Genomic DNA, 71,602 nt, shown 5'->3' on the forward strand with positions numbered 1-71,602 from the left:
CACATATGAGATATACAGGTTTATCCTTATTGCAAACAGGTATTTGATCTCCCACCTGTCTTGAAAAAACCTGTTTTCACTGTCCACTTTTTGTCTTGATCTTGCTTTTCGGTTTTGCTAGTGAGCTGGTGAGCAAACAGCCTAACTGTCTTATGAGCTTGACAGGAGGAAGAGGGGGCGGGGCCACGCAGGTGTTTCATGGTGCTGATAATGCAGGAAGTCACAGTGCATGTTGGGTGTTTTAAGATGGGGTGGGGGGAAATCGATTCACAATAAGAATCACGATTCTTAACTTCTGTGATTTGAATCAATTCAAAAATTCCATAAATCAATTCATTAATTTTTGCATCATGGTTTTGGAGGCACAGAGAGAGAGTGTCTGTGTGTGTGTATGAGAGGGAGAGAGAGAGGGGGAGAGAGAGAGATGGATACTTCATCATCCGTGGTGCAGTGAGAAGCCAGTCAGCTGGGTGTCGGTGCAGCCAACAGTTTCGCAGCTGAAACACAGTGACCCCTCTTCCCTGTCACTCCGCTCCTCAGCTCCGGGAGGCTGCGAGGCGGAGCGGACGGACAGGCGCCCACAGTAAGCAGCACCACTGGCTCACCAGCCGCGTCTTAGCCCGGCGTATCGCCCCCGGTGCCAACCATGGGCTGTCCTCCTATCATCTGAATCAGAGATGTGGTGTTGCACTTTCTTTGTGTGTGTGGGGACTGTATCTCTCACATCTTTTCCCCCTCCGGATCTTTGTTTGTGGACGGCAGGCTGCGGCACACAACGCTCCGGTGAGTGCTGCTGGCTGCTCTTGTTATCTTTGCGTGTAGTTTTTATTCTATTGTTGTTATTTATTGTCCGCCGTGTGAGAGTCGATATGCGGACACATAGAGAGGGAGAGAGAGAGAGAGAGAGAGAAACGTGTAGCCTTTGGGTGAAACAAGAATAGCCCGATCCGTTTCTCTGGCCTGTTTTGGGTGTTTGTACACTTTTGGAAAATTGGGGGTGATCGCCTTTTTGATAAGATGTATTTATAACTGCGTCTTAATCTCACTACAGGGGCTGAGTGTTTTTGTTCCGACACAGGCGTTACTACTGTATGTAGGCACACAAAGGCAGCTGCATGAAGCCACTGTACAGAGGGGGGTGCAGCCTATTCCCATCAACTATAATTGCCCACAGCTTTGTTCATTGTATTGTTTTGATAAGTAAATAAAGTAAACCTGTTTAGAAAAAAAAAATACCATGAGAAGCCAGTCAGCTGGGATGAGACAATGGTGTACAGTGATATAGAGATTTTCTTTCCCCATCTACTATCACCAACAGTGCAGATTTGTTCGCAGCATCTTCATTTAAAACAAGTGCAGAGTGTCTAGTCCGCCCACAAATATCATGTTTACTCCCCTACAATAGGATAATAATCTATTTGTAAGCATATAAGCTCGTGTGTATGCCATTAACTCCCTAAAATAGCAAATTAAACCATTTCATCAACCCACTCAACGACACGGTGAATAATTTGGATTAACAGTGTGCATTTTTGTTGCATAAGATTAAGATATATGGATAATAGACGCGCAAAGAGCACAACAAGCGCCATTTCCAGTGGTTATGCATTATTTATAAAGTTAGCCCAGTGTTGCACCTCCCACCCCGCACCACTGTCAACTCTCTCTCTCTCTCTCTCTCTCTCTCTCTCTCTCTCTCTCTCTCTCTCTCTCTCTCTCTCTCTCTCTCTCTCTCTCTCTCTCTCTCTCTGTCATGCACTGACAGACACTGACAAGTCAGGCTGGAAGTGCACTCCTGACTGTGAGGTTGCACACAGATACAGTGCAAAGATAATAACTTTGCTGAAAAACGCCATAAATGCATTATCTGTGTAAGATGTAATTCCTTATCAGCATAGAGGCCGTTTTCAAGTATTGTGGAGGGAATGGTGTGAAATTATTATTTAATTAATTACAAAACACAGCTGAGAACCAAACCTGACTTCAAGCTGTTGACAAGGGGATAGATAGATAGATAGATAGATAGATAGATAGATAGATAGATAGATAGATAGACAGACAGACAGACAGACAGATAGATAGATAGATAGATAGATAGATAGATAGATAGATAGGTATTTTTACAGGCTTACAGATGTTTGTTTGAGCTCTTACAGCTCAGTTATCTAAAGCAGTGAGATGAACTCTGTGCTTTTCCTGACAGGTTTGAAAGATGACCAAAGTATCCTACTCGACTGGAATTAACTTTTTGAAAATAAATGTATATGAGTAACACTGCTGATGTAAACTAAATAAAAGGGAAACGTGGCCCCTTTTACTTAGAATAAAAACTATGAGATAGTGTTATGTAATGTATGATCTTTCCTAATTTAGAAAAGATTAGCAGAGTCAAAACTAGATTGTTTTCATTGAAAAAAAATACAACCCTGTTAATCTATTTCATTCATTCAAATTTTCTCCCTTATAAGAGTGTCAACAGTTCAGCAGCTTTGTATAGAAGATATGCAGACATTATTGTATTGATGTGATTATCCTCTGTAAGCGCATTAAATTGCTTGTGTAGATTAGGCTTCATGGTCATTCAGCATTACACAATATCATCCTAAACAATCATGTCATGGGCCGGCACACAGGCTCTGCTTCTGTGTAGATTGGTTTTGCCCTCGTCTTCCTTGTGTTTCTTTCCTCCTGTTTTGCCTTTTCCCTCTCTCCCTCTCTCCCCCTCCCTCCCCCCTTGCAGTAGCAGCAGTTGCAGCAGATGTGTGAGCTAATAGCGGTATCTCTCCACAGTGACCAGGGACTGCTGAAATCCCTACACTCATGAGAAGGCAACAGGAAGCAGATTACTGAGGGATTAAATGTGTGTGCACACGTATGCCGGTGTGCACACGCATACACACACTTGCACATACAGGATACCACAGTTCCAGGATTTGACCACAGTCCAAGCGACTCCAGATGAACTTGTCTGTGTGTCTGTCTGACTGACTGAGATCATGGAAGAGGAGGAGGAGCCAACAGATTCTCAGTAAATGTAATTAATTTGTAATTTAACCCCGCCCCCCTTTCTCTACCTTGCTATCAAAAGCTTTGATTGGTCAATGAGGATTAAGCACTTAAACACAGCAGAGCAGAGACAGTGAAACACACACACACACACACACACACACACACACACACACACATACACACACACACATACACAGAGAGAGAGGAGTGCAGAGGAGAGTTGACTGTCCGCCTGTCGTCCCATGATGCATCTACACGTAAGAGCAGGATCAGCCACACCAAGGGCTGTTGCTATGGATACCTCTGCCCTCGATAGTATTAATAAGACTATTACTGTTATCATAGCAATCTGAGTTTAAAGAAGATACACAGATAGATTAGACGCGCATCTCTGCAACAGACTGCAGCATCTAGAAACATCTGTGGAGGACAGACAAATATAATCAGCATCAACATCGAGCAACAAGGGGAAAATGTTGAAGGGAGGGAGAAGAAGCTGTCACTTTTATACAGTCCTTCTTGCCTGCAGTTGTTTTTCTTACAATTTAAACACATACCCATAAGAACACTGAGTAAACCAAATGTTTGATTTCTGCCCACTTGGTTTTATTTATTTCGATCCTTTCTGAGACTCCCTTTGATATTCAGTGCTCCCATGCCCTACGCACCACACCAGTAATTTCATATGGGATGCATGCTGTGTCCTCAGGCTTGGAAGTCCACGTGAACAGTGAATGGCTGGTAAAAGCCTAGTAAAAGCTTGATGTAGCAAGGATCTGCCCACACAAGGACTGGAAGAGGAGGTGGAGAGAATGCATGAAGAAACTTCTTAGGCCTGAAGGTAGTCATTTATTTTCTAGCTCACATGCTGAATGCAAATTTGAGTCTTGTCTAAATGAAAGCAGACATCCACATGCACTGATTAGTCAAAGAAAAACGAGGGTTCTGATTGGGGTTGTCGACTCATCAGCAAGATGCAACGTTGTGTGCAGAACACAATAAGAAGGTGTTGTTAATCTAGAGCTTTTGGGGATCCATCCAGCTTGAGGAAACCTGATTGATCTCCATCACACCTCTAGTCTGAGCTACCATGGCCAGACAAGACAGACAAAACACTCCTCTCTTCCTCCATGGCTTTGACCTCGGCGGTCACTTTGTCGACCTTCGACCTCTTGGCACCGGAGTCACAGGCCTGGTCCTGTCTGCGGTGGACCAGCGTACTGGACAGCGCGTGGCGGTTAAAAAGCTGGTGATGCGTGACACTGTGTCGGTAAAACACGCCCTGCGGGAGGTCAAGATCACCCGGCGACTGCTCCATGAGAACGTGGTCCGGGTCCATGAGGTTCTGGCTCCATATGGACAGCCGCTACCCCGAGACCCAACCCTGCTCAGCGCCATCTACATCGTCCAGGAGTGTATGGAGACAGATCTGGCTCGGCTCCTGGAACAAGGACCTTTATCCACAGGTACGGGGAGCAAAAGGGAAATGCATGGACAATTCACCCTAAAATAAAATAAATCAAATCAAATCAGATAAAGTAAGGTAAGGTAAGGTAAGGTAACTTTATTTGTACCTGAAGGTAGATTTGGGTTGCAGCCAGTGAGAAGGCTTTCTTCTCACAGACAGACATACAAACACAGTAAAAAACATCAACACATAGTACTACTACTACTAATAATAAAAACAGTGACAGATAAAAGTACAGCGCTGCGTGTGATCAAAGGACATGAAATAAGTTAATCAGTGAATAGATAGGTAAAATTCAGAATTGAGGCATTAAAAGATTGCAAATACACATACACACATATCCACACACATACAGTTGTCATTTATTTGGTTTGGCAACTGTTTGTTTATATATATATAAATCAAGAAGCAAAGTTTACTTAATATCTGTTATTTCTGTAGGTCTATAGGGCCTCCTGTTGAACATTACATAGGATCTGTTTTAGACTTGAATACAGTAGTGGATTTAATGAGTTTTGTACAATAGGGGAGCTTACGGTTCATGCTTATTTATCTATGTAGTCCTTCACAAAACATGTCTCGAATGAATTAAATAACAAATTAATGAGCAAAAAATAAATATGCAATTACTGACTCTGACCTTCGGACAGGTCATGCTACGTTGCTGTTCTACCAGCTGCTGAGGGGGCTCAAGTTTATCCACTCAGCAAACGTTCTGCACCGAGACCTGAAGCCTGCTAACATATTTATCAACACAGACCAATTGCTGCTCAAGATAGGAGACTTTGGGCTGGCCAGGATAGTCGACCCTCACTATTCTCATAAGGTAAGAGTGAAACACACCATACACACGCACCAACATGTGCAGAGTGTTAAATCTGCACAAAAACATTGCAGACCTCTCACCTGCACTACAGAGAGGTTCCATCTCTCCATCAACCTCTTTCATCATTCTTCAAAAATGATATCAGCAACAATATTAAGCATCAAGACAGCTGCTGTTGTTTCCATTTGTTCAAACATGAAAACATGTAAACACCTATGAGCATCCTGTTAGTCTTCTCTATTGCCTCATGTTTCTATTTAAGTTATATATTACAGTAATTAGTTAAAAGCTTTTAGACCTTTGTCCACACTGTTAGGCTATCGGCTGTATTGTTTTTTGCAACAGAGCAAGATTTTTAATTTTGAGACTCCCTTTTCCCTTTCCCAAAATCAATTTCTGTGTCTTTTTTTGGGGAATTATCTATTTGTATAGTAAACCATTAACATAAATTGTGATATATTCAAAGAACAGAGCCAGTGAAGTTGATGAAGTCAGTGAAGACTTGTTCTCCTCTTTCTATTTTTCAGGTTGTGTGGGCAGTCTGCCAACAAAGTGGGGCTGCTGCTGCTGATCGATGAATATAGGCAGAATAATATTAAACGTTATTGCTCTCTGTCATTGTTTTTTATCAGGGTAGAGATAGTGGCTTCCCAGACCCTGGCCTTTTGTCGTTATCAGACAGCGGCACAAAAATTGCCTAGCAGTGGAGGGGATATTGCTTAGGAAGACTCCATAGAAAATCAATAGGTTTACATACAGTTTATGATTAAACTGATCATCCATGATCCGAATTGTGTTTGTCCGTCCATATATCTGTCAAACTCGACATCTGATTTCTGATTTGTACAAAACTTGGAGACATGATGCATTTTGGCTTTTAAAAATTACGCGATTGTTTCAGTTTTGCTCAAGGGATGACTGCATCATTCATGTCAAACAGCATGTGTGCTCTTGCCTTGTTTCCTTTTGTACGCATGTGAGCGCACATACATTCATTATCTTCTGCCTTCTCTTAGTCTCTCTAACCTTTGCATATATGGAAACAACCACCTTATCATCTCCTGGATCACTGATTGGAAAATTGCAGCCTTAACAAATAGTAACTCTACAACTTAGCCAAAGATGGCTCATCCTATTACACATCCTCATGACCAGCGCTGTCAGCCTGTGTTTGTCACAGCAGGCCTCCTCTCTAGTTCCAACCCTGCTTTTAAAATCATCTTTGCAGCCTTGGTATCAAGCTGGACACTAATCAAACTCTATGATTAACCTGTCCATTGTGGATGATGAGCTCTGAGAGATTAATGTGACAATTTAGTCCTCCATTGTGCTGCTTTATTATGGACAAAGAACCTAGAGTAATACTGTAACACTAGCAGGGCAGGATGTGTGTATATATATATATATATATGTGTGTGTGTGTGTGTGTGTGTGTGTGTGTGTGTCTGTGTGCGTGTGTGGAGCTCTTGTGAAAGGCAAGCTTTGTCAGCTGAGAGCTGGGGACTAAGCATCAACAGGGTGAAGACACAGGGGGTGGAGGATGAGGGTGAGAAATATTGAGTCATGGAAGGGTGAGAGGAAGTGAAACAGGGAGAAAACTCAGAGGTGAAAAGTGGAAAGGGAGAGAGAAAGGAAGGTGGAGAAAAAGAACAAGGGTTAGAAACGGACAGAGTAGAGAGGTTAGAGAGTGCACGAAAGAGAGTGAGAGAGGGATTGTAGTTTGGGTTGTACGGGACAGCAGAAACATGGCATCCCACACCAGAATAGGGCAGATTTCTAAAACAGCTACATTACTGTTTTGTTTAACTGTGTCTAATTCTCTCCTTACTCTCTCTGTTCCTCAAAGCAAGACCGAGAGAAAGACAGACAGATGTGGATTCACATGCATGTGTTTGTGCGTGTGTATGTGTTTGTGTATCTACGCTGCTACAGTGTGTACCTATACCTACTGTGCTCTGTGTGAGTGAGAACAGAATGTTCAGGGCTGAACTGAACGGAGACAGTAATGATTCATGGATAGATAGATAGATAGATAGACAGACAGACAGACAGACAGACAGACCGACAGACAGACAGACACATAGATAGATAGATAGATAGAGAGATAGATAGATGCAGCAATCCCTCATGAAAGTTTAGAAAACTTTAAATAATTTTTTTGCTTTATGAGTCATTCAAATTTTAAGTTTTAAATTTATTTTACAAATCCAGTCCTCCCAGTTTGGACTTTATTTATGTTTTGATATGTTGTGATGAATTTTAATTATTTATTTTTTTCAATTAAACTGAGGCTGATATGTTAATACACAGACTGACAGTATGTGTGAGCTGTAAACAAGCATAATTAGCATAATTACACTGCAAATACTTTGGTTGTGGTGTTTATGATGAGGGAGGCTTTCAACAAGCCAGCAAGTCCCTCTTGTTTAATAAAAGCCATGTGTTTGCATATATTTTATGCATAAGCTATATACACATGCATATTAACCGGGGCTTTAACAATATGTATTTAAAGCCCAGATTGTATTTTACTTTGGTTAGATACTGTATGCATCAGGCTTTTTTGCCCTAATTACATGTACCAGCCTTCACGAATTCATAAATGACAAACAGGAGGCCCATGTGCACATTACGCTCTAATTGTTGCTAATTTTAAAGGACTGCACCGGACTGACAACAGTATTAATAAGGCCTGAATTGTTTTTAGTGAGAAACTGGGATTTAGTTATTTGAAAGTGTGCCTAACTTAATCTTATCTGTCAGTCAGCAGTAACACAGGTTGTCACTGTTCATTAGCATTATTTATGCTTGTGTATATTTGGTGCTAAGTGTGAGATGATGACGGTGCTATTTGTGATGCAGTGTTGACACCAAGCAGATGCCTGGGTTGCATGTGCAAGCACTATCTGTCTTATCATTATGTAAATCAAAACTGCCGTAATACCATGCTGGACAGTTACACGTGCTTGTCTAGGTTTATGAACACTAACACGTCCCCTGCTCTGAAGGAACAGGGAGGAAATATGAGCCCGGATCTTATTGCACTCTCCCCTCACTGATTCACATCACCTCACTCTAACTGCTTTCAAAATCCCCTCTGCCTCTCTCCTGAGATCTTATTGTCTTTCTTTTCCTAGCACCTTGATCACATACCATCCGCCTGTGGTCACGGGAGTGTTGTCAGGGAACTATGACTTTGCAGAGCCGTCTGTTTGACGAGCTGTCCAGAAGTGCCGCTTCTCTGACAACAAAGACAAACATTTACCGAGGCAAAGAGAGATGACAGAGGTTGAGAGGAGAGAGAGGGAAAACAGAAAGAGCGAAAACATTATTTGTGATGTGAGTTGAGGTTATTTACCGTCGATACTGGCTGGAGCTTAGTGCTTGTGTGTGTGTATGTGTGTATGTGTGTGTGTGTGTGTGTGTGTGTGTGTGTGTGTGTGTGTGTGTGTGTGTGTGTATGCGCATGTGTATGTGTTTATGTGTCTGAATCTAACTCATCACCTACTGAGACAGCCCTGCATCTGCCCAGAAATTATTCATGACCTGAGTGAAGGACAAAAAAGAAAGAAGAGGTGGAGAGAGGGAGGGAAAAAAGGGAGAGAGGGAGGAAAAGCAAGAAAAAAAGGTGGGATGAAAGGAGCAAGGGAGGGAGGCAGAGACAAGGATGGAGGAGTATAAAAGTTAAAATGAACAGAAGGGAACTAACTGGCAAGAAGAGAAGGAGGAAGCTGAGATAGAGGTGAGAAAGAAGGTGAAGTAAGCAGGGTGATGGAAAGAGTGATGAGGCTTGAAGTGTGAAGAGAAAAGGAAGGCAAGGAAAGGAGGCATAGTTGGTAATGATAATAGAGAGGAGAAACAATTGTGCCCATGAGAAGTTGAGAATAAAGAAGAGGGAGGAGAAAAGAAGGGCTGTTGATACCTGGAGGAGCAGGTTGGAGGGGAAATGAGAAATGAAAGGAGAGAACGACAGTAGACATTTAACCATAGAGCAGAATATGATGGCCTGCACCAGTGAAAATCTATTATAAGTACCGCGCCAAAATGAAAGTTGAGATGACGTCCCTATGTGTCCATCAGTGGGCTTGGAGTGTGAATCTTCATCTTTCTCAGTTCAAAACAGTGTCCAGTACTTTTTAAATATGATTTTCTTTTCCAGTAACATAATATTACATTGTTAAAACTCTTGGGTTTGATACTTATAGAACTGCAAATCAAGAAGGGAAGAACTGCAAGGAGAATGTGAAGAAGAGTGATGAGTAAGGCAGGGGAAGGTGGGAGGGAGCGAGGAAGGACGGGACAGAGAGAAAGAGGAGTCGGGTGTGGATGTTTGTCTTAACATCATTACACACTGAGCGGCAGTTTCTGCTCCGTCATCTATTGGCATGCAGCCGAGGACAGGGAACAAGGAGAGAGGGCACGGAGGGGGGAAAGAGAGGGATGGGGGAGAGAGAGGACAGAAAACAAGGTAGAGAGAGGGCAGAGGAGGCATGGAGAGAGAGCGAGAGAGAGAGAGAGAGAAGTGTAGGTGGGAATGTAGTGAAGTAGAGGACTGAAAAGGGGTGCAAAAGTTCCGTGAGGGGTACCTGAGATGGAGGGGTGGACGATAAATGGAAAGAGGGGAAAGGAGAACATGGAAGGGGCAGAGGGCCAAAGAGAACAAGTGGTAAGTGGATGGTAAGAGAGGACATGTGTTAATAAGAGACATTAGGAGAGAGGAGGTCCAGGGAGCTCATCACCTCTACCCCTCAGCAGCTTCTTCTTGCTTATAAATCTCTCCATGGCTCAGCCCCTCCCTACCTATCCAAGCGTCTCCATCCCAACACACCTACACATGCTCGCTGCCTTCCTCTGCTGTCCATCTACTCTCCACTCCTTCCAGGCTACACACTATGGGTGACAGGCTTTGGCCCTAAGCTCTGGAGTGCTCTCTCTCTCTCAGGGTGTACGCCAGTGCCAATTTGTTGATTCTTTCAAGGTGCAACTGAAAACTGAAAACCTGTTTAGATTCGCCTTTCCTGGCACTTTGTATTGTGTATATTGTGAGGAATCTGCGTATTATAAAAGCATTATTTTATCTGTATATTTAATTTATTTTGTTGATTGAGTGGATAAAAGTGAAAGAGAGTGCCAACTATAGCAAAAAAAAAAAAAAAAAAAAAAAAAAAAAAGCCATTGGACTATATAATATACTTGGTTGGTATGCGTCTTATTATATGCCTGGCTGTGGCTCCTGGCCATATGCAGAAATATATATTGTATCTGTTGTAGTTCAGCCTTTTAAAAGTAAGGCAGACGTGAGCCTTGTCAGAGCAGTATTAATGAGAGGCAGTGTGCTTTTATACAGCGGAGCAAACCAAAGCATCAAAGGCCCGGTGAAACTCAGTAATTGGAGGTAGAGGGAAAGAGGAGAAGGTTTTCTACTTGTACATCAGGATATGTGTGGTGTATATCTAGAGGCCAGTTTTTAGTCTTCACGCAGCTGACATTACAAATGATGAATTCTCTGCAGGTTTAAATCAAAATATCCTCTTTTGAGCCCAGTTTTACTTTTTGTAGTGAATATTACCTATTGCATATGTTTGCCTTTGAAATGGCTGATGGATTGTAATTGCGTATAAACAGAACTGCTCACACCCACATAGATGAATTTGTGCCCCTTAATGGTATCACTGTACCCATTTTGTTGCATCCTAATCATTAATAATAAGTACAGCACACCTCCCATCGCTTTCTCTCTCTCTCTCTCTTCTTCTTCTCCTTTTTTTTCCATCTCTCACCCTGCCTCTCACCCTTTCTGCCTCTGCAGGGCTATTTGTCTGAGGGTCTGGTGACTAAGTGGTATCGCTCCCCACGTCTGCTCCTGTCCCCCAACAACTACACCAAGGCCATAGACATGTGGGCCGCTGGCTGCATACTGGCCGAGATGCTCACTGGACGCATGCTCTTTGCAGGTACCCATCTGTAAATGCACTGAGACTCCACTGTATAGGATTATAGTTTGTTTTTAAATAATCCTGTCATGTCCTTGGGGTAGAACCACGCTGCCTGACATCATTGATCTTAGATGATTTGACGCAATTACATGTCATTGCATCAGGAATACCCTGCAGAAATGTCCTTTCAAAAAGTCGTCTTTTCAGTAATTGAGAAAAACTGGTTGACTTCTCCAGTCACCTCCTGGTAATTATGACATTTTTGACACATCTGCTGGCTTATTGATAGTTTGGCTTGGTTCCAGGGTCATGAGGAAATATTACCTACTCTTGGGTGGCAGTGACATCTGTCTGCTGAAGTAATTAAAGATGAGAGACGATTGAAAAGCAAAATTTGATATGCACAGTCCTTAGAGGACACTAACGATATGATGATGTAGTAAAGTCCTACTAAACCTGGTACGTTTCACCTCACCTGTCCTGTGTGGATAGGAGGGTGGCGGTGGCAATTCATGCCAAAAAAAAAAAAAAAAAAAGACCAAAACAGAGTGAAAGTGAGGAAAAATACTTAGTTACCTTCATTTTAATTATCCCATGTCCTGACTAAAGGAAACAGAAGGGGATAATATTGCTTAGTAATGTCTATGGCTCTGAAATGTAAACTAGAGTCATGACATTTGGCCCTTGAAAAACACAAAAATAATCACCAATGTTTACCTTTGGTTAGCAGTATCAGATTTCTCTGATACAAGCTAAATGGATACAAGCCATGTGTGTCCTGGACTAAATAAATTTTCCATTGCAGAATCAGATTTCTCAGTATCCTGGTATAACTTAGCAAAAGATGTTGATGTAAAGTTACCCAAATTATTATAACTGAAATGTGACTGATGCCCTTTTAAAAAAAAAACTCTCTGGTTGTCAACAGAATCAAACAGATTTAGATTCCCATCTATGCCCTGGTGTAAATGATGTCTCATAAAACGAGGTTTTATTGATGAGGTGGCCCATAGCCTGTCAGACAGTAGCCAGCTAGCTGCTTGCCAAACCAGCCAAAATATCTGCCCTAATTGTGCCTGGGTGCCAGAGTTTCAACACTGGAGTTTTGCTCCCTGTTGACAGAAATATTTGTATGCAGCTGATGACACAATTATATGAAATGTTAGTCTCTTACTCCTACAAGCTTTATATCATTGAACCACCAAACTCTAAAAAACGTGTTGCTTGTGTAAGAAAATACCATCAAACTTAAGTTAAAATCACTTCATTGGATCCGGCAAAGATGCAAAATGTGCACCACAAAGCTGCTTCAAACGAGAAGGGTGACGTCAAGTGTGAGCTAAGAAGAGTTTCTGTTTCTAGAGTGTCCTCCACCAAAGACACTTTATTCTCTCACTGCAGGCAATTTCTTTGCCTGACCAGAATAACAATGACGATAGAGAAATGCTTGCTGTCTGAAGCAGATGTAGTTCCTCCCGACAGCATGGACTGACCTCCACCAGCTCTCTCCAGCAGGAGACATGGTGCCATCAGTTCTTTGGTGTCCCCAGAGGAACATTTTGTTAAAATTTCAGACAGACTGAATGTGAGAGATGTTTGCCTTGCTTTTTCACTTGACCTTGAGAGTTTACAAAAGTGGATTTTCCATTACATTTAGTTCAGCAGAGGGGACGTTGGTCACGCATTCTCATCTTGTTTGAAATACATCGTGTCCCTCCCTCCCTGAGGTGAATGTGTTGTTGGAGCACCCCCTGCTGGTGTGAATGAAGTCAGTGACAGAGCTTAGCAGAGTTTACAAATCAGAATAAGAATAATAATAGGAAAATAATTGTGACATTTAAAGTGATTATCTTACTTTACAGTCTTAGGTTAATAGACAATAGACTTATTATGTAACTGAAAATAATTTACTGTGGACTTAATGTATTTTGTCCTGTCTGTATTTCTACTTTTATTGTACATCCTTTTTTTTTTTTTTTTTACAAGGTATTTTTGTTTGATTGTAGCTATAATTGGTTCTCTATCTCTTCCTGCTTGTGTTTGATTGGTCTGTCCCCCTCCTCAGGTGCTCATGAGCTGGAGCAGATGCAGCTGATTCTTGACACGGTACCTGTGCTGAGAGAGGAGGACAGGCAGGATCTCCTACAGGTGATGCCTCATTCTTTTATCCTGAAAGAAATGTGGATATTATAGTACAGCAACATGGCAGCCATGTTTAAAACTCAATATTCTAATCCAAAGGATGCTAAAAAGCCTCACACATTTAGAATGATAGCTCACGTTTTTACCTCTCATCCTCCTCCAGGTGATGCCTTCATATGTCAATCATGGGTGGAGAGTGAAAAAAACGTTGTCTGAGCTGCTGCCTGAAGTGGATGCTATGGGTGAGTGGAGGGGAAGGACAGCGTGATGGAAGGGGGAGTAAGGTGAGGCAGTGAGGAGGAGGATGAGAGAAAAGGAGGGAGTGAAGAGGGGGGAAAAGAGGGAAGACAGGACTCAGGACCTTCTTTTACCTGTGACATGAGGAAACTGCAATGAGAATGAGAAGAATGAAGGAATGACAATAAAAAAAATAGGGCTGTGGAGGTTAGGCGCTGCCGTTTTGTGTGACACAAAAATGAATGGCAGGGGTATATGAGCTATAGAAAGGTTAAAAAATAACCATATACTTAATGGCAGCTGCTTTTTATCTCTGAAACATTTAAATGTAGTATGTAGTTTGTCCCCGGTCCCATACCTCTTGTACTAACTCAAACCTACTCCCTCTCTCCCCTCCACTCAGCTGTGGACTTCCTGGAGCGCATCTTGACCTTTAACCCTGTGGATCGTCTGACGGCAAAATCGGCACTGTCCCACCCGTTCCTCAAGCAGTACTCCTGTCCACAGGACGAGCCCGTCTCGTCATATCCATTTCGCATCGAGGATGAACTGGAGGATAGCCTCATCACTGAGCAGAGTCACAGCCACAGCAACAGCAACAGTCAGGCTTCCAGCATCCACTGGGATAGGTGGGTAGATTGAATATTTATGCACTGGTTGTTTAGCTGGACGGTTTATTTGTTTGCCCATTTTTTTTTATATCTCATTTCAATTCACAGGGTTAGTGCAACATCCATGATATCAGTTCTCGAGAGATGCAATAATTTGTCCTTACAATGAAAACCACGATTCTGTACTGAAAATTCTACATTACAAATGGGTTTACTGTAATTTTGCATTGTGTTCAATTTTTTTAACCTGTATTACACAGCTTTGTCTGCTTAGCCGCTGATGCTATTCTTGGGTCTATTATTTCTCGATAACAGGCTGCTGTTTCACATCTAGTTCACAGTCAAGTCTCCTCCATATTAGTAATTTCTAATAAAATAAACTAGTGGCACCTTGCATCAAAAAGATGTCACTCAGCCACTTGGTTAATAAAGACAAACACTTGGCTTACCTGCTGTGGGTTACAAACATGAAACTGTTGTGCAGTCTCACATTTTTTTTACTTGGAGATTTCAAAACCCTTAACTGCTGGTGAGAGGCTCAACAGTAATCTCACTGGATTTTCTTACATTACTGTACTGTACTTGTAGTTCTACTACAGTGAAGCATCGGGTGACACCTACAAGTGTTTCTATGGTTTCAGTCCTGCTGAACTATTTTTGGCAGAGGCCATAAATCACACATTCATTCACCCTCCAGTCAAACATTGGAGGTTTACTGCTCAGAAACGTGTATGATGACATTAGATGAGTATTAGGACCACCTTACTAAGCTGTACCTTGTCAATGACCAGGTGAATCCCTTGGTCAGTCTGTTTCATGGAAAGTGAAATACAGTATTGCTTTAAGAAAAAAAGCAAGTGAGACTGGGCACAACTAATATTCTTGTATACGCACAACAAACTTATTTTCCAGGACATACATTTCAGGATTTTTGATTTCTATTTCTATTTCAGATTATTTAAGAAACTACACATCAAGTAAAAAACAGATTTTTTTCTGCATTTAAGACAGATACCAAATAATTAATCCACTCCCTTCTCCGGGTATGACAACAGTTTGTCAACAGATGTGTGCTGGCGGCAGTCGGGGGGTGGGTGTCGTTGTATGCCCCCCAGCCGCATCGCCTCTGACCTGGGAGACACCACCGAGGACGAGGAGGTGCAGAGGGACCCCCGTGCCACTTCCACATCACTGTTAGAGGAAGCACAGGTTGGCTGCACATTTTCCATAAACCCTGTGTTATGGAAGGAGGTTGTTAGATCCTGTCCACCCTCCGTGCTTGGCATCACTCAGTGTGCATTTGTTTGCTCTTTTTTTACTGAAGAGGATAAAAATGTTAGAAATTATTTTTTCATAGGCTCTTCACTCCTTTCATCCTCTTCTATTGTGAAACGGTTTTAGCTGGAAGAAGCTCCTTCCTTCTTATTTGTTGCTGAATAATGCCACATTGTTTTTGCAAAATCCAATCTTGTGTCACAAAATGCGATGTAGGGGCTGGTAGAGGCTGATATTCTTGTCAGTAATGACCTTGTTTCTTTAAAGGCAGACTATGCAGTTTTAAATGGGAGGGCACACCACTTTGTTTATTAATGTTAAGGATGAGGCTGAGGAAGGATAAAAAGCATGAGGTCCATGCCAAGACTAATAACCCATAGAATTAATGGAACATTTTTAAATGCCTGTCTTGAACCTAATGTTTTGATGTCAGATAACAAACTGAAATTGCTAGAAGTGCAGTTCTCCCCAGCATAATTCAAATTTAATCTTATCTCCACCTTCCTCCTTAATCATCCTGCCTTACCCCTCTCACCTACCCCCTCTGCACAGGTTGACCCACGTAAATATTCCCACAGCAGCTCGGCAGAACGCTTTCTGGAAAACTCCCACCCATCTCTGGATCGGGCCTGTGGTATGGGATACGCCGAGCTAGACTGTGGCCGCTCCTGTGACTACAAAGTGGGCTCTCCCTCGTACCTGGATAAGATTGCATGGAGGGAGGGCAAGCCGCAGCACTACTCAGAGCCTAAGCTGATCCTGGATCTGTCTCACTGGAAACGCAACAGTAACAACCTGCCGGTCCCCGCTGAGCCTATAGGAGGCAGCATGGAGGACCTCGGAGAGACAAAGGAAGAGGAGGAGAAAGAGGAAGAAGAAGAGGAGGGGGAAACAGGGGATCTGTTCCAGGAGATTTCTCGCTGGGTGGAGAGCACCCAGTCGCGTCTCCACTCGCACAGCCCCAGCCCTCCACCGGAACCCCTCTCGCCTTCCTGCTACACCTCCTCTCCCCCTCTGCCCCTCTCCCCAGTTGACCTCCCTGCTCCAGTCTTAAAGCAATACTCAGATGGTGTTGGGCACCCGTCGGCTGATTATGACAGACTGAGCCCTCTTCCTTTTGTCACCTCCTCCTCTAACTCTCTCCCTTCGCTCCTACCCTCATCTCCCACCTCCCTGCTTCCCCCCCGGTCACCTCAATCAACCTCTCCTCCCACCTCGCCTCTTTTTCCTCCACGAGAGTCTCCACCTCTTTCTTCCACCTCATCCCACTTCCAAGCAGTCGATGATGATTCCTTGGAGTCACTTCCTGTCAAAGAGGAGCAGAAGCTGTTTGATCTGGATGTGTTTATCTCTCGAGCACTGAAACTGTGCAGGCAGACTGAGGAGAAGGTAGACAGAAAGAGAGGAAGACAAGGAGGGAGGAAAGAAGAAGGCAAACCGGCACACATTAATCGAAGGGTGCCCAGGTTTCCAGAGCACAGGCCTCCACCACCACAGACTCCCAACTCGTGATGTTGAAGTTCAGCTCCAAGGCCACCGCAGGTACAGCGTAGTACTTGATTGCATTTCCAAATGCCCACAGTATTTTACATGGTGGGTATCATTTACTAAATACGGTTATGCTGCTTATAGGTTAGACCTGAGTCTCAGTCTTGGTACAGGGTCTATTGCAATGGCACGTTTCGTAACTAAAACCCTCACTTGAACGTGAAATTCTGCTGCTTTGCCTAGAGGTGCTTTCAGGCAATAAAAATGAGAGGTGAAAAAAGCATTGCAGTTCAAAGTAACAAAGAGTGCTCAAATTTGCAGCATACAAAGGAGTTCTTCTATTACCTTGTGATAGTGATGGTGTGCTATTACCAGTCAAGGGAAAGATATGCTTGACTTGACTGACAGCGACTTATTCTGTCACAAAAAAACCTCTGCAAATGACTGACAGCGAGCAGTCGGTTTGATAGGTCGGCCTACTGTGTACTGCATTACAATAACTTGCAGAGAGGGTTCACTACCTCTCTGGTTTCAGTTTTCATGAGATCTGTTTTTCTAAACATGATGCCCACCTGTGGTTCAGTCAGTCATTTTTTTCAAATGTTAAACAGTCTTCTGCCACTGAAATTCACCAAATAATAAGTGACAAGAGAATTTTTCTTTTATTTGTCAGCTGATTTTTTTTTTCTTATAGACACAACATGGAGTCTGAATGTATTTACTGATAAACAGCTGGTCATTATCTGCCACTGGGTCAATCATAAGAATACTGATGTTATATTATTCACTGTTTTAATGCTCCCATAGTGACTAATAGAGCACTGTCACTGCAGTTTGCCTTGTATAAAATCCAAAACTTTGTAATTATATTTAATGCTATAGTATTATTTCTGAAGATAATTGTTGCTAATAGTCTTTGCTGACTGCTGGAGCACAAATTTTCATTAATGTCGAGTGTGTTTTAATTTGCTTAAATGTGGAGTGGTATGTGATAATTATAGCTATTGAGCAAACTTGGCTTTAGTTTGATGGTGAGCTGTTTTAACTATCACGTAAGTGCAAATCCTGTCTGCCTGATGCACCAAACGAGGTCATCGTCTTCTGTATTCTTACTGTGTGTCTGAAAAGATACTGTTTGCCTCTGTATTAGTCAGCTATATATCTGTCTCCATTTTGCTCAATTATATTTTAGCCACAGAAAGGAATAGGCTAAATGCAAAACAATGGGACATACAGTATATTTTAAAGCACTATTACACCCTTTGGAGAATGTAATTCCTTTGCAAACTTTTATAGAGAACAATTGACATGCTGCATACCTAGTGCTTCTAAGTATTAACCATATACATATATGGGATGGAAAATAAAAAGCATATATTTTTGAAATACTTTTCTATCCAGACTGTTAGACAGTAGACCCTCAGAATGTCCCTTATTCTAACATCCAATGTCTCCTCGCCAAGGTAATCATATCAATATTCAGAACAGATGCAATGTATTACTGCATAAAGGTTTTACATACCTGCTGGCCTGTGCCTAATACATTATCAATCAAGCCCATGTAGAATTTACCACACTCATCCAAATGTTAATAAAAAGTGATAGTGGCTATATAGACATGGCATCAAAACACTCATGCAAGGCTAGTGCCAAAAATACAGTTTCAAATATAAGTTTCATCCCCAGTGCCCAATATTCTTTATTTTAACATGAACTCAGTATTCAGTCACAAACTGTGGGCTCAAGTCATTCCAAGTCTCACTGTTTAACTTGTAAAGCTACACTTTGGCTCTACATAGAAAACAAACTGAGAGCCGCTATCCAGAGCAGGGGCTCCAGCAAGGGAGGGCCATAGCCACAAAACAGAGATGTCGAGGAAACACTGCCAACACAGCTACAACACCTCAAAAGAAGTTATCCATCATTTGTACAAAGGGCCAATTGTCTTTTAGTCCAATATTTCATGCCCATTCAGAGTTATGCTCCAATCTTTCAATTGGTTTGCACCAACTGTATTGTACCACTCCATTTGTAACCACCAACTATACAAGCTACATGCAGAACACTTGGATGGCTGTAGCCATATAAGAGTACCAGTCTTTGTAAATTATTTACTACCATAAGTAATAACAGCCTCAGGATTCTTTCCATCTCACAACAAACACACCTATTATACACACTGTAGCCAGCTAGTGTACACAGGTTATAGCAGATCATCATTTGCACAACATAGTATGACTTCCCTAAAGGTTTGAGCCATACATACTGTAAACTTAATGTGAGACATGTTAACAGTACAAGCTGTTGTGATCAAATCAAGGTATATTCTTAACTCTTTGCAACAGACATAAAGCACATAATGATTTTGACTCACTAGCACAGTCAGGAAGGCGGGCCTGTTTTCCTCTGTAACACATGAAACAATACCATTATCAGTTTCACTCAGTAACGTATGTCTGTGGTCACAGCCACACCCGGATGGGGTTGCTGGATTAACTGGCCATAAGGAAGACAAAAGCATTTATTGTTTGATTAAGCAAAATGTGCAAATTTTGTCTGTCCTCTGCTCCAGAGTCATTTATTCAGTACTCCAGGCAAGCTAATTGAAAGGAATTTAGTTAATTATTGATACAGGTCTGGTCACATTTTGCATCAGACACTTTCCTCTGCAGGTAACATAATAGCCAGCAATAATATCAGTGACATATAATACAAAAATAACACATATGGTTGCTGAGCCTAAGTACTTTCTTTAAAGTGTGTGAGTAATGTAGAAAATGTGCCTCAGTACACCTCGATGCTTCCAGCTTGCTGAATGTAACATATTCTTTCTCTCCTGCATGGCTTTTGGAACTGTCAAAATAGCTCAGACTGATGTTTTTACTATGTGTCACTTTGTGAACCAGTTAAATGTTAGTGGGTTTTGTTTTTCTTTCTTTTGTACTCACATGCTTTAAGGAAGCTTCGGCTTTTCACTGGAGAAGAACTGTGAGGTTTTTAATGGTCAATAAAGATAGACATATCTCCTTTTGCAGTTTTCGTTTTTGCTGAAAAATATGTAATAAAACACTATTAAAACTATTCTTTGATATGAGTTCTTTTTTGTCTCTGTGTGTTTGCTAAGGATAGATGAGTATTGGATAAAATACTGCTCACACTAGTCATTTCAAGGTGTTTTATATTCAGTTTGACTGGCTTTGATTGCTCATGCCAGCACTACAGCGAGAAATGGGGTAGACCTCTTAAATGTAATTTAGCAGACTTTGGATACACCTGACCTTTAGAGTGAATCTGGGCGTGCAACTGGCAGAAATGAATGGCATAATCTGTTTCAGCAGTCAGTGGGTACACTGACTCACAGTGACTATTTATGTTTCAAATTAAACAAAGAGGGTATCTAAAAAGTCACTGTCACTGAATAAAAAAAATTCAAAACAACTGTCTATAACTATGCATATATGAAAACATAGTAAGGGAGTCATTTATCCCAAATTTGATTTTCAATAGCAATTTGAGGTTAACCTCAGTGTCTAATTCAAACCACACTAAACAAAAGTCATGACCTCTGCTTCCCCCTAGTGTTCATTGTTACACAGTGCATGTGAATATCTCTGCTTCACTGTAGCTCTCCGCCCAGAAAGACCTATTAAAAACCTGCTGTAACACCTGTGAGTAATACAGGAAGTAATAACACCTGTGAGTAATACATGAAGTTAAGGACCTTACAGTGGATAGTACTGTACATCTTGGTCACAAAGAGTGCAGTGTTGTAAAATAAATACATCGCTAATGTCTTTGATTTCCTTTTAAGCTGATATGGATGTCTAAAAAGAGGAACTCTTGCTTCTGTAGGTGACCATATGTGAATAGTTTCCAAAACTGTCATATTTAAATTTTCTCCCCCTTAACATGTATTTACAAAACAAAAATATTTGAGTTTAATTTGAATAAACATGCACAGTGTAATTTGTATGTGCATTTTGGCTTATTTATGCTGCAAGACAGACATCAATTACACATGACCACAACAGTGGCTACCAACAGTATGCAGCTGTTAATTTAATTAAATTAAATTTAATATTTATATTATTTCAGGCATACACACTAATTGTAATAACCATAGATTTACCATATTTACCAGAGACAATATAATAACGGGATTTACCGTAACTACGAATGCGCACGACTTTACGGTAACAAAGAGGGAAATCCTTGTGTGTGATTGGCTGAGCGGTTGGTTCATGTATAGTGCTGCTTTGGTCTGCCCGCATCTGTGGCTACTGTCAGGGTACAGGCGACAGAGCGGTCAAATAGTAATTACCCCATGAAATCCAGGAGAAATATGCTCTGGAAATTGTAACCAGCAAGGAGGAAGGACTGTTACAACCATATTCAAGCGGAGGTAAGATAACTTTGTCTCACCAAACAGTGGCAAGTGCATAATATACGATGTGAGAACTTTCCGTTTCAAGGAATTCCCTCACTAGGTTGGTGGCTAAACGTTAGCATGCAGGGGCTCTTAATGAATGGCAGCATGCTGGTCGGTACTTGGGGTCTGACGCTAGGTTGAAACGCTCTGACAACTGTTGCGTTTTCGTGTCAACTCAGAAAACATGTATGAAGATCATCGTGGGTTTTTGTATACCTTTTACAATTCATTTGTAGACTCCGGAGCTCAAACACCACATCGCCTGAGCCGTTATTTCTTAGCTAACCGTTAGCTAGCACTTGTCAGCGATGCGTGTGGCTGTCTGTGAGATTGCTAAACTTGCTAATTGGTTAGCCGCTGCGCGTGGTTTCAGTAACGGCTTCTTGACAACATGTGCAGTCTGGATAGTTTCCAAAAGAGGGGCTCTGCTGACACATTTTGTATGCCATTCAGACAAACATTCTGGCTTGCTTGCTTCTGAAAGCTCACTGTGAATGCCTGCCATTGTAGTCCTACAGAAATACAGACTGTTATTCAGCAGTTACTTACCAATCCTTCTTCACAGCATCCATCTTAAAATGCAAATATCCTAACCTGCATTACAGCAAATCACCTGATTGATTTTGTATCGGCTTCAAATAGACTTAAAAACTGTGTTTGATATACACTCCATGGTCTACTGCAGCCGTCTTTAGACCAATGGTTCAATAAGATCTTGAGGCTTTCTAGGCTGTCTCCACTAAAATAAGGAACTCCACTTTCATTTGGTTAACTAGACATTGAGCATAATGAGAAAACACATAATGATCACTATTTCGATGACAGGTTCCTCTCTCCCGAACAGGCTGGAGAGAGAAGAACTATCTTCTCAGGTGAGTTTCCTTGTAGTAACTTGTCGGCAAATATGGTTCCATGGTTCAGTGTATAGAAAGAGACATATCTCTTTGGGGGTTCTGAGTGAAATCAAAATTTGAGGACCCCTGATAATAGATCACTCTCCACCACTTCTAAAATAACTTGTTCAAATGTCACTAAATGTCAAGTGTTGCATTAAGGTCACATGACTAAGGTATGTGCAAGGTACAGTTAGGCTTTGAGTTTCAGATGTACTCTGCCATTTGTATTCTATCTATCTATGAGGTTACACAGCCATATAATAATGTTATCTACAATTAGGCTACTGTTTAACCTTTCCCTCTCTATATAAGTGTATGCTGATCCCTATAAAATTTAGTAATAAACTGCGAAAGTGACGCTCAGAGAAAAGAGTGTGTGTGTGTCTGTGTGTGTGTGTGTGTGTGTGTGTGTGTGTGTGTGTGTGTGTGTGTGTGTGTCATTGCTTACTTGCTGGCTTGAAAGAGGAAGCAGAGTCCATCTAATGGACAGGCGTGGCTTTATATATGCTTAGTAATTTCCTGAGTGAAACCTGTTGTTATTGTGTTATGCCTAGTTGAGTCAGTATGACCCTTCTTTGACCAAATTATTTCTATATTAGAGTACCTCCAGAGCCAGTGACATGAAATATATTATATCTATTGGTTGCCGGTATTCATGTCCTTAAACTAGACTGCTGTCATTAAGGGACATCTAAACAACCTACACAGTATCTCTGTTTAATTCTAGAAATTTCCATCCTGGACCTTGTTTTCCTAGTTTTTGCCATCATGACATGTGATTGTAGTCATAATTTCATCACTTCAAGCTTGACATAGCTTCAGTTCATACACGTGTGTATTGGATCGTGCCCAAGAAGAAATAAAAGTGCATCCTTTCAGCACTGTAACATTCACTTTGCAATGAGATTTGCCTACATCCAGTTTTTGTTTATACATTGCCTTAAATTATATTGTGTAATTACATATGTTACTTTAACTATCATGAGCTGGAGAATTTAAGTAATCCAATGCTGTGTTAAGTGCAAATTGTATGATCTGTAAATTGCTAAGGGGGAAAACACTGACATCATCAACCTCCTAGTCATAATCAAATAGAATGTGTGGGATTTTTGTGGGCTCCATTATCTACTGAGCCTTGTTATCAGAACCAGGGACCTCCTTATGAAAGTCATAGCCAGGGCGCCCTGGTAGCTCACCGGTTAAGAGTGCGTACTGGCTTAGGTCCTTTGCTGCATGTCATCCCCTTTCTCTCCCCTGCCTTTCCTGTCAGTCTCTACTGTGACTGTCAAATAAAGCAGAAAGAAGAAATAAAGCAGAAATGCCCCCCAAAAAAAACTTAAGAGAAAAAAAATGAAAGTCCTAGCCATACAAATCTCAGACTATTGGTGAATAAAATGAAAGACTTGTCAGGTGCGGTCCTATATTGCTTTATGGGTGCATTCCTTCTGGGTCTACCCAAGCTAAAAATAGAAGTGTCCACCATCTGGTATATATTGTATTTCACTTCAGTCATTTCAGGTAGTTAATGATCACTACTAGCTGCAGTAATTTCTGCAAATGACTGCAAAACTGTGTGTTATAGGCTAGTCTTTTTTGGGGGCATTAGGCTAGAAGCTACTGAAAATGCCAGAAAGGCCTCCATGAACAAGTAACCCTCAGAATCGGTATTGGGTAGACAAAGGACAAAAGATCAAATGATCATTAGCAGCCATCCACAACACATCAGAAATACACCGGTATTCACACTGGCTGTGTCCCAGCTCTTCCCCCTGCTCAATATTAAATCAACAGAGTATTAAAATATTTGTTGTCTGTTCCAACTGCTGTTTATACTGGCCGCTTTATCTGGCCCTGGCTTAATTCTGCTTTCTAGGTAATGTTGGGGATGTGATCATGACTTGCCCAGTTGGCTCTGCTTGTAAAATCATTCATGATATATTGTGTTCCAAGTCTGGGCACGTGAGCAGTCATCATTATGCAACAACTCCACTGCTAAAGGAAAATCATCTAAACTGTGTGCTTAGAAATTTCAAGGTAATTTGAAATTCATTATCTAGCTTTGTTATTCACTCCAAACAAACAGTAATTGTAATGAAATAAAAAAGCTTAATGTCACAAACACTGTTTCTGATTTAGCACATGTGTGACATTGTGTTTGAATGCTCTCTTTTCTCTTTTTATCTGTGAAATCGCCTGATTTCTATGTCTGTTATCTTACAACTTAGGGCTCCCTGATTCTCATAGGGTTATTTGCGGCTATTTGATTACAATAATAAACGGGTAGATAAATGAATAGAAAGGTTGGTTTAGGGAAGAACTGAGGTGGATGGAAAAGAAAAATCAATGTTGAAAGCACAGAGGAGTTCCATTTGTTGCATTAACTGGCAGTGACTTTGCTGAATAGCCACCTGAGCTCAGTTGCCTGATGTTGCAGGACATGAAAGCCTTCAACTGGAATAGGTCTCAGCCCTTTTCCTTGTGTGGTTGGCCTATGGAGCCAGCCGATACAGAAATTACGCTTAACTATAAAAAGCTCAGTTATTTTATAACAACTGACTCTAGTTGACATGCATCTCTTGTAATTTTATGCAATGCTGCCTTCAGAGTTATACTAGGCTCAACCACTAAATCACTGCTTTTCCACTAAGCTCTTGGGTACTTTATGGAAGATTTTAAAGGCCTTTAAAATGGCACACAGTAATGTCCATGTTTCTGTTCCTCAAATAACTTGCTTACAGGTGCAGTTGCATTTCCTCTGGGTCAGATCTTGTCATCAAAAAAATGTCTAGCACTTGGTTACAAGAATTTGGGCTTGTTAATACAATTAATTAAATAGTAATATTTATACTGAAAAGTAAACATGAAAAAGGCACATCTGGGCAGCTGTGATTGTTGTCTTTCTGCATACCCCATAGCACAACACAATATAGCAGCCAAACACAGCTCTGTACTCAAAAGTGAGCTAGTACGCATGACATACCAGTTACAATGACTGAATCCATTCCAGGCCAACAAACAGCAGCTAAAACTAGGGTAGAGGCCCTTGTGTGAAGTGAGCATGGTTAGTATATGTGGGTGGTCACTCATGGCAGTGACATGAAACAAGCCGATTAGCTCTGCAAAGGAATTCTTCCTGTTTCACATATCATTCTGTGACTGTCTCACTGTATTCCAGGAGTTTTTTTGTGATGTTTTGTAGTTAACCTCATTGTTTCACCCACTTCCCCTCAACATGCCTCATTCACTTTGTCATCACGTAGCAATTTTTCCACATTTCCCAGATTGACTTGCAGTAACCCCCAGCAAAGATACCTGGATTTTTTCAACGTGGACAGAGCTATATCCATAGGGATACATCAAGACAACTGAAAGCTGCTAATGCTAATAAAAATTAAATTCATAAGCTGGTTATCCAGCTTATGACTTGCAAACATGTCAAGGTAGCACTTACTGTAGCACTCTTCTACGAACATTAGATTAGCAATCACAATGTATCATTGGTTAATAGTTAACCTAAGTGCCAGTACCCAGCCTGGTGTCATTGTCTCTACTCTGTGCTGACAGGACTGCCATTGATACAGTTGCTGTTGTTGCTGAAGAAGTGGAACTAAGGCTAGCAGGGTTCTTCCTAATACAGTCAAAGACTCTGGTATAGTAGTATAGTATACCTCTGGTATAGTAATGTCACAGTTACCATAGAGAGTTTTTCAAGTCAAGACCACTCATTGAAACTTAAATTTGGTGCCAAAATGTTCAAAGGGTTTTGGTATTAATCGGTACCAGCACAATTATCTGTACCTCTAATGCTCTGAAATTTGATACCCATCCCTAGCCAGATAGACAAAGGGCAAAACAAGAACTCAGTATATTTCCCCCTCCAAACTCTTTAAGTATTCCTCAGGCATTCCTCAAAGTCTTCAAGATTTTGTCCTTCAAGTTTCGTCTGGACAAACAGTGCAGTGGCTTATACTTCCAACATTGAGTTGTAGTGTTGCTCCTAACCTGTGTTATGTGTCATCCCTGACTTTTTCCCCCCATCTCTCCTGTTTCTGTTCTGGTCTGGACATGACATAATATGTTGTGCATATTTTTTTATTTCCTTTTCTTCATTTGGAGCTGCTCATTACAAAAAGGGATTACAACAATCTTTTCAAGGCTTTCTTTTTGAGATTACGAACTAAATTACATCTTTGCACATCCAGATTAATGACTGTGCTGCTGTCATCGCTTGTAATCCTTCAGTGTGTGTTTCTCAATGCATGGGCTTACAGAGTGGATCTGTGGACTTAGTGTGTGTTTATCAGGGACTGACCATCTTCACTGACATTGTCTTGATGTATTGGAGCAGGATGGGGGTGGTGATGAATGATGTCATAACATGAAAGGTAGCAAAGAACAACCTTGCCATAAAGCAATAATGTTGACAATCCTTTACACCCAAGAATGGTTCAGCAAGTTCAGACTGACATTATGACTAGATTTGTATTATCTTTTACTGTTGTGTGAACTAACTGAGAGGTGGCAATAAAGATTTGCCTGATGTTCATGATTTTCCAGTGTCTGTATCATCTGAACCTGTCTTGTGACTCCTGTGAAAATGTGACATATCACATATTCAGAATTTTCTAAGAACATTACATTTACATCATTCCTGTTGGTGTCTGTTGCACACAGTTTGCGTCATTGGAGATATCAGGGATCATTTTCCTACCTTCCAAAGAGGCCATTTGCAGCCTTTTGTTTTAGTGTATAATGAAAAAGACAACTTCCAGTGTCACAGACTTTAGACAGCGTCATAACCCAACATCATGAGGCTTTAATTTTGTTGTGTCAAAATGTTTGTCATTGTTATTTCACTCAAAGTGTTTCCCATTGTGCCCACATTTTGTCATATCAGTGTGTGCATTACATCATGCCCAATTTACTGTCAATCACCTGACACTCACAGAATAACATGGAGTTTTCCACCTGGATGCAGTTTATCAAAAACATGCTTGTGTCAGCAACTTAACTGTCAAATCATCCATATCTTCTTACTTGTGCTGTGGTGTCTTTGTTAGTCAGGATTTCAAGTTATGTTTGTCTCAGTTAAGACTGAATTTTAAAAATTATGAAAAGCATTTTTCAACTAATTGCATAAGGCATGAACTGAATGCCTGCCATTGCAGTCCTACAGAAATACAGACTCTTATTCAGCAGTTACTTATTTTGCCCCCAGAATATTCAACAATAAGTAATAATTCTAGCAACCTAAGACAACAATGCTCTGCAGCAGCCAAATTTCTTTTCATTTTCCCTCTTCAGAGGCTGTCCACCAGTGCACCTACCAGACCAGTGACTGTCCACCATGCTGTCCAGGTTGAGGACAACCTTGAACCTGCGGCCGTGTGTCTCTGTTTGCAGATGGGCACACACCAAAGAGAAGGGCAAGCCCCTCATGCTCAACCCTCGCACCAACAAAGTGAGTGGACTACTAACTTTGTGTGTGTGTGTGTGTGTGTGTGTGTGTGTGTGTGTGTGTGTGTGTGTGTGTGTGTGTGTGTGTGTGTGTGTGTGTTGGAGAGGGAGTGAGAGTTTGTACACGAGTCCATGTGTGCATGTACATTAAGCTTTCGGAATGTGCTTTACTGAAATATAAATAGCAATGACTTAGTTTATTTTAGGTTTGATGGCACCCTTTCTGCTCAGCGTGCAAGCACTGGTGTGCATTTTGTGTTTATGTGTGTGTTAGGGAGAGAGGGAAGATGAGCTTTTGAAAAGACATGGTGATAAACAGATGGCAGCTTTTATGAACATGTTTTGTGTGTCAGCCCATTTGTTCTCAATTCATGCCAATTATGTAATGATATTAAGTAGGCTAAGTGGCATCGCCTGGTGCTTGGCAGAGCAACTGATACAACAGTACTTCATTGGTTTGCTTTTTATTTTCCTCTGCCCTTCCCCTTAGAAATTAAATATGGCAGGTGAAGGAGTGCAGATTGTGAATCATGTCTTTAAACACACAATACTTGTCGTGTGGATCAGATAATGACATTTATGATAGAATTTGAGGATATGCATCAGTTACTGTGGGAAAATTGATGGAAAGTCATAATTAGATCATACACAATATAAAATGCAATTTTCAACTCAGTTATCTCTTTATGGCCAGGTTTTAGACTTAGCTGTTCATTTGTTGTCTTTCTATCCTGACCTTGTTTCATTCAGCCTATGTATGTTCATATCACTCATATGACAGACTCAGCACTCTTCTGTCTCGTAGGAGGTGACAATGTTCTGTTCATGTCTCAGGATAAGAATAGCACAGCCAAGTGCTGCTTTCATATATGGTGAGGGGCACATATTTTAATTTTGTATTTCAGGCATTAAACCTAGCTACATTCAGGGCTTGATATTGCCCTTTGCACTGGCCTGGAGGCATATTTCCAGTCCTCAAGGCATGTTGTCATCACTCACAGGAACTTTTATGTTACCAAATTCTAAATTCTTGAAAATATAGGAACCGTTAACATGTGCCATCTGATGAGCCCATGTACCTTTCTTTAATAGTTTAAATCTATTCGTAAAATTGCATGGTAGCAGGGAGGCTGCGTGGCCTCTTCTGTTACCTAATGTAGTCCCCATTCAAACAATGTGATTCACTCGTGAGAAGTTTTGAGAGGCAGTGTTGTGCAGACACAAGGCTGTATTCATATAGAGTCAAAGACATACTGTATAGACTATAGAATCACAGACTTAGATGCAGTACCTCAGCTTCTAAAATGACGACGGTTAACCATGGCATTCAAAAGTGTGGTTAATAGTGCTGTTAGTTAATCACTGCCGATGATGTCATCCCTACTTTTTGACTTCACTGTAACTTTTCAATGGAAGAATAATAAGGTTGTAAAAATTAAATCCTATAATTCTAAGGCTTTTTACACATGACTGCTGTTTCGAAAACTGCCCCTGCCCATTCTAAAGACCATTGGTGTTTTATCTCTGTCAGCTCAGTGTGCTATGTGATGATAAATCACTGCTAGGTATCTGTTAGGCAGTTTTTGTAAATGTGTAATGGATATCACACAAAGATAAAGTGGGTATTGTCCTTGTATTGTATGGCTAGACATCATGGCTTCTAGGCAAGAAGTAAAACAAGAATTTGCATGTCATTTCAACTTTAAATAAATAAATAAACTTACATGTAAACAAGAGTGGGTTGTACAGTACAAAAACTTGACCAGCCACATCACAGGGATTTTCTAACAGCTGGCTGGTGGCTACTGTTAATTTAGCCATGCTGCCTGTCTCGGCTTCAAGTGTCAAACACTTAATCCACATGAATCCGTCAGTCCATGGGTTTCAGGCATTTAAGACATGGCATTTTAGTCTATCCAAAAGGCCCTTGCACCATTGTTATGGTTTTTAAAATCTTGAAAAAAGAATTTGATTGACAGTCTGTGTTTATTGAACTGAACTTAGATTTTCTTTGTGTTTAAAATCAAGCTTGAGATGTTGGTTCCAAAGGGTCAATTAAGAAATGTACTCAGAACTCTGATTGACTTAATCTGTGACTATTTTTGACTTGTTTTTAATTCATTCGTATTAAATTACTTTTATTATTTTATGATTTTTTTAAATCTTTATTATTATCATTTTTAATTCTTATTGTGTTGTTATCATGATATCGTAATCATCACATTTGGTATTGTACATTTTAAATTGTTTTAATGATGCAGTGGACTCAGGTCTCCCTTGAAAATGAGATCTTGGTGTCAATGGGGCTTACTTGATTAAAGAGAGATTATTATTTTTAGTATTGTTATTATTAGTGGTAGTATCTGTAGTATTAAATGTGACAAGGCACTTTTCTAATGACAAGAGAGCTATAGGCTTTGATAGCTATTGATGTAGCTGTTTCATTTTCTTTGCTTTCACCTACTCTTGCTTGAAAGTCGTCGATTTTGGGGAGCTGACTCAAACCCATCAGACTATGACGAAAAAGACGAAAGCGGCACAGTAGCGTAGTGCTTACTCATCCTCCTATATTCTATATTTGCCTGGACTGAGCAGTGTACATCAGCAGTCTACATCATGACTCATCAGTAACCAGCGCTAGGAAGGTCAAAATGTATTTTGTAGCTCAAAAACTCTCTTATAGTCTCTGGAATGTCCTTTATTAAATCACACTGCCAATGACATTAAATCCAACAATGAAAATAGGATTTGTCTAATTACGAAACACAAGGCTATAAGTGCCTGACACTTAAATCCTCGTATAAGAACACTTTTCACATTCTTCTATGCCAGTGTTATTTGATATCACATTTACAAAAACTTGATATTTAAACTGCAGTATAATTGCTGTAGCTAAAATAGCAGTTCCTGGAGGTAGGGTGATTTGTTCTGAGAAATTTCAAAAATGCAATGTAATGAAGAAGGTGAACTCCTTATGATTTTTTTGTCCTATATGAACACATAACAATTTATAAATTAAGCTGTGGAACTGTGGTGAAATCTCTAAAATATTTGTGTTCAAGAAATGCCTTATTTTTACTGTTTACCACTGACGTTTTTCCTTAGAAAGTCTGGCATGTCTGGCGCATTAGTACCTCACAATATCCAAAATAAGTCTTAAAGTAACTACCAACTTTTTTTCTTTATTCTAACCACTACACAGGAAACCCTGAAGAGAATAAACTTTAAATTTAAGATTAATAAAAACAAACCCTGGATTCAAGTGTTTGCAACTTGTTGCATTTTAGTGAGAAGATTCAGTACTGAAGTTGAGTGAAGTGAAATGCATCATCAGCATGACTCGGCATTATGCAAGGGGAGCCCCTCAATTCATTACTCCTACAACAGGAATGAGTTACACACCACTACCCCGAAACCATAGAGGTTATGGCTTCCATGTGTCCTCTGTTACAGCTCATATTTCATTCAAGACAGGGGTTGTGATCACACGAACACACACATGAAACACATTTACACTTTACACCATTCTCCCCCCAAACATCTGCATCCCCTCTTTCTTTTTCATGCAATGCTTCTACTAGGGCTGTCACTTTTTTTTCCAGATATCAAACCTGGCAAAATGTTCTGATTGAACTGTGATGTTTTCAAATTCAAATTCATATGAAGTAATCAATATTCAGACATCTTGCTTCCTGTGCACTCGTGCTTTAGAAAAGCATCTGTCTCACCTCTCTGCTGCACTGTGTGACTGAGTGCTGAGCACTTGGGCTGGGACTGCAGGTGTCGTTCAAACTGAGCAAACCTTACATGCACAAAACCCTCTCTCTCTCTCTCTCTCTCTCACTCTCCCTCTCTTGCTCTCTCTCTCGCACACACTGACACACTCACTGTCTCCCTCTTTCTGTCTTTCTCAATGTGCTGTTCAGAGACAGTATGCACTTACAGTTATCCAAACCCAAAACAGTAATTGTTTTGGGATTGCTTACAATTATGAAAAGGCATGGTGCTGGGGAGGTAATAATAGAGTATTCTGATTAAATAAAAGTTCAAGTTAGTTTGAACTAATTCTCTTTGGATTCGTTTGAGCTTGATATGGGGAAAAAGTGACAGCCTCAACTTCTACCCAGAGTCATCAATATTGGTTTCGTGGAAGCCATAACCCTCTCTCACTTCTTTCTTTTCTTCACTCCTCCTACATCGTCAGTTCTCTCTGAACTCCCCCCTTTACCTTCCTGTCAGAGTTCAATAGGTCAGCCTTGTCTAACATACTGATATAATGTGCCCTCTTGTGGCCGTAATGCAAGTTTTTGATTGCAGCTCTTGGCAACAGTGAGAGAAAACAGCTGATGGCATTTTTAGCTGCAACCAGCAGCTCTGTAGCTCACTCTGTTGGTTGGTTGGTCGGTGCAAAAAAATTTCCCCACCCTTTGGTGGCCAGTTTTCACCCTAGGAGGCTGAAATTTGGAGATCTTAGGGTTAAGGACAAACCCAGAGGCCTGTATTAAACCCTGACCTCAGGGATTCAGAAAATGTGCAGACATGTCAGGGCAGAATAAGAACTCATTTAACAGAAACTGAGCGTACTTGAGTCCTTATAAAGGCAGAAAAAGTCCAGTCTGTCATTTGTGTTGGAAGCCAGACTTAAAGAAGTGCTGCTCTATTGATTTCTATAACCAGTGCAGAAATGATACTGAAATGTGATGAAGCCCTTCTGTGAGGGCATAGGGCAATCAATCTTGTTTTTTTAATGAAGAGATGAAACATTAAAGTTGCACAGGGCAGATTTTAGATTTAATGGAGATGGAAAGCTTTGGCCTTGGCATTAGGGCCACAGCACAAGAGCCATTATAATCTAATTCTTATGGCTACAACCCAGGAGATAAGTTCAGTTAATGTCCAGATGGCAAGTTGTCATTTCACTCTTAGAGGGGGACAGACAACACACTGAACATACTATGTAACTGTCATTTAAAATACTAAAACTTGGATATGAGATGAAAAAAGACCAATAAAATATGTCTCAAATCATGACATCTTAAATAACAATCAGATAATCAGACAATAATCATTTCGCATTTACAGGAAAGGAGATGATGTAAATTCTCCTAGTTCATCACTATTAGCTTAAAAACATAGGTTATATACAATCAGGCCCCTTTTCATTCCTTTTCCTATTTTCACTGGGGTGTAACCTAATAAATTCTAAACTTGGCAGACAAAAACAACTCAGCTTGCAGCTGCAGAAGGAAAAAAAGTTTTTTTTTTTTTTTTAGCCTTAATTTAGAGTACTAGACATATTTAACTGGACAGTGGTCGCATTGAAGCAATGCACAATTTCAGCAGTGCACAATTTCAGCAATGTGTGGTGTAGTGTTCACAGTATGTGCATGTAACTTGAGGTTAGTCATGCCACAGTGGAGCTGTCACTTCAATCTTCTGTCCTACATATATCTCTGTCTGTGCTTACAATTTGCTGTCATGAAACAGCTCTGCCTGTTTTAGAAGAACAAACCATGCCTTTGCTCTTTTTCTGTGGTTTCTGTTTTTCTACCTTTATTCACTCAAGAAATGTGGAACAAGGCAGGAGGAGAGGTTTCAAAAGAAAATAATTCTGTTGACAGCATAAATTTTACATTCTTTAATCATCCCCTACCTTTTAGCCCTCCCTTTTAGGACCATAAGATTTCTAGGCACAAAGTGTAGAGCTTCCTCCAGTTCTCTCCATCCCACCACTCAACCTTTCCCTTTTTATTCTCTCTCTCCTCAGGGCATGGCCTTCTCCCTACGAGAGCGACAGATTTTGGGGATACAGGGTCTGCTGCCTCCCAAAGTGGAGACTCAGGACATTCAGGCTATGCGCTTCCAGAATAACCTCAAGAGGATGAGTGACCCTCTAGAGAAGTAAGTGCATTATCAATTCAAAGTATGGTAGAATTAAGCCATAGTGGGACCTTTTTAGGTATTCAGTTGTTCTATTTATTTGTTGTTCCTACTTTATCACATCTATGTTATACAGTTAAAGACGTTTGAAGAGCCATTCATGTTCAAATAAGATAGTCACATAGCTGAATTGATCCTTCTTTTGTTGTTTGACTGTACTCTCTCTCCACATCACTTCCTTTCTCCTTTACACCCTTTCTTTGTGCTCCTTTTTTCTTGTTGTCTTCTTCCTTCGCTGCGCAGATACATATACCTGATGGGCATCCAGGAAAGGAATGAGAGGCTGTTCTATAGAGTGTTGATGGAGGACATTGAAGAACTGATGCCTATAGTCTACACTCCCACTGTAGGCCTGGCCTGCACACAGTATGGACACATCTTCAGGAGACCCAAGTAAGAATGAACTGATAGTTGGAGCAGGATAAGCAAAAAGTACAATAAGCAGCAGAAGTAGAACTAGTAGAAACTGCAGTAGTTGTATTAGTGGTAAAAACAGTAGCTGAAACAGCATACATTGGAGCATTCACTAATACAGGAGCTTATCTAACAATCCATTGTGCCATACAGCAGGTTGAATATTCATACAGAAGGTTATCTCAAATGTGAAAAGAATAATACACTTACCCACATATTGTTAGTGAGGGCTACACCATCATTATTCTACAGGACCATGAGACAGGCAGCCTTACTCATTAACTGTGTGATCTAAGCTTTCAGACCTGTCCCGTTTGGAGCAGTTGTTTCGAAACAGGGAGCGTTTCCCCCTAAAGATCAGTTCGTTTGGACATATGTGAACACAGCAATCGCACTCGGATGCGGGACAAAACAAGGGGGTCGAGATCGCCTAGACGAGGTGGTCTTGGCTCGCTTCCATTCGAGCCCTGGAGCGGTTCGTTTGCAGTGAAAACATAATCGACACAGCAACCGAAAACCGAAAACTGTGGTTTGTGGATTGTGCAAGCATCAGAGCCCATCTTCATCGGCGATTCCTTGTCGCAGCACGACTTCTTCTCAGTAGATGCAGTATGATATTATTTTCCCTGCGCAGTCTTGATTCCCAGTAGAACTTGATGTTTTCCTCGGTTACAGAACACTGGTACATTAACCACAGAAACACACAGAAACAAACTAGCCACACATGTTGAAGATACTCCATGGTTTTTGTTTTTCCCGGGGTAAGAACGGAAGAGGAAACTTCTTCTTCAGGGGTAATTTCTGACCAATGAGAGAACAGTTGGTTCGCGCATGGCATTTGTTTACAGCTTCAAACCGCTACAGACAGTTGCCCTGTGAACACAAACGGCCCAAATGAAAAACGAAACAACTGTATCGATTTAGCCCCTGAATCAGAACAAAACAAACTGGCCACAGGTCTGAAAGCACCCTAAATGTGATGTGATGTGTCCTGTTTTTTTTTTTCTTTTTTCTAGTTTTAGCTGAGCAAATTTTACAGAATACTGTACCATGAATGTGTGTTACAACCTTTGTGATAGTCTAAGGGCGGTACTGCAAGTATCGCTAAATATCATCCAGCAATCTGATAGATTCAATATGTTTCCTTTTAATATTTAGTTTTGTATGCTTAGTTTACAGCTAGTTTGTTTGCAGACTCAGACACCTCAAGTAGACAGTAGTAGACCGTTTGCTAGACTTTCCCAGCGGTAGTCCACCGTCCACATACTGACACACAGGTGATGAGAGGTGTGTTGTGGTGCGAGGTGGTTACCATGGCATCAGCATAGGCATTTCAGCAGCTTTAGTTTACACAAAACAAACACTTGGTCAGTTCTGGCTTTTCTCCAACATGTAGGCTCGGAGCCAGGTTGCTTTAACCCCCTTTATGCCAGCTTGACATCTTGAACTTGAAAACAACCACCAGTAAGTTTAAATGCTCTGTGTAATGGTGCTTACACTTGGAAATATTTGAAGAATCTTCTTTACAATACTGAACTGGAGCTGCTGAAGTTAAAAAACAAAAAGCATGCCATTTTATAATTGCAGCAAATTTGGGTTAAACTGTGGACCGGCGTGTTAGAGCAGTTGTGTGGTAATCAGGAGGGTCCTGGTTTGATCCCAGCTCCTCCAGAGAGTGTGCCGAAGTGTCCTTGAATAAGAGACTGAAACCCAACCACTCCTAATGGGCAGTTTTGCATCTTGATGGTAACCACTGCCATCAGTGTGTGAATGTGGGTGTGAATGGGTGAATGTGAGGCAGACATTGTAAAGTACCTTGAATGGTTGTTAGACTAGAAAAGCGCTATAGAAATGCAGTCCATTTACCATTTACATTGCTGTCAACTCAATAAAATACTGTCAGGGAAGGTTTTACAGATTTATACTGTTTTATTATGGGGGTTTGGGTATTTACCCCATTTATAGTAACTAGAGTCTTGGAATAACTTTAATAACTGGCCACCATTTTTTTCTTTCACCAGGGGCTTGTTCATCTCCATTCTGGACAAAGGACATATCCGCTCCATCCTGGACAACTGGCCAGAGACAAATGTTGCAGTGAGTACCTGAGGACTGCTCCATACAGTAGTAACACCACTTCAGCTAAATTCTGTACCTGTGAGTAACTAGAATTCCATCAGAGCATTAGTACTATTAACACCTAGAAGAGACTGTCATCCACCTCACCTTGTACCATAAACTGTCTAGCTGTATTGTCCTGCCACCCCCATGCGTTCTGCTTGCTGTCTATATTTTCTATCATTCCCACATGTGCATTGTTAAATTCTACTTATGCTTAAGTTTAAAATTCTGCTTCAGTCTACTATGTTGATAACTCACATGTCTGTTATCCATCTTCCACTCTCTGTCCAGGCAGTAGTAGTAACTGATGGAGAGCGTATTTTAGGATTAGGGGACCTGGGTGTTTATGGCATGGGCATCCCTGTGGGAAAACTTTGCCTGTACACGGCCTGTGCTGGCATCAGACCTGAGAAATGTCTGCCAGTGGTGATAGACGTTGGCACAGACAACGAGGTAGGACAGTGATCTGTGTTTGTTGGTTTATATGTCTGCTTGCATGTATCTGTGAGGAAAATGTCAGAAATTGCATCTATCTCTCTTATCAACCTTTGTGTGTGTGTGTGTGTCTGCATGTTCTTGCCCTTCAATCAGACACTCCTTAAGGATCCGTTCTACATGGGCCTGTACCAGAAGCGGGACCGCTCTCAAGCATACGATGATCTGATTGATGAATTCATGGAGGCTGTGGTGGACAAATATGGCCAGGACACACTGATCCAGTTTGAGGACTTTGGGAACCACAATGCTTTCCGCTTCCTCAGGAAGTACAGGGAGAAGTACTGCACCTTCAATGATGACATCCAAGGTTTGCATATAACCCTACTCCCAACACTTGGCACTGGTACATTGTAATGTGTTAATATATTGCACTTTGGGACATGAGTCTGTCTTGATGTTTATCTGACTTTAAAGGAGTGTCCCTAATTGCATTTAAGATATTCCATTTGCAGTTTTAGCCTGATCTTTTTGCAGCTTTTGTTTTATTGAAATTGTCAGGGTAGCACAAAACTCATTTAAGTTCACCCTAATAGCTGCTTTAATCCTAAATTTATCTGTTCAATGAAATTATTGAATGAATTAATTCAGTTTGGTGAAGCTCAGTTGAGGTCACTTTGGTTCAGCTCACTTTCAGCTGATTTTACTTTGTCCCATTTAATAAATGAATTCCACTCTAAATAAGTTTTACTTTTGTGAAGACCATCCTAAGATAAGCATTTTAATCTGTACTTTGTCTTCAAGACTCTTGGCAGTATGCTCACCTCTGTGTGTGGGTGGGTGTGGGTGTGTGTGTGGGTGTGTGTGGGTGTGGGTGTGGGTGTGGGTGTTGGTGTGTGGGTGTGTGTGGGTGTGTGTGGGTGTGTGTGGGTGTGGGTGTGTGCGTGTGCGTGTGCGTGTGCGTGTGCGTGTGCGTGTGTGTTTGTTTCCAGGCACTGCGTCTGTAGCCCTAGCTGGTCTGTTGGCAGCTCAGAGAGCCATTGGTAAACCCATCACTGAACACAGGGTGCTTTTCCTGGGTGCTGGAGAGGTAGGCTGTATACTTCCAGTCATCTGACTCTCAGTCTTCCTTGTTTGTGGCATCCTTCTTTGCTTGTTACATGTGGGAGCTGCCAGTACAACAGCCTTCGGCTCAGCCACTCCATTTTAGCACTTGAGGTAAAATTACCTTGTACCAGGAAGCTTGAAAGTGGTGTTTATCTTCCACTTTGCTGTTTGATTTGAACCTTAGATATTCTCAAACCCACTTCTCTTACTTTTTAGGCTAGTGCTGCTTATACATATTAGAAATAAATTAGTTAAATGTGTAGCAATTGAAAGAAAGTGTGACTTTTATTTTTGACTTTGACTAAGGTGATGTCCTCCTTTTGAGGACTTCAAACCCTAACATGAAATGTCAGCTTATTCCATATTTGTGGAGTAGCGGTATTGCTGATTGTACTGGGAAACTCCCACTTACAAAAGTCTTAACTGTGTAAGTGTAGAGCGCAACTTCCTAATAAAAGAGTAAAAGTTTCCTCAGTCAACCTGTCATTGGTGAATAGAGGTAAAAAATAAATGCTCTTGTGCCATCTAAAAACTTGACTTTTAAATATTTAATTTTGTCTATAGGCTGCCCTGGGTATTGCTAACCTAATTGTCATGGCAATGATGGAGACAGGGATGACCCAGGCTGAGGCCCAACAGAAAATCTGGATGTATGACAAATATGGGCTACTCGTGAAGGTGAGTGTGCTTTTATGTATGAATCCATGTGTGTATGAGTAAAGACAAGATTTTATGTTGGATTTAAAACAAAAGGAAACATGTCTGCATGCTTGTGTGCATGTTCATCTGCATCTCCTATATGCATTAAAATTTTAAATTACAAATGTACAAGTATGCTATTATCTCTGATAAAGCCCCAGAAGACAAATTACAACAGATATGTCCACCTGTCATCTGTATTTCTCTGTTTCTGTTCATATAAACCTGAGTGTATAATGGTAAAAGTTAATAGTGAATTGTGAGCTTGGAAATACTAAAAAAACTGCTTCAGTAGAGAGCAGCACTGAAATATGCATGCCAAAGATTAGACATAAATAGCAAATGGCAAAATTTATGGTCTCTGTTTCCATATTTTACCCCAAAAAGGCTCGATGCATAAGGTTAAAGTAATATTCGCTGATCATGAATTTATGGAAACGCTATGTTTTTGTCTCCAAGGCAGACCCCAGGGGACACACATTAACCAGAACATATTTGTCTGTCTGCCCTCCTGTCTGCCTGTTGTGATGTAAATAGCTTATAGTTCCTTAACAGTATTATGTTAATGATCAGTGGTTATCACTGCTTAAATGTCTCCAGGGCAGAGCCCAGGAAACAGACACAAACCAGGAGGCGTTTGTTCATGACAGTCCAGGGAATGTTCAGAGCTTCTTGGATGCTGTCAACACCATCAAACCCACTGCTATCATTGGTAAGGAACTTGTGGTTTTAATTATCCATTTTGTGTGCAGTTCTTCATGCCTCTCAGTCCACTTTCAAAGGTGCATTTTGATTTGGAAAAATGTGGTGAGGAAGGAGAAATAGAACAATAAAGTCCAAATATTTTGCTAATGAAATATTTAACAATTGTACATTTTTTTGTGAACTTGGACTGTCATTACTTAGCTTTGTTGTATTCGATTGTACTGAATGCATTTTCAGGTCTGATTTTATTGAAAAACAGACCACAGTCTTCACTCTAATCATATCAGACAGTAGACATCAGGTTAATTTTGTTGACCTCTAATCAAATTTACTCAAATTAATTTAGAAAGACATTACTCTTTGATTACTTCAGACTGTCCTGGTTGATTATGTTTTTGGTATTGATTTCAGTAATAAAATAATTCAATTCAATATCATATTTCAGTGATACAGTATTGTAGTTTTGGTGATGAGATTTGAAAACATAAAAACAGATATACATGTACAGTTCAGTGAGCCAACTCACCATTGTACCACTCTTGATTTCCAATATTGACAGTAATTTATACACTTCTGCTGAATAAAATTGTTTTGGGGTGGGAATAATTAAATACTATAGCTATGTTTTGATATTCAAGGAATACAAATACAGGAGTGCTGAGGAAATCAAACTGTTCAGGTCTTTGTTCAGTGTCAAGTTATATTTTGTAAAGAAACCCAGTTGCAATTTTAAGAGAACATTTTGGAAGAAAGACATATGTGAAAATGTAAGTATTCTCAGCTAAAATTATTACTTGTATTTCTGTACATAGCACCATTAAATTTGTTATTACATGGTGATCTGATGATGCTATTGTATTTCTTGGCCATCAAAACATGTTTTTCAGTCCATTAATGGTTATTTCAGCCAACATGGAGGAGAGCCTATTTTCTAGCAATGGCAGAAAGAAAAATGTCTGCCAAGGCAGTTCAGGACCATTTTTGCAGTGATTCAGTCCTAAAAATATTCAGTGTTGAAGTTATCAACTGTGCTGCTTTCACAGCAATCTGTGGCCTATTTCAGATGGACCATAATGACACATTAGAAGCACAAGATGACCAACTTTTCTTTTTTCCTTTTTCAGGTGTGGCAGGAGCCGGACGTTTGTTTACCCATGATGTCATCAAAGCAATGGGAGCCCTGAACGAACGACCAATCATCTTCGCCCTGAGTAACCCCACCAACAAAGCAGAGTGCACAGCAGAGGACGCCTACACAATTACTAATGTACATAGTTTTCTGCTTTGTTTATGTTCCTCTTCTTTCTGACATACTGCTGACAAATCTGTCCTCACTCCTCCATCCTTGCTCTCATTTTGCCTCACTCTAAAATTAGGCATTCTAAAATTACTTCCAGACTTATGTTATCAAAGAGCCACTGCTCTTTTTGTCCTTTTCTTTTTCCATCCATCACGTTTTGCTTTCATCTTTCGTATCCTCCAGGGTAGATGTCTTTTTGCCAGTGGCAGTCCCTTTGATCCAGTGACTCTGAGTGATGGACGGGTTTTCACACCTGGACAAGGAAATAATGCTTACATCTTCCCAGGTAAGAGCAAATAGAAAATTAATGTACTTAATTGACATTAAGGACAGAGATAGTATGAAACTCAAAGCCTCCTGGACATACGGTGTTTGACCAGAGCCGCTGTAATGTTAAGAAATAACAAAAGCCTGGTGTTTGTATTTGAGGGGTAAATCAGTTGGTCAAAGCCAGTGATTCTGATAAATATGAAGTAGAAGCCAGTGAAAAACAACTACTGCTTCCTTTTACAATAGCGAATAAGTAAAAATATGGAAGGGTGCAAAAATGAAACACAGTTTACTATTAAAATAATGTACCTCAAATATAAATGTCAAGTTGTAACACTTAATCACCAGTGTTGTGCTGCAGGTGTGGCCCTGGCTGTGATCCTGAGCGGAGTGAGACACATCAGCGACACAGTCTTCCTAGAGGCAGCTAAGGTCTGAATGTGCCATCTCATCACTGTTTCTTCTTCTGTCTTTTCTTTAGTTCATTTTTTCCTTCTTAATGTTGTGATTATCAGTTGAGATAATTGTCTTGGGTGATTTTTTACAGGCACAAATTATATCTTTGAGTTTGAGCAAGTGTGATTGGTAAACTAAATAAAATTTAAGTAATTATCAGTGGATAGTTTTCATGTCTCCATCTGGAAAACCCAAGGAGTTAATACCAACTACAATCTCTCTCTCTCTCTCTCTCTCTCTCTCTCTCTCTCTCTCTCTCTCTCTCTCTCTCTCTCGCTCTCTCTCTCGCTCGCTCTCTCTCTCTCTCTTCAGACTCTTTCAGAGCAGCTCACGGATAAAGAGCTTGAAGAAGGCAGACTTTACCCACCCCTCTCCAATATCAGAGAGGTCTCAGTCCAAATGGCTGTCAAGGCAAGTTTTTGAAAATATTAGTTTTTCCTCAATCCGAGGTTTGGTCACAACTGGAGAGCATTTTGTCTGTTAGAACAGGTCAATGTAGAATAAGATATTTTTAGTTATGAGCTAAAAGTGGTAAGAAAATGCAACTGATCCTAATTCTCTAAACAAGCAGACTAACAAAACTAGCTCCAGAGACAGGACTACGTCATTTGCTCCAGACCGGACAGCATAAAAGGTTTAGTCATTTAAATGTATAGTCATGCCATTGCCAATGGTTTTGCATGGCTATGGTGCATCTTGGAGCTAGATGATGCACCAGACCTGCTCCACATGGCTCCAGATAGTAACATTTCAGTTAAAAGGTAACCATGCCTTAAAAACACACTGCTCTGTTTGGCCTTTTTTTACTCCAAAACATTTAAAGAACATGTAAGAATACCTTAAAATAACAGTTGAGGCCATGATGTCATGGGGAAGAGAGAATTCGTTTCTCTCTTATTGACTTCTTCTGCACTTTCAAACTTTTTGCAGTCAATCTAGTGGCCATCTAGTGGCCATTAGGAAGAACTGTACTTTAAGGCACTTCATTGGCTTCAACACACAGCCACAGGGGTCGATTACTGCCTGCGCCAAATGAAATCTGCTTGTGGTTGTCCCTGTCTTTGTCTGATTTAATTGTCTTGGCTTTGTCCCTCTGTGGTAATGGTGTCTTGTCTGTCTTTGTTTCTGTATTGCTTTATCTGTTTCTCAATATGAATCAATACTTAAGCATTTGTTTCTTGCTGTAGGTGGTGGAGTATGTCTATGCTAAAGGCATGGCGTTCCGCTACCCCGAGCCTGTGGACAAGAACAGCTTTGTGCGCTCTACCGTCTGGCACACCAACTACGACTCCTTCCTGCCAGATATCTACGACTGGCCCGGCGTCACCTTCAACCCCAAGAGGGACTAGACCTAGAACTGACTAGATCCTCACTGTGTCCCATTTCATCATGTTACTCTCTTTCTTTGCTTCCCTCTCCATTCCTCATCACAGATGTTTGAGATTATTACAGGCACCTTAGTGCAGTCATCAGCATAGAAGAATTAGATAACCAGCCTCTCACTGTTGCCACCTTGCTATTTGCACTAACACATTCTTATTAGATATGTGAAAAGGTGGAGTGGAAAACAGCAGTAGATAGGGAATGACATTTAAATGGGATTATTTGCTTTCATTTCACATCCAAGTTCTTATTACCTCAGCTTCAAAGTGAACTTGTGGACCCTTGGGAGGTAGATGCTTTGAGGTGGAAAAGGAAGTGTGGAAATCCATGTTTTCAGTTGTCAACTCATACATGTGTTTGGAAATGCATGCACACAGCTAGCAATCTGTGCCCTCAACATACATATTCCTGCAGGAAAGGGATATTGTTGCAAGCCATCCAGATAAGATCAGAATAAAACCAGAGGTTAGGTCATCATTTTTTTCTATAGTATTTGTGTGGAGAGAACAAAAATCCCATCAAAATACAGTACTCACTGAAATAATAACATTAAATACAGAGTGAAACTTAAGCCTGACACGTGGTAAGGCCAAATGCTCAGAAAACACCTCTCAAGTGCCATGTGTTCACCATATACTGCATTTCGTTAAAACCTCAAACACCAAACAACTTGAACACTGTAATTGGTAGTCACTGTAAATCCTCAAAGACCAATTGTGCTATAGCTATAATTCATTGAATTTTACATGTTAGTAGATATGCTTTTGTTTTCTGGTTTGTTTTTTGTTTAATTAACCAATATTTCATCCTTAATTGTAGCCAGCCATTAGATCCCCTTTCATCAGGAGTTGCCATCTACAATATTAATTCCCTCATGTATTTCAAGAGCTAAGTATTCACTCCATATTTAATGCAGTGACTCTACTGACTATTTTAGATGTGATGTTTGTTAACACTCAATTCCTGATATTATTCTGACTGTATTTAGTTGGCTCTACATTGATGCAACCAGAAACTGTGAATACATTTTTTTTTTTAAAGAGCACATGAACACTGAATCACATAAGGCAGAAAACTACTGCGGTGCTCTGAATGAGTTGAAACTCTCAGACATGTTTCACCTCCGGCTATACCCCAGTCAGTGATGTCAGAGCAGGTGTTTTGCATCAGCTGTCAAAGGAAAACATCTGCTTTGATGTCATTTATCAGGCTGTACATAATTTATGGTTAATTTGCTCTTCAAACCACAGACATGGGTTTTAAATGAGCAGATTACTCAACTATATGCACAAGTTTTAAAACGGTGAGGATTTCTGCACCGCCTTTTCCCCACCTAGCACCAGCTCAGGTTTGGTGTAAGAAATAAGTTGGAAGTGCCCTTTAACCCATATTTACATCAGACCACAACATTTGGTTGTCAAAGAAGGTAGTGTGCACCAGAGCAGAAAGTTGAAGTGTCAGGCCTCTGGATGTGGACTGGGAAAGCGAGAATTTCAGGGGAAATTAGGTGGCTATTTGAAGAGGGACCTCTTTTAAAAATGAAAACATTTCATGTAGGGAAATTAAATGAAGTTTATATTTAAGATAAGATGAAATACACAAGGAATCCTACAAAGCCAGACAAAACTTGAGAAACCAGCATCCACTCTTTTTCATAATATATTTATTTTTTGAGTATTTGTTCTTTTTTGAATATATAAATGTTTTGCCACTGTGCTGTGTATTTATGTAACACCCCCTTCTTTTTAAGTAGGTTTTACATGTGTCATCAACACTCCCTGTCTGGGCTATGGTAAACTATGCAGCTAGAGAGGAAGATTATATAAACTCCAGTGCTTCAGTAACACTCAATTTTAGACACTCCCAACACCTTGTGAAAATCAACTGATTTGCAGAAGCTGTAATTAAATTAATTAATTAATTAATATATATATATGTGTGTGTGTATATATATATTATCAGAACCTAAATGTTTAAGGAAACTGATGGGCGGTATTAAGGTGAGGCACAACATTAATGTTATCGATTGAGGAGATTATCTTATATAATTGGATAAAGGTTATTTTTGTCAATAATGTGTTTACATGCTGATGCAATTGTGATGAAGCTGAAACTGTTGTGAAGGTGTATTAAATATGTCCATGAGCATCTTAGCATGTCAGTTAGGTGGGTGTCACTCCTCTGACTGTATTCAGCCTGCTGATGAAGTCAGTCTAGGCTTATTTTCTGTGTCTGGCTGAAAACAGTCACTCATGCCACCTGTAATCACCACCAGAACATTGTTAGGGAAAGAAAACCAAGGCAGCAGCAGGTTATGAGAGATTAACCGTGCTGTAAGCTGTAAGCTGCCTCTATAGCTGCAAAATACTTGAGGTCAACCAGCTGTGTCATCTGTCAGTTGCTATTTTAACTTGTTCACTAGCCAGTTTGCTCGTAATTTATTATTATTTATTAATAAATAAAAGAAACCCAATGAGGATTATAGACTGTGAATATGTGGAGATGGTGGCCATGTAGCTGTCCTGGGAAAGTATGGTATCTGTTCGTATCATAAATTCAGCACAGAGAAGATAGTTTCTACTCCTTCCCTGAAATACACATTAAAATTCCTCATTGGAACTGCTAAAATAAATGGTATTGCTAACTATCTGCTAATCAGATTGCACCTTGGAATATCTATTGATTGCAGTGCGGAAAGACATTCAAAGTCAGGTAATTTTTGAGAAATAATTTATGGATTGGGACTGATTCACTCTCCATTTTAATATGACTGATTTGCTAATTTCAGATACTTAAAAAAAAACAGTACTGTAGTTAAATTCACTGACACCTCAATAGCTGTATATTATTACAAACAACTACAACAAAAACTGCAAACTTTTCACAAGGTCACAGCATAAATATCTGAAAGTTAGGGCTGTTAAACTTTTTTTTTATGGGTAATTTTATTTTTCCAACATCTTTAGAGCAGATTTTGAGTCTGTATGTCCATTTGATTCACTGTGTTGATCTCAGTGATCTTTCCACAAGCCACAAATGTTGATAAACAAGCTGTTAAATTTCTTACATAGCAAAAGGTTGCCTTCAAGTTCCTTTTCTATTTTATGTTCTGGTCGATTGAGAACTGAACAAGTAACTGATGAACGCTCTTGTCTGGTGTCAAGTCTGTGTCAGAAATGAGGAACTCTTACACACTGGACAAACACAACACATACACACACACACAAAGCTGAGAAATGTCCAACTCTGACTCGTCCCCCAAAAGAAAAGATCCATCAGGCCTTCCAACTTGTTGACATTTTTGTCAGTCTGACAGTGCTGGCCAGGTTCAGTGCCTTCACTTAGGCTGTTTCATGACAGATATCGCCTAGGTCTCTCATCGGGCATTGCCAGCTCATTCAGATGTGCACATTAGTCCTAGGTGTGGGAGTAGTCCATCACTGTGTAGATATCCTGAATATTCTACTGTTTATTCATAGTTACCTGTAGGACACATATCAGATCTCACAACACACTGCAGAAATAGCCAAAGAACAACATAGAGGTAGGCTACTATTGCAACAATGCCATGAGTCCATGAGTGTTCTACAGAATTTCATATGTATTCTGTGTGTCTGCTCAATATTTAACATGTAATTTGCTCTGATCAGCTGTACTGCCTTGTGAGCCCTCAAATATAGTGTTTTAGGTTATTTTTTTCCCAACAGACTTTTAAACCATTTAGATACAGATTTACCCTCGAAACTGTTGGCTCATCTGTCTGTCCAGTGTTTATTACCTAATGTAATAGTCCATTATGAGTTTTACTGCATTGTGTCCGAATTCACTGCTCAATGTGCTGCTCATTTGACTCTTCCTGTGCCCAGATACTCAGTCCTCACAGAGCAGTCCCCTCCCTGTTGAAGTTTATTTTTATTACGCAGTAATGTTGCCTTAGTGTACTTACGCACAAAGCAGCCGTGTTTGTGCTGCTTCATGATACCTATGTGTGCTGTTAAGAGTGCAGAATAAAAATGTTTTACAGTTGGTCCTCGTTTGCTGCTTTAAAATGCTTCTGGTTCTGTGCTTGTCATCTGTAGGTCAATGCGACACAGTTTGTAATAAGATTTTTGGGTCATGATTTCAATTTTGGTTCGGTTTAAACATCAGGGAGGGGAAAAAAAACTTCCATTTCTAATTTCTCTGTATTTTATCTTATTTGCAAAAAGATTTTTTAAGAGATAGCAATATGAAATCAAACAATATTCTTTGAAACAATATTCTACTTACACTATTTAAGCATAAAATATTTCTGGTATATTCATTAATTGTGTGTGTTAGATGGCTGCCGTACAGTAGATATGGCTGTAATACTGCATTTTGTAGGGTATATTGTGTATTGCATTTTTTTTTTTTTTTTCTGGTTCATTGTTTTAGTTTAATTTACACCCCAACTATAAATGCAATTCTTGCCCTCAGTCTACAGACAATGGCCCAATAATAGTTTTCAATTTTTTTTTTCGCAAATTTCTCTGACAAATTGTTTTCTTTTATTATCTGTGAGACTGTGGTTCAAAATCAGTGAACTGGACCTGGATCTGGTGTGATCTCAGAGGTTAAGCAAAGCTGACCTAGTCAGTATGGTAAATAGGACACTGCTGAGGTGTATCAGGTGCTGAAGCGTTTTTCATCTGTCTAAGCAGCAGGGGGCGCTGTCCTGCTTAATAGAGACTGGCTCTGGTCTTCAGGTTCAAGTCAGTGGGCAAGATGTTGCCTGTTTGTACGTTTCTGGAACATTTTCTGTTCAGTTTTTCCTTTAACATTTGTCTCGTTCAGTAGTATCCTGGTCCACATTAATGAACTTCCACAGGACAACTTGCGTGAAGTCCTGCAAAAGAAATTGTTTGTTTGTTTTTTCCACTGGGCATCTCTAGGAAACCGACCGGCGTCCGACACGACCTGAACACGTCATTAGCGTCGCTCGCTTGCTGCGTCATCTTTCTGTGCCTGTGTTTACGGTTTGCAGAGCCATGTTGCTGTGCATTCCGGTGGAGTCTCTGTGAAGTTCCTGTGTGACTTTGGCAGGGAAAATGACCATGGACATGACTTTCCTCGGGACCGGGTCGGCCTACCCGTCGCCTCACCGCGGCGCCTCGGCCCTGGTGCTCCGGGCGGAGGGGGAGTGCTGGCTGTTTGACTGCGGGGAGGGGACGCAGACCCAGCTGATGAGGAGCCAGCTGAGAGCCGGTGAGCCTGCAGACACGCTGCCTCACACAGGACCCTCTCACCCTGGCCTCGGAAATCCTCGAGAGTTATGGATATAATAAGCATAAAACAAGGCGTGACTGGCGTTTGCGTTGACGTGGCAGTTTTGATTAATTTTGTGTCAAGATCATGAGAATAAAAAGAGGCCTTTGTTTTTCATCACACAAGCTGGAGGGCAAGTGGAGTGAGTGGGAACCTTGTTGTATAGCCTAGTGATAGCTTTTTTTTTTTTTTTTTTTTTTTTTTTTACATTGTTTTAGATTTGATGAGATGCTATGAAAACATATTAAACACAGTGTTTAACTTCAGCCTCAGGACTCACTTTTGCATAAAACGCAGAACCAGTGTTTTCATGTGAATTTCATGATCCTCAACAGGAATACACCAGATCTTTAGCTGATAAAAGTTTTTTTTTTTTTTTTTTACTTGCACACATTAGGGTGTAATTTTGGTCTGTGCTGGTGAACTTTGACTTTAGCAACCCCTTCCAGAAATGAGTGATTTATTTTTTTCCCACCTGTTCAAAATGGTGTTGAAGTCAATTTTTTCCCTTCATAATTTTGAATTTTGAGATTACACACAAAACTCTTTTCTTGTTTGTTTTCTCTTTCTTCGTGGCTCTAATCCTGGTCCATATGCACAGATAAACAACACCATAGAAATCTGTGAAACTATCTAGAATGCATAGCTCTGTGGAGTCAGTCGTATCAGATCCTTTGAGGTTGGAATAATCATTGACAGTTTGAAGAAGTCATGTCCTCTTACCAAAATCGATTTTTAAGGGACTCATGACCCTCACTGAACTCTCGGTCAGTGTAAAATGTGTTTTGTGTTTCTTTCCATGAGCACTCGCATCTCAGTGTCAGTAAATTTCACAAAACCTCTGTTTCCATGATCATAGCCTCGACAGTCTCAAGATGTCACTGCAATTCCTTTTTATTTACATGAGAATCTTGAGTCCAGCCCAAATTTTGAAATAAGACTGATAATGCAGGCAGAATAGATGTAATAACTAGCTGTGGGCTGGATTGAAAATTTAATATCCCTCTTGTTTGTTCTCTCAGGAAATAATATTCAGGGAATGAAAATAAATAGCTTTTCTGTGGTTGATAAAAAAATAATGAAAATGTCCTCGGTGAAGAGAACTTCTTATTTTTAAATCTAAGTAAAGCGGTGGATGAGCAAGCCACCATTGGGCATAATAAATTTGGGCATAATCTCTGACAAAATCACCCCAGTATCATTACTGTGTATTCGTGACATCTGCTGGAGCATAACAGTGTTTCTTCATGTTTTCCATCCAGGTCGAATCACCAAAGTGTTCATCTCCCACTTGCATGGGGACCACGTGTTCGGCCTGCCTGGCCTCCTGTGCACCGTGAGTCTCAACACCAACCCCAGCTCTGTGCAGGACCAGCCCTGTGTGGAGATCTATGGGCCCCGGGGCCTCAGACACTTTCTCAGGGTGACTCTTGGCCTCACTGGGTCACAGCTGCTCTTCCCTTATGCAGGCAGGTCCATAACACACACACTGACATGCACACACATTTTAATGTATACACCGCACACATGAAAACACACTTAGAGAAGATGCCACAGGGAAAGAAGACCATAATGTTGTACTCTTCTCTACTCTACTCTACTCTACTGTTGTTTACTGCACTTCACTGTAGTACACGAGCTGGAGCCCACGCTTGACCAGAGCCCACCAGAGGGACAGCTCAGCCATGAGGTATGTGGCTGATTTTGATGTTATTACATCATATCACATTACTCAGTGCAGTGGGAAAGATTACAGTACAATAAACATTGTGATTTAGGGACTATGTAGTTATTTATTCTGATACAAGACACTTCAATGCAGTAAAGTTACCATGTGTGTAAGTTTGCGCATTATCCATAATTTGAATTTGACAGTGATAGAAGCTAGAGAAGAGAGAGAAAAAATGGCTGCAATGTCACCAGCTTGGCCAGTTGGGAAAATCTCAATAGGGAATGTGAATGCAAAATGCTTTTCCTTCCCTCCCAAACTTCTGTTGAAGTAGAGCTGTGGGAATTTGAAGCAGAGCATTATTCTTGTGCGGTCAGCTGTCCCCAAATAAGAAAAGATTTATCTGTGGTATATGTTTTTTTTCTCTCTCTTTTATTAGATGACCACTGAGTCTGGGCCTCTGCACCCCCAGGAGCAACCGGGGAGAAGTATTTGTCTGGATGCCTCCAGTGACTGCTACCTCCTCTTTGAAGACAAGAAGTTTGTGGTCAGAGCTTTCAGGCTGTTCCACCGTGTACCCTCTTTTGGTTTCTCCGTTCAGGAGCAGGACCGGCCTGGAAGACTGAAGACTGAACTCCTAAAGGAACTAGGTAACTAGGACCTGTTGGTCTGGCTCTTGAGATTTTTCTCTAAAAATGACCATCAGTGAAGGGACTATGGTGGTCTGTCCAACTATCATCTGTCATTTCTCACCGTCTGCTGGCCTGGATGGCTTTTGACACTGGAATCTGGCATTTTGAATATGAATCTGATTAGCCCAGCACAGCGCCCTCACCAGGCCAGCAGGACCCTAAGCCGCGTGCTCAATATCTCAGACTCTTACTGGGTCAAATTTAATGAACCTTTGGGGAATTATGTGTTTTTACATTGATGTGTGGTATCTAAAAATAAAACTCATTAGCCCACTATAAGACCACCAACAGGCCAAAAGCTCCCCAAGCTTCAAGCAGCATCACGTGTGTGTTGTGCAGACAGCAAAACAAACACTACCTGCAGGAAGACTGTTTTTTGTCTTGTTTTTGTTGTTGTTCTTGTTTTGCATTTTGCATTTAATTTTATTGGACATTACAGTGAAGAAATATACAATGTTAAGAAAGCAGAAAAAATGTACAAAGTCACTTACACTGAAGTCTCGGTGCGTTGCTTATTGCCAATACAAAGAGATCTTGTAGGTCCAGAATCTGTAGGTTAGAGTATGGCACGAGCACAGTCAGGGTGAGGAGGGACATTCCCACTGGGGTCACCTATGCTAAAAAAAATGTATGTATATAGGGTACTGTAAGGCATTGCAGATAAAAAGAATGCTTCAAATGGTTATTGTGGATGTATGTTCCTGTGATTTGTCGATCAGGCCTGAAACCAGGGCCACTTTACGGGCGCCTGAAAGCAGGACAGTCGGTGACACTGGACAACGGACGTGTGGTGCTGCCAAGTGAGGTGCTGGAAGATCCCATTCCAGGGAGGAAAGTCTGCATTTTAGGGGACTGCAGCTCAGTTCTGGGTGAAGGACCGTTGAAGGCGTGCAACCGAGCAGACATTTTGGTTCATGAGGCTACCCTGGGGGACGAGCACCATGAGAAAGCAGTGGAGCACGGACACAGTACGCCTAAAATGGCAGCGGCGGTGGCCCAGGCTTGCTGCGCACGGAGGCTGGTGCTGTACCACTTCAGCCAGAGGTACAAGCCCTGCGCCCTGCAGAAGGAAGGGGACGATGACGACGTCGTGGAGCTCCAGAGACAGGCTGAAGATGCTCTAGATGGCAGCGGGATAGAAGTGACGCTGGCTGAGGACTTTTTTACTCTGCCCATACCTCTGAGAAGGCCACAGTGATACTCAGCCACCTTGGTTTTACATTGCTGCCAGTGGATCTGAGTGAAAAAGTGAGTGAATGAATCTGTAATTGATAAAATAAAATACGTTTTAATGTCTATTTGTTCTATCCTACTGCACATATAGTTTATTGTGTAAATGTATCCAGATTGGGACTTGACTTGAAGACCTGATGCTGGAGCACTGTTTTTGTTGATCACATTTTTTGTGATTATCAAAATCACAAAACATTTTTTTTTTGCTCTGCTGAAAAAACGTATGTGGTTTTACCACGCTTATTTTTATATTTTCACAGTTATAGGCCTATAATTATTTTGTATCAGTTGCACATTTGCCAGTTGAGCTAAATCTTTTCAAGTGCAGTTTAATTACATTTGTTTGGGTTTGTCATAGGTTCTCCTCATCTCATTACACAATTTACCATCGGGACAAATCACTAGCACCAGCAAACAATTAAGAATGCACACCTGCCTTTCCTGTGCTCCAGTTTATCATTTGTAATACAAATGAAAATTAAACAAATAATGAATAGCCCTTTGGGTTTTTTTGCCTAGATTTTGCTAAATGTTTAGAAAGACACTGTGAAGCAAAGATGACGTGTCGCTAACGCTTGCTATACACAGTCAAGCCACAGGGTAGTGACGTCATCACCATGTAAAAGGCTGTTTAATCACAAATCCAGTTCTAGCAAACCTTCAGTGTCCAGCAGTGTGCTGTGGAAACAGCCTCATTAATCACCAAACCTCAAGGCAGGGCTATAGAGGGTCTCTGGCAAAAGAAGGAATAGTTTAATTCCAAAATTTATGTGAAAATATTCCTGTTTGTGCAAGTATAAACCAAAATCACAGGTTTCTCCCTCATCACTGTTATCCACCCCTTCATAGTGTAGTTACACAGTTGAATAATAGATCAACAAAAAGGTTTTCATTGCATCCCTGGGATAAAAAAGCAGTGAATCTAAAGGTGCCTTTTGAGGGCTGCGTGACATTTAAGTTTTGAGACTCCTTGCAGGAGGATGATGAAATCTTTACCGTCATTCAGCTCGTGTGGATGATGAGTAAAGAACATGCAGTGGAACCTTTTCCAGAGCTTTATTTCTGGATCTGTACACAAGGTATTAAAGTACAACAGAAAATACAAAATAATGTTTAACAAAAGAAGAAAAACAACTCAATGTTTATGTACAATTCTTATAAACAATAAAGATAGCTTCTTGAACATTTCTCATAGTGAAGGTTTTTGATTGTCTATATTTCTGGATATACATTTTTAAGTTTTGTAGGTTTTTATTCACAAAGGTGTTTTCTTTTTCATCAAAGGACTCGAGTTTTCTTTTTAAAACCACAACTGCTATAATTTTTTTTTCCTTTTTAAACTTCAAAACACAATACAAAATATAAAATAAATTTGTTTAGTGCTTGCTTACACACACAAGTCTCATACCAGAGATATCAATAAAATATCACATTTTTGAGAGTTCACAGGGTGGTGAAAAACCTACGTCTACTACTTAGTTAATGGCCTTTACATTCTGACAGTTTTTCTGAGTCTTTGTACAAACCACAGGTGAAATAAATATCACTGCACTGCTAAAGCTAGAAGAGCTTGGAGGACCTACTGCATTATGCACATTGCATTAAAAGAGAAACTAGCTCTCCACATACTTACAGCAGCAGCCATCCCTTTACCATCAAGACAAACAATATAGACGACGACGTGTAAAAGATTTTTTTCGAGAAAAAGATGATGAGCGTCTTTTACACATGGCTGCAAGTTTTGAATGCAAAATGCAACATTGAGTAATATCAATACGTCTTAGGTAAAGCCGTTTTCAGTGGTACACTTTTGAAAACATACAGCTGGCATGCGTGGTTCAGCTGTCCCCTGGTGTCTGGGTATAATGTCCTTCCAAAGAAGAAGAAGAAGAAAAAAAAAAAAAAAAAAAACTCAAACACCAAAAGTCAATCGGTAAAATGCAAAAACAAAATGTCTGTACATATCTACAAATTATTGCCTTTTGACAAGGAATCAAATTAAAACCTTTGTATCAACACAGATTCACAAGTGTAAGAGGTCAGTTAATAGACTTTTTAAAGGCTATTTGCTAATTATTTACATGAAACACAGAAGTGATATCTCCTCTGGTGCTGGGCTTGGAAACTGAATTAGAACTAAATCAAAACTGTTAAAACTAATGATGGTTCATAGGCAAGAATCCTGTCTGTACACACACACACATAATTGTGAATTATTGGATCTATGGACATGACAAACATTCATGACAATGTACCCCTGAAACAAACTAATTATTCATATCACAATGCATAGATAAATTAAGTAAACACTACTACTGCATCCAATCAACTGACAATGACCTGCCAAACATTTCACAATTCACAATTACATAATTCAGTCAAGAAAAACAGCTCCATTTCTGCTACTAGACCCCAACTGGACATGAAATTGTCAACCCGATAATACAAGGCATTCTCTAGTCAGTACAGAGGTTAAACATAAAATAGAGTGGCTTTAAATAAAGACATAATACTGCTAGCAGGTTTATGAAAGCTTCCTAAACGGTGTGAACATGGCACTACTTATTTTAGAAGCATTTTTTTGGATTACAGCAAACATGACATACACAGCTTAACTTGCCTAAGAATTAGAGTTCTCATATTCTGCCCGAACCCGACCCGACCCGACCCGACCCGACATTTTCGGGTCGGGCTTCGGGTTCTGTGGGGGATTTTTTTTTTTTTTTCTAAATAAAAAAATAGAATTATGTGTTCTGTTATTGATTATGACGTTTCATTTTTATGTGACTGGTGGAGAGAGTGAGAGACTGGATTGGATTTGGAGGCTAAACTTTCAGTGACAGACAACCAGCTGTGCGAGCGCAGCGCAAACAAGAGAGAGAGAGTTGCAGCAGTATCTCGCTGTGCTGGCAGACTCGGAGCAGGGACGGTTTTTGCTATGTATTGACCCGCACATGCCGCGGCACCATCAGTCGGCATCAGGCGGGCCGGACGCCGTCCGATACCGCGCCCACCCGTCAGGTCTGCCGGATCTGACAGGTGAGCTGCCTGATACCGACTGATGGTGCCCCGGTGCCGCGGCCGACCGGCTTTTTTTTTTTTTTTTTTTTTTTTTTTTTTTTCGGGCTTTATCGGGCTGTCGGGCCTATAGTTCGGCTAATTAGTCGGGTCGGGTCGGGCCTCGGGCTGGCCCAGTCGAGCCCGGGTCGGGTCGGGTCTTAATTTTCAGGCCCGATGAGAACTCTACTAAGAATATCATGATTTAAATCATGACGAGCTTTAAGTATTTCCAAAACTGCCTCACAACCCAAGTAAAACTATAAGTTATATATTTTACTGTGCCTGATGACGTCTATGCTTTGATGGCTGTTCGCCCAAACATCTTGTGCAGTTCAATATTGCTGTGTACATGGTTTGCAAGTCTGTCTGATATCCTTCTCATATCTGTAAAAAGAGGTGGCTCCTGTTATGTTTCTCTACACGGGTGTCCTAAATCACTTGCTTCAGAGTGTGACAGGAACAAAATTTTATGAGGGACCATTATTTGGGCTGGACTACACAGGATGAAAATTCAGTGACTGCTATAAACATTCACATGTTCCAGTTTGGCCTCTTTGATTTGTTGGAAAGTAAACAAGCAGACTAACTACTGAATAAACTTCCACAGGGAGAGAACAGCAAAAGAGGAAAAATACAACCAAAAAGAAAGGCCGTAGCAGCTGAAGTGATCCTGTGCCCGACGCCTCCTGGTCTCCTTGCTGATGAGTGTCGCTTTTCATATCTAGCCAGGTTTTACGTTGGGATGAATTTAAACCATTTGTCCCTGCCTGGTTACTCAAAGTACCTGTAAACTAAACACTGAATTTAAAAAGTACCACTTCAAACAACAAAGATCAGCAACTAAACACTAACAATAGAGTCAGACAACGAAGCTGTTTTTTGGCAGCTGAAAACAATGGCAGGATAAGATAGCTCTGAAGATGTCGTGTGTATGTGTGTGAGGAAAGGAGGAAGATACACAACTCTCCTACTGCAGCCTCTGGGCCCCACTGTACATGGACGTTACACATCTCAAGACCGCAAAACAAAAATAAAATAAATGGCTATATAAACTCTTGAGAGAAATCAAGATTTTAGTTCTATATGATAGACATCACTGATGTCATATTACACAAAAATGAAAACAAAAAGTATATTCATATACATATACATATATATGTATATATATGTATATATTTATATATATACATATACATACATATATATATAATAGAATTTAAACAAATCAGATTCTCCAGTGAGATGAGTCTTATGTACAAGCAGAATAAGGGGTTTCAAAAGGGAAGAACAGGAAAAAGAGAAAAGGAAGATCACTCTGACTGGAGCGCCGTGGTGTGCTGTGTGTGGTGCCGTGCGTGTGCCCCCAAAAACCCATTGGGTTCACCGCTGCCAGCCAAGCTCCCAAAGTCTGTCACAGACACTGCCATTTTAGCACCGGTGATTCGGTGGTGGTGTGTCGTTGTCCGCCGCCCTTCAAAGTCCACTCCAAGGTTACCCACAGAGACATCATTGATAAAGGAGTCAGGCAGCGCCATCTTAAGTCTCTTGGAGGGGCGCTCACAGTCCTTACTTACACATACTCCTCCTAGCTGGCCCAGGTCTGAGTGGTAGAAGCCAGCGTCAAGCATGTTGAGGCAGTCAGGGTCTGCTCCGTTGGAAGGAAAGCCCAGGGACTCCTCATGGTTCAGAGACCCACGGTGTAGACTCTCTAGAGGGGGGAAGCTGTAGGAATCCAGGCAGCTGACCTCCGCAGGGCTGCACACTGTGGCTACAGTGTTACTCAAAGCTGCAGGGAGACAGGTAATAGAAATTAACAGTGAGCACCTGGACCACTTATAAAAAAGCTCACCTCTCCAAAAAAACTGGACTGTGTTCAATATCAGTGTTGACTAAAGGGAGGTGGGAGGGCACGGGGACTGGCACAGACCTTTCAATGCAATACACAATACTTGAATGCCTATTTGGTATGTATTGGAATTTTGTGAGTATTGCCATTTTTGTATCGATTTTACAATATAATTTAATTTGGGGTTACTTTCTTTTAAAAACTAGACTATGAAAAATAGCTCCAAAAACAATCATCATGAGCATGTCAGACTAATTTCCTTTGAGCTTTGAACATTTCTTGCAGGCATGAAGATACAAACCAACCAGCAGCACAAAATGAAGATGTGGTGTTTTTTCCTCAGTATTCTTTAAAGATTTTTTTGGCATTTCTGCTTGAATTCATAGTGACAGGACAGGAAAGGGAGCCAGGGGATGACATGCAGCGAAGGGTAAGAGCCAGATTTGAACCCATGCTATTTAGCCTTAATGTGTGGTACACACGCTACCAAGGGAGCGACCAGGGTTGCCCTTTCCTCAGTAATTGTAGCCTGATATGGTCAATACGGGGTCGCATGTCATATTACCACAAAGCTTGACTTTTTCCATGGTGTGGTCTGTAAACAGCAGTGCTGATGTCTAAATCAGCTTTCATGCAGAGTTTTCATTTTAAGAGTACAAGTGCAGTATGAATCTCTGTCCTTTTTCTTGCAGTTTTTAATTCCTGTGATGACATCCTTGATTCCCAAGATGCAATGCTAGAGACTCAGAACTAAATGTTTCTGTGAACACGTCACACCGCCATCTGATGCATTTTAAGCAGCAAGGTTTTCCCAACTTAAACAAAAATAACAATATGTCTAAAACAAGGCCAACGTTGCATGGCTGACCCTGAATAAATTAAAAATTGGCAAACAAAAATATTGTGAATTGTAAATGAATCAATTTTTTCCATTCCGCAGAAGTCCTACTACTGACCTGTGAGGTCACTGGCAGTGATGGAGTTGAGCAGGCTGAGCTGCTGGTCGGTGGTAGGTTCCAGCCTCCCGCCGCCACCTCCTCCTGAGCAAACTGAGGAGGAACTGTCCACTGCCAGTCCCTCAGCTTCATCCACCAGCCGGTCCATCAGGTCACTGGATTCAAACAAAGAAATGAAAACGAAGAAAAACACAAGTTAACAAGAGGCCAAGCAACTGCTGAGTACTGTTTTTTTTTTTTTTTTTTTTGACATTTTCTGCTTTATTTGACAGTCACAGTGGAGATGGACAGGAAAGGCAGGGGAGAGATGGGGGATGACCTGAGGTCAGATTCGAACCCCAGTCGCTGCAATCAGGACTAAGCCCTGGTACATGGTACACACTCTTTACCGGTGAGCCATTGGTGTGCCCCTGCTAAGTACTGTTTTGCCCAGGCATATTTCTGGTTAAGTAAATGGACAAAAAGCACAAATAGGAATGCAAACAGAAGTTTCTCTTTGTCACTCACGTTACACCGGGATAGCTGCTGTACTTCTTCTTGCCAAACCGATTCTGCTGAACAAAGAAGTCAAAGCGCTCCGACTTTTTCCACATGTAGTAAAACGCCACACATTCTGCTACCGTTCGTGTTGTAACCTGAGGAACAAGCATGTCAGGTGGTAAGAAATTTTTCTTTTAAAAACAAGTCGTATATATTTCATGTACGTGTAAGCATCTCATCAAATCACAAAGAACGCCCACCTTGTGTTTCTGTATGAGGTGAAAATTCTTGTCATACATCTGTAGTGCATGTTCAAAGTTCTTGCATTCCTCTTCTGACCATGGAGGTGATTCTTCTGTACAGAAAACAATCCCAAAATGCCTTGTTGGTATACAGATGAATTTTATGAAATGCTTAATTAATTATTTTAATAATTTTAATTTATTAACAATTTCCTGGTTGACCTGGTCATCACTGACTATGCCCCCATCAATAGTGTCTATGACCTGGGAATATCTGATCTCAATGTGAGTTTCCCCAAGTGTATTACAAGCAAGGCGGCCTCCCACCGGGCCACAGCATCCTGAGAGAATGAATTTTAAGCAAGGATGTGGAAACTAGGGGTGTTGTTTACTTCCCAAACAATACCATCTGACGGCCCCTGAAGGCAACACACCTGAGCTTTCCTAATGTCAAAACGTTTCTTGTCTGTCTCAATAGTACCTGTAGTTCATTATTCTGTGCATGCTCCACCTTAGTTACGTCATCATGAAGCTTCAGAATGTATGGCAAAACTATCTAAGTATATAGTAACCATATAACCTCTGCTGCCTACTCAAATATCACCATTTAAAGAGCATCAAAACTGAAGCTATCCTAGCTGAATTCCTCTACAGGTCCAAACTCACTGACAAACCATTATCTTCTTCCTCTCTTCTGTCTGATCCGTGTCTGATCTGACCCTCATCTAATTTTTGATGGCCACCTCAAAAAAACGTGCAAACCTTCTTCTACTATTTCAAGAGCATTTCAAAGCTCTAGTGGACTTTGAAACAGGACCACACTTTCATCTCCAGGGATGGACTGCTATAATATTCTTCGCTGTAATCTGTGGCAGAGTTTCCAGAGGCTCCAGTACATCCAACAGAGATACAACATACCCAGCCTGGCTTAACTGCATTGGCTCTCCAACTCCTTTAGGACTGGTTCAAAACCCTTCTCAACTCAGAAACGCTCGGCACTCCCTCAAGGAACTAATTTCCTCTCAGATCTCCATTTACACCCCCAGGTCAGGCCTGCTCTTCTAAGGACTTCCCTCAGGACTAAGCTCCACGCTATAGGAGACCATGTTTTATGTGAAGCTGCCACCCGTTTGTGGACGACTTAGCTGACCTACTGAAGGCGCCTGAGACTCTGAGCTCTTTTATAGATGGATTTAAAAATTTCTATACAGAAAAGCACTTTTGTTAAATTATCTTATAGCCTGCCACGTCAACTGTTTTATTTCGTTTACCTGCTTTTAATTATCTTTTTTCTGTGCCGCGTTAAAATGCCTTTTTTCAATGTAAAATACAATAAATATAATGCAGTATTAGTAATTAAGAATAACTGATGATCCAGTTTTTAGTGATTTTGTCTCAATTCCTGATGCAACTTCAAATAAATTCGAAGAACCTCCCTTATGTTAGAAATGCACTTGAGATGCATGACCACTTTTGGTAACTTACCTTTTGAGGACTTTACATGGCTGCAGTATCTGTCGAGTGCTTCACGTGTGTTGTAGTTGCACTTTACAAGCTCATACAAAGCCTATGGTAAAATTTGAGAAGGAGTGATTGGTCAAAAGTGCAATATTGGTCAAAATCAATTATGTTTACCTTAGAGATAAAAAAAAAAAAAAAAAAAAAAAAGAAGGTACAATTCAAAAGACAATACCATTGGATAAGACAAATAAACGTGAGAAAGCTTCCATTTTATTAAGTACACCTGTACAATCTAATGCAATTCAGTGCAACAGCTCTGCCATAGATTGTACAGGTGTACCTAAACTGAGTGTATATTCACATACATCACTTTACATCATGATCAATACAATGCTGAGTATCAGAACATAGAATGAAGTGAGCAAGAGGTGGATTACTGAATGACTATCTGACCTGCTCATTGTCTCGAACGTGCATCCCTGGTTTGTCGCATCCCGTCTTCTCCTCTGTTGTCCTTGACAACACATCAGACAGGAAACCCCTAACCTTGTTTTCTGGCAATACACCCGGGCTCCATAATAACTGGTCTTCATCTTCATAAACTGCACAACAGCAAAACACATCGCTATAAGATATCAACCTCTGCGTCCAATTTCTTGTCTCCATGATATGAATAGTAGCCAATGTCAGGCAGTGTATAAAAGAGTACTCTAACAGGCACATGTCTGTGTAAGCTTGACATTTGATATATTGACAACTTCAGGCAATTACAACTGAAAATAGCTGAGCAGCTTCGCAGTCACCTTTCTCTCCATCTTTGTAGTGACAAAGGCAAGAAGGGACTTCTGCTTGGTATTGTGTTCCCACCATTATTTCCTGTAACAACCAAGTGACAAACATTAATTCAAAGACTACACCACATACATTTTTAGCTTTTTGAAGGCTTGTATTTACACTGTTTGTCTCCCTGGTAAAAGCATATAAACTGAATGTGTTAGTGAGGTGACTCAACACACAAAGCAAAGTGGACAATTTAACCTAGTATTTAATGTGCCTCAATACAAAATGTAATTGTGTACCTTTCTGGAGTCCTCCGGGCTTGGGCCATCTTCGTCACACTCTGACTCCTTATCGCCGTCAGAGATAGCGTTGGCTGGCGAGACAATAACCGACAGCAGATAAGGACCTTTAGATGCACTGAATTTCAAAGTCACATCTAGCGCTTGGTGCTGACAGTCTGCACTTTTTTGGAATAATAACTACTAAAATGCATTAAAACACGTGATACCAAAGTTCAGTACTTTAGTGGCTTATCTTGCATGATCTTTTATCCAGTCAACATGCCTGCTCTTGTACTAAAGTGACTGCTGATTGGCTCACAAGGAAATTATCTGAAACCTGTCTAAGTGCCATTACTTCTTCATCTCTTGGTCTTAAAGTAAACACATACTGACACAAAACTGGTCGAAGATTTGGCTGTACTGCACCATGACAAAAAGTCAAACCTAGTGAAGTAGTGCAAAATGTTAACTTGAGGAAATGATGCTGTACCATGTGTGATTTAAAGAAAAATATACTTTGAAAATTTGATTTATTTTTTAATTTAACTTTTTTTAAAATTAATTATTAACTATAATTGCAATAATTCTAACAGAAATAGCTAAGATAATAATTAATAAATAATTAGACACGTTTAGAATAACACTGTTAGTAAAGAAAATAAAATGCATAAAATATCCCACTTGAGAGTTCAAATGATATTTGGGGATTTGTTTTGTATGAGACGCAGATATCAATGCTCAGTGAAATATACTAAAAGCAATTTTTTAGTCTTAGTAAGGGTGTGTACTGGAAGTCAATTTTTTCCCCCTTCTTTTGCTTAAGTGTTGCTTACCTATGCATACAGTGTATAATGTTCTTTGGAGAGCTAATTAACCCCTTGAGAATCAAACATGGAGACAACTATTGCAACCACCATTTCTCTCTTGAGAATTTTTGTTAGTTTAATTGAAACCTGTCACTTACATCGAAGTGTTCTTGGGAAGAAATCGGTGGCCTCATGGGAGGTCACTGAAGGGGTCAGATCATCAGCCGAGGACTGGGTCTCCTCCTCATAGTCCCCAGACAGCAGGTCTTTAGCTATCTCCTCCTTTGGGAAAGAATCGGAAGGAAACCTCACATATCAATGGTGTTCAACTGGAAACTGAATGCCATACTTAAACTTGACACTGATGGTTTCTTTCCAGGTCGATTTTTTGTGTAACTGTGTAAAGCTGCTAGATAAAAGCAATTATTTACTTTGTCTAGAGTCATATCTGGCAGCTCGTCAGTCAGGTCTCCAGAGGAGCTGTCTATACTGGAGCCTGCTGAAGCCTCATAGCGATAGATGGCCAACAGCTCCTCCAAAGGCATGTTCCCCTCCTGGTAAAATAAAGGAAAGGCACAGTAAGTAATGCATACATTAAAAGAACATTATGCTTTTTTATATCAAGTACTATGAATTACAACAAGACATGCAGGCAAAATTATATTCAACTTTACTTGTTTTATGCATACTAGGCTGCTTAGACATTTTGACATTAAATAGCAGTTAATTTTGCTGAAATCTGTGCTGCACTATGGAAGGGAAAAATCAACAGAGCCAAACTCTGTTTTAGGGGTGTCATGTTTAACATTAAAACTACCAATTCTTCCTAAATGAGAAAATCCCCTAGCAGAAAATTCACATTAATTTGTGAACATGATCATGATCATCCATGGATGAAAAATGTGTTAAGAATAATAACACATATAATACATGAATGACAAAGACAATGTTTTGCTTATGAACTGAAGACCTTATTGAACATTTTTCATTACAGCATTTGCAGCTATGAACCATACAGTTTGCCACTTTATCACAATAAAGATTACCCTGACAGCTGTCACTGTAACCACAATATCAGCTTTTCATTCACTAGCAATACAGCTCCCACATTTGTCAAATTATGGTATTATGAAGAAAACAGACTGTGACTTCAAGGTTTAGGATATATCTGTGCATAACAGATCTAGACTTAACTATTTAAGCGCATGTAAAATATGTAAACCCCATTTTAGGCCATTTGGTCCATTTGCTAGTTTACCTTTTCCAGGTCTGCAATCTCCGAGCTGAAATTCCTCTCTCCCTCCAAAGACTCTTCCTCCTCCAAAGTCCTCTCATCGTCATACTCATGAACTAACATTTCTGCTGTTGGGTCAAAGTCATGGTCCTCTGACGATAAAGAGCCAACTGGAGTTGAGGGGGGAAAAAACTAAGTCAGCATCATAAATTTATTGATGATAGAAACAAATATTACTGTTCATACAAGAAATTAGAGCTTCACACTTCAGACACAGCAGCATCACTGTTAAAGCAACAACCAGGGTTACTCAGCCATTTTGTGCAACAAAGTGACAGTCAACTTGCATTACAATATAATTATTATCATCAGTGGATTTAATTTAAAAAAAAAAAAAAAAAAAAAAAGTCACCTAATATACAGAATAATTAAGTGCAGTCAATCACAGTGTCAAACTATAGAACAACCAAAATGAAAGTTATTTTACCTGGACTCGAACTCCCTAGGGAAGCCTGTCAAAGAATGAAACCAGAACACAGATAAGTTTAATGTTTAAAATACTACGCTGTTATATACGTCCATTCGGGTGAAATATACAGCCAGAGTTGCAGAAAATACGGCTCCCGGCCCGTTATTATGACCGCCAACAACAACAGTGCAAGAGGGCTGCATTACTGCCGCTAACGTTACCTGGACTAGGTAACGTTAACAGTTAGCGACGATAACGTTAGCCGCACATCAAGGCTGTAAACATGAGGAAACTGGTGAGAAAGGGGAAATTAAATATTGGAGAAGACAAAACTCTAACCCAAGTTCCCAACGAATTCAAGAGAGAGGAATAGTCTGTGCCATAAAGTCTGATTTGTGCAGTGTCGGTTCCCCTAGCTAGCGAGCAAGCTAATCTTCTCAACCAAAAGCCTAACGTTATGCTTCGGAAAATGTAAACACTAATTTCGTTTGCGCGGCACTGTAAGCGCTCGTATTCGGGTTACTTTGCCACATTATCGACAGTATTTCAGATTAAATTAGAAAACCCATTCATTGCAAATATGATTTGATGTGTTATTTCCTTTAACCAGCAAGCTAACGTTAAATTTACGTATCAATTTACACAGTCGCTATCCCAAAGCAGCTGAGAGAGAGCGAAGGCGCAGCGGCCTTGTAGTGAAGGATCAATCCACACATTCAAGCATATTTTAGACACATAAACGTGACAATTATGACACCAAACACTCTACACGGAAGGAAAAATACATTATTTCTCCAATCGATAAGAAACAAATAAAAAATACAGCACATGATTTTTAAAAATATCGATTTAAGATCGATTGCTTCTCCCCTGTTTTCCCTCTTACCTCCGCCATATTGGTACCTTTAGCTAATGGGCTCGTTCTAGCGCAGTACCCGGATCAGCGCTTTGAGCCAATCAGAGCTCCAGGTGACAGTTCTAGTCGTGACGCCATTCAAACCAAGTGCTGCTGAGACTAACGGTAACCATTTAGCATTACTAGACCGACAAAACACCGAACACGACACAAAAATATACCATATTATCAATATGTAAATCGATGACATTATGTTCAGCCTGCAAGAATACTTCCCCACACTGAAATATAACCACTACCACATTCCTAGGATAATCCTCCAGTTGTATCCCTATATATTAAATGTTACAGCCTGTAATTGTAAACTAAATGTTTGTTTGTTTGTTTGTTTCAAACAAAATGTTATTTCTATATTCTAAAATGCATTGTAACCAATAGACGAACAACATGGGCTATCATATAAACAGATTTGTATGTGAGTAAGGGTTGAATATTTGATGCAATGTTCATTTACTTGTCTCTAGACCTTTCCTTACGGCATTAAGAAAATTTGATTGATGCATTTGAAAACACAAGAGAGGCCTGTATGTTAGTTGTACTTGATCATATTTTTTTTATTATTATAATAATGCAAAAGATGTGGGCTAGTTACTGTATTGGTAAGCATCCACTCCAAATGAGTTAAACTATGCATGGCCAGCAGAGGGCAAACAATACACACTCAACAACAATGCCTCCACATCTCTCTCCTCCTTCCTTCCCTCTGTGAAACATCTCTTGTGCCTCTTTTTCAGTGACATTCAATCATGTAGGACTGCACCCAGCCTCCTCCAGGTTTGTCTCTGTGGTAATGCGTGGCTACACGGGGCACTCTAAGGTGGCATCTTATGAGAGGAATCATCACCCAGCTGCTGCAACGTCTGCTGTGTGCTATCAGACGGGGCTGGACATGCTGGGTCTCCTCTGTGGCTTATCAGCAACCACTGTCCATGTGCTTTTGCAATGTGGAGAACACCACATTACCAAGTATGGCCATGAGATGTGGTGTGTTTCAGTTGTGTTATTGCAGATGAAAAGTTTTTCTCTCGGTGTCTCTCAGTTGTTTGGCTTCGGGTTCATAAACTGTTGATAAATTGTGATAGCACTTGAAAATTTTTATTTAGGGCTTTAATTAGCCTTTGTTCAGGTTAACAAAATGCCATGTTGTCTCTCTCTCTCTCTCTCTCTCTCTCTCTCTCTCTCTCTCTCCCTCTCTCTCTCTCTGACTTACTCACACACACACATTAATGCTCGCAAGAAAACATTGTTTACACATTGGTCCCATTTGTTAATAGCAGGGTCATGTTTTTCGGAGTTTGTTACAATAACTAAACATCACAATGTTTTGCAAACAATGTCCCCTGTAAGGCGTAGGAAGAGCCATATTTATGAGCAGGTGGGCAGTGTGGGCTTAAATTGGAGGGCCTTCTGCAAACAAATGAGTCACTGGCTGTACAACAAGGTTCAAAAGCATATCCCTCAGCGGGTCACACCTGCTGGCTTAGTACCCATGCTAAGTTAAAGCCTGAAGTAACCTGATGTGATGTGGTAATTTAGTGACCATTCACTATCAGACAAAAGGGAACATCAGGGTCTCACTGCAAAACCCTGGAGCCCAACTTCTGCTAAAACATTTGTCATGTACTGGCAACTGATGGGTTTAAATTCTCACATTGTGCTCTCCAGTGGGTGCTGCACATTAGCTGTGCAGATGAGCTGGAGAGATCAACAGCCTGTTCGCTAACCACCTGGGATGCAGTGGCGTGCAAACCCAGCTAAACCCAGTTTTTATTTGGCAAACAGAATTTCCAAGCATTTCAAGCAGATAAAGATTTGGATGATCTAAACTCCAGTTGTTCACTGCAGTAAAAAGTAGTTTATTTTGACAAAGTGGTAAATTATTACTATTGTGAAAGTAGTTTGCATTATTGTGATTATTTTTCTAACTCTAGTTCATATCCTCAAAGGCAAAGATCAATAAATGCATGTGTAGTCAAACTAAGAAAAATGACTTTTCCCCTAATTGAAGTACTGTGGGTTGAAAAGTGGATTACACATTATTTACATGTGTTTATAAGTAAGATCTTTGGTGATATGAAAGCCAAACCATAACCTTAATCTGTGACACCTAAAAAAAAACACCTTTTGGAGAGCAGAATAATTAAACCATCTTTTTGATTTCTCCTATACTTCTAACCACCAGTTTTTTCACCAATGAAAACTACTACTATTCCTTATTTATATTCATTATTATTACTATTATTAGTATTAGTGTTAGTAGTTGCAGCAGTAGTTGGAGCAGTAGTAGTTGTAGTAGTAGTAATAATAGCAGTAGTAGTAGTAGCAGTAGTGTTATTAGTAGTAGTGGCAGTAGTAGTGGCAGTAGCAGTAGTATAATTGTAATATAGTAATAATATAATATATTATTACTATATTACAGTTATAGTTTTAATGTAATAGTAGTACAGGAGCAGTATCCTTTTACTCTCCATGTCTCTCTGGACAGTTGCTTGTGTCTGTGTCTCTAAATAGGTCAACAGCTTTTCTGATTTAATAAGCATGTGTAAACTAAAAAGAAGCATTATTTTCTGTCTCTTGTTCTTATTTTCCCCCTGGCTGCCTTATGATTGCCCTAATCATTTGTTAACCAATTTGAAGTCTAGTTTACACAACAGCACAGTCACGAAGACGTGGGCCCTCAACTGAGCAGTAAAACCGCCAGGTCAACAAGTTATCCTGTGACGTAGATTATGGAGAGGCGGGTGACAGAGGGTCAACATCCATTGTTTCACTCTGAAACGGATGTTGCTGATTCACACTGGCCTACACCTACTCCTGGTTGTGTGATTCTCCAGCCACTGCCCCCTCAGCTGATAGGCCATTACTGCGACTGAAGGGCACAGAACACATTGTTATGCTAACAACTTCCTGGTGTTTTCCAATTACATTTCATATCAATAGGACACATCAGCTGCATATTCAGCCATTCATTATTTGTGTAATGCATCAGTGGGAGCATGCCACACTGAGTGACCTGCAACTCTCATAAACACGTATTGTTGATATTCATTGTCCATGTGTTTCAACAGAGAGGTCAGTGATTGATGAGAACATGATTAAAAAGCATTAAGTGACCCTCCATCCCTGCACATCTGGAATCTGATTCACTCTGTTGCAAAGAAAAAAAACTTTTTGGAACACACACTTTCAGCATGTGGGCAGTTCATTGTGTTTGTGCACACAAAGACTGTTGAAAGAGGAAAAGAGGTTGAACTAGTCTTCTCTTAAATCATGACTCCAGTGCACAGCAGTGAAATTTATCGACAAATATATTGTCAAAGTTCTTTTAAGACTAAACATTAGAGATTTAAATTACCATGCAATCTTAGAATATAATAAGCAGTATAACGCACACATAGTACTTGTTTTACTACTGCAAAACAGGGTCAAGAACATAAATTTGAAAATTTTACTCTGTATACATTACATAGAGAATTTGAGCCAGATTCCATTAAAAAAAAAGTCAAAGCCACCAGGTGGCAATGTGTGACAGCTTTGGTTCTTTATGACTCAACAGCTTTAGCGTTTTTTTTTTGTTTTTTTTTTTTTCATTTTCACTGTGCACCACCACCTCGACAAGGGTTTGACAATGACTGTGTGAACGCTGGCTGTCTGCTGTGTTGATATTCTAGAGTGAATCATGTAAAACTCTAACATGTGTAATGATGAAGCCTGGTGTGTGTTTACATGACGGGTGTTTCATGAGCCCCTCTATATACATGGGAAAACAGTCAGCAGCTGTGGCGTAAGTGCTGCTGTGTCAACAAACCTTTTCAGAAAAACTACAGCCATTTTCAAGTTTATATTGATGCGGAGAAACCTAAACATGCTGTATTTTCTGTTACAGGTTAGAAATTTGATTAACTGGTTGAGATGTGTTTGCATGTATCGAAATGTATACTTACCTCTTACAAGTAGAGGGTAGAAATACCAGAAAATAACAGTGGAAAAGGAGGTACAGATAAGTCAAAAGACCTTTCCAAAATAAAGAACAACATAAACAAGCCCCACTGAATGAAAATTTCAGTAAATGCTTGGGAGCTATTGCCATGCATCAGTGTTTATATTTCTCACCACGAAGAGGGTAGAAACAGCGGAGAATGTAATAAACCATCATATGGTTTGTTGATGACAGCTGTATCTGTAAAACAAATTGTCAATTGTCAAATCATTACCAGGTCTGTGACAATACCATCTGCTAGAGGGACTGGATAGCACACAGTGAAAAGGCTGATATTCCTTGTAACATCAATAGTATGTAATATGTGAGAAAAGCTCAGTCAGTTTATGTTTTATAATCAAAGACCATATTTTCCCATGTGTCCTCCCCAATCAATGACAGACGGCTCTATTGCATTTATATATTAAAAGTATACAGAGGTCAAGATAACAGAGGAGAAATCAGTTGAATTGTAGCATCTTTATCAGAGCCTTGAGATGAACCTTTGGCAAATGCACAGTGTTACATGTTGTACTGTGCATCAATTCTCATGGTCAGTGACATTTAAAGCCATAGCGATTGTGCATTGTATAGCGTGAATAATTTTATTACTGTCAGAAACAGGTATTGACTACCAAACCCTGAGGTGCAAGCATGTTTTGCTCTCTACTCCTTTGACTGCTTAGGCATGTGTGTTTCCAGGATGGAAAAACCCCAAGAGCTTAGGCAAGACACTGGATTCACCTCACTGAGGCTGTTGGTGATTTTCATCAAGGAAGCGCCGATTCCTTTCTGCCAAGTTTCCGAAATGGTTAAACAGGTTAAATGCGTTTTGAATGTGTCGAGTATCCTGTGATTAGCTGATCACTTTTGCTTAGGCTTTGTAACACTGAGGGGGGCCTGGACTTAAGATCTGAGGATAAAGCGAGCTGTTTGAACACTTATTAGTATGACTACATTTACATTGCAAATATCTGTAATTACATTCTGATGAGTCAAACTTCCAAATAAAGATATCTCTAATTACATTTTGACAGTAAGATTCAAATAAAAGAACTGCAATTCAAATTTGACCATCTGCAGTGTGAATTGCAGATATCTTCATTTAAATTATGACTAGTCACGATTCAAATTTGAGATCTTTACAATTTAATTCTAACTAGTCATGACTTCAGTTCAAGGTATCTTTTATTCCTTATGACTGAGGATATGTACATTGTACTTTTTAGATATCTGAAACTAAGATATGACTTGTCAAAATAGAAATTCTCATTCTCTATTCTCATTCTGTATAGTGAGAATATATTTATGACATACCTTGAACTGGCATTCTAACTCAAAAAAATACAGTTGTACATTTTTATGTCAGAAACTATGGCAAGCATGTGTGGTTGGTCTAGTTCCTCCTTCTTCAGTCTATGATTTGCTTTGGATTTCTACAGCAAATCTCTTGCAAACAAAGCTCATGTTCAACACAAATTCCCTGATGAGAGGCCCTTTCAACTTGATGGTCTTTTATAACTGTTTATCTACAAGAGCAAATGACATTTCTTCTGTTTCCGCTGTTGACGCTCTGTTGACACTACCCATGCATGAGAAGCCATGCATGGGTAGCATCATGCACAACAGATTTGACTTGCCTTAATCCCAACTGAAACAATCATTTGACTACTCACAATAGAACCACAGATATCTTAAACTGTTGTTTTTACAAGTCAGATTGTAACGGCTGATATCTTGAATTATAATTCTGACTAGTCACAGTGTAATTATGACTTTGCTTTTTCCTTTCTCAATTATCCATTTGTAGATAGCTGTAATGTTTTTTCCTAATAGTCAGATGCAAGTAGTTTAAACTGCTTGCCAATTCCCAGGCTGCACACTGGCACAAGGGAGTGAAAAGATCATAAGTATAAGCAGGAGACTGACCCATATGTGTCTCAAAAAGTTTAGCAAAGTCTTACACATAATCCTATAGATCACTATACACTGGCTCACTGTATTAGAGAACACATTACTCCTATATAAAGCTATGTAATATCCTCTCTGCTAACAATGCAACATTTTCTCCTGTCTTGGTTGTAGTGAAAATGTGAACGGCAGCATGTTGGATAAGATGTAATTGGTCAATTAATACAATCAGGGAGACCAGAGAAAAGAGCTTTGCAGTAATCTGGTCTTCTTGACACAAAGACATGTAATTTTTTGACACCTGACCAGGCGACAAAACATGTAACTTTGGTAATGTGCTGGAGCTGACTGAAGGCAAATTATTATCTGATGAAACCACAATCAAAGATCACCTCCATTTTTTTCCATGCTCCCTACAAACTTGCCCTAGAGGAGCATGCTGCTGTAACTAATTCTCTATTTTCCCTTGGGCCAAAAACAATTAAGTCTTGTTTTATATTATTGAAACCTCAGTGTTGGATAGGCAACTAGGGAGTGCACTGATGAAGTGGGGCATGTTAGGACAAGGTTTAATAGCCAGATAGACTAGCATGTCATCTGCATAACTGTGAAAAGAAGCACTGTGCCTGCTAATTACAAATCCGAGAATCATAATATTCATAACATAACCACAATCATCATAATATTCTCTGCCACTCCAAGAAATTTTGAATTTGTACCTAGAAGTTTCCAGTTTTGACCAGCCATTGCCCTTGAACACCTGTCTCATAAAATCTCTGTTATCCTTTAAAAATGATTAACTAATAAATTGTATTATATTGATAACAATGTGATTTAACAGTGTTTAACATTCAACATTAAAAACATGCACACTGGCTCATATCATTTTCCTCCTTTCTTCACATTTCCCAAAAATAAACACAGAAAACACCCCCAATCAGTTAAATTGGTTAAGCAGTTAAAAATGCTTTGTGAAATCCTGGGAAGGCTGGTTTATTCCATTATAAACACATCCATTCAGTCTGTGAAGAGGGGGGTTTAATATAATAAGGACGCATTAGCAGCAGTACATGCAGGCAGGCAATTAAAAGATGTGGCTAAATAAATAAATAAATAAATAAAATACGCCATGAAGAGGGTGCTATGGAGATGAAAATTGTTTTTGAAGTGCAGCAGCCCATCTCTACAAATTTGTCTGTGACAGATAATACAGTTCTGCTCACACAGACTGACATAGACCCCTCTTGTTTTCACAATATATTAGTATGATAAAGTGATGAAACTGCAAAAATCTGAATAAATAAAAAAATAAATAAATCAGAATTTCTGTCTGGGAAAATCTTATTTCAAGTGTGTATCCCTTTAAAAATCAAAGTTCTTGCTTGGGCCAAAGTGTCCCATCACATTGTGTGGGGCAACAGGAAACCCCAGTGGGAATAGGTCATTCCTCAGAAGTTACAAGACTGTTCCCAGAGGCTGGAAAATGACTCCTTGCTCCACTTGGCACCTCAACAAATCCCCGTCTGCCTATTCACAACTTTGAATAGAGTCCCAGAACACACGTAAATAAAATTGGGCCTAAGTGCATTTATGATTTATTCAAATAGAAAATATGTGAGAACTTTTGTTTGCCAGCCTTGACAGTAATTTTTCCTACAAAAGTGATCCAGTCTCCTCCAGACTTTGCATGCAGTTTG

General features: G+C 40.2%; 4 protein-coding genes across 5 annotated transcripts; 3 read left to right on the forward strand and 1 right to left on the reverse strand.

Annotated features, from left to right (window-relative positions):
- Positions 1–418: 418 nt before the first annotated feature.
- mapk4 (mitogen-activated protein kinase 4) lies at positions 419–20,073 on the forward strand. The gene is made up of 9 exons (XM_030060926.1): positions 419–783; positions 2,791–4,475; positions 5,128–5,303; positions 11,113–11,257; positions 13,305–13,387; positions 13,545–13,623; positions 14,022–14,247; positions 15,285–15,438; positions 16,057–20,073. Exons 2-9 carry the CDS (start codon positions 4,100–4,102, stop codon positions 17,014–17,016), a joined length of 2,199 nt encoding a protein of 732 aa, XP_029916786.1. The 5' UTR covers positions 419–783; positions 2,791–4,099; the 3' UTR covers positions 17,017–20,073.
- A 1,168-nt stretch (positions 20,074–21,241) lies between these two features.
- On the forward strand, positions 21,242–46,633 carry me2 (malic enzyme 2, NAD(+)-dependent, mitochondrial). The gene is made up of 15 exons (XM_030060150.1): positions 21,242–21,394; positions 27,622–27,778; positions 33,542–33,675; positions 33,958–34,107; positions 36,150–36,225; positions 36,541–36,702; positions 36,841–37,054; positions 37,677–37,774; positions 38,356–38,469; positions 39,091–39,202; positions 40,320–40,462; positions 40,679–40,781; positions 41,127–41,197; positions 41,534–41,632; positions 42,409–46,633. The coding sequence occupies exons 2-15, from the start codon at positions 27,665–27,667 to the stop codon at positions 42,568–42,570; spliced, it is 1,752 nt and encodes a 583-aa protein (XP_029916010.1). The 5' UTR covers positions 21,242–21,394; positions 27,622–27,664; the 3' UTR covers positions 42,571–46,633.
- Positions 46,634–47,427: 794 nt separating this feature from the next.
- elac1 (elaC ribonuclease Z 1) lies at positions 47,428–51,549 on the forward strand. Its single transcript, XM_030060056.1, has 5 exons — positions 47,428–47,830; positions 49,153–49,359; positions 49,522–49,580; positions 49,999–50,209; positions 50,971–51,549. Exons 1-5 carry the CDS (start codon positions 47,674–47,676, stop codon positions 51,447–51,449), a joined length of 1,113 nt encoding a protein of 370 aa, XP_029915916.1. The 5' UTR covers positions 47,428–47,673; the 3' UTR covers positions 51,450–51,549.
- A 3,066-nt stretch (positions 51,550–54,615) lies between these two features.
- On the reverse strand, positions 54,616–64,003 carry mier3b (mesoderm induction early response 1, family member 3 b). 2 transcript variants are annotated; one of them, XM_030060054.1, is made up of 13 exons: positions 63,986–64,003; positions 63,118–63,142; positions 62,655–62,800; positions 61,828–61,950; positions 61,555–61,678; positions 60,609–60,682; positions 60,333–60,405; positions 59,983–60,131; positions 59,554–59,635; positions 58,087–58,181; positions 57,854–57,981; positions 57,347–57,501; positions 54,616–56,330 (listed from the first exon to the last, which is right to left on the reverse strand). In XM_030060054.1, exons 1-13 carry the CDS (start codon positions 63,992–63,994, stop codon positions 55,855–55,857), a joined length of 1,659 nt encoding a protein of 552 aa, XP_029915914.1. In that variant the 5' UTR covers positions 63,995–64,003; the 3' UTR covers positions 54,616–55,854. The 2 variants fall into 2 exon arrangements, with proteins under 2 accessions (XP_029915914.1, XP_029915915.1); XM_030060055.1 differs by lacking the exon at positions 63,986–64,003 and adding an exon at positions 63,439–63,589.
- Between the last annotated feature and the right edge of the window lie 7,599 nt (positions 64,004–71,602).

Source organism: Myripristis murdjan, chromosome 9 (genome assembly GCF_902150065.1).
Source record: "Myripristis murdjan chromosome 9, fMyrMur1.1, whole genome shotgun sequence".
Taxonomy (NCBI): domain Eukaryota; kingdom Metazoa; phylum Chordata; class Actinopteri; order Holocentriformes; family Holocentridae; genus Myripristis; species Myripristis murdjan.

Bases quoted from the DNA above. Each gene is read 5' to 3' on its own strand.
- mier3b (XM_030060054.1), bottom strand. The intron at 58,182-59,553 runs GTAAGTTACCAA...TTTTCTGTACAG, and splicing joins CCATGTAAAGTCCTCAAAAG to AAGAATCACCTCCATGGTCA. The intron at 57,982-58,086 runs GTGGGCGTTCTT...CTTGTTCCTCAG, and splicing joins ACCTCATACAGAAACACAAG to GTTACAACACGAACGGTAGC.
- elac1 (XM_030060056.1), top strand. From the start codon at position 47,674: ATGACCATGGACATGACTTTCCTCGGGACCGGGTCGGCCTACCCGTCG. The intron at 49,581-49,998 runs GTATGTGGCTGA...CTCTTTTATTAG, and splicing joins AGGGACAGCTCAGCCATGAG to ATGACCACTGAGTCTGGGCC. The intron at 50,210-50,970 runs GTAACTAGGACC...TTTGTCGATCAG, and splicing joins TGAACTCCTAAAGGAACTAG to GCCTGAAACCAGGGCCACTT.
- mapk4 (XM_030060926.1), top strand. From the start codon at position 4,100: ATGGCCAGACAAGACAGACAAAACACTCCTCTCTTCCTCCATGGCTTT. The intron at 4,476-5,127 runs GTACGGGGAGCA...ACCTTCGGACAG, and splicing joins ACAAGGACCTTTATCCACAG to GTCATGCTACGTTGCTGTTC. The intron at 15,439-16,056 runs GTTGGCTGCACA...CCCTCTGCACAG, and splicing joins CACTGTTAGAGGAAGCACAG to GTTGACCCACGTAAATATTC.
- me2 (XM_030060150.1), top strand. From the start codon at position 27,665: ATGCTGTCCAGGTTGAGGACAACCTTGAACCTGCGGCCGTGTGTCTCT. The intron at 27,779-33,541 runs GTGAGTGGACTA...CTCTCTCCTCAG, and splicing joins TCAACCCTCGCACCAACAAA to GGCATGGCCTTCTCCCTACG. The intron at 40,782-41,126 runs GTAAGAGCAAAT...GTTGTGCTGCAG, and splicing joins TAATGCTTACATCTTCCCAG to GTGTGGCCCTGGCTGTGATC.